A 63,763-nucleotide genomic window follows, 5' to 3' on the forward strand; every position below is an offset into this window, starting at 1 on the left:
GTGCGCGTGTGTGTGCATGTGTGTTTATGTGTTGTCCTTATCTTTGGATCATTGTTCTTTTGTTGCCTTGTCCTCGTCTATCAAGACAATAATCTGATTCTGTTGTTAGTTTGGTATGCATGTTGATGTATAGATTGGAGATAGGAAATTATGACAGATAGCTGACATAATTTGTTTAATTGGATTACCAAGAAAATCTGTTGAGAAAGATTGGTTAGATTCAAAAATTACAACTTTTTGAAGTACTAGTATAAAATAGTATTTTTAAAAATTTTTTGAGAAGTCCTCTTCTGAAGATCGTAAGAGCAGAAATCCTTCACTTTGATTTCCAATTAATTGAAGGGGCATATAATCCTTGAAATTCAGACACAATCTATGGATAGAAGAATGAGGAGAACCCTAATTTTAACCTAATTAAATTGTGTTTTTGTTTCACTCTTGCCACCTGCCTTAATGGGAAGGATGTCAAGATAAAGACAAAAGTTATGAAAAAATAAAGGCATATTTTCTACATCTGAATTTGTGATTGATTATATGATTTGTAGTCTAAGTTAATACATAAATAAAATTGAATTCCTTCTAAATGATATATGATCTTTCTGGATCAAGAGGCTGAGGTGAGTGGCTTTCTTTTGAAGAGTACATTTCAAGGTTTAGACTGAGAAAGGTATTCATGTTACACTACTCTGAGACATCGCTTTGTGGATCACAGATATCCCACTTCATTAAGGTAGAACAACAGAAAAAAATGTGACTAAACCAATATGATTCTGAGAAAACTCATGTCACTTCTTTCTTCTCTACTTTTGTTTTCTCTTTCTATGCCTTATATGCTTAAGACCTTTTTTTATATTTCCCCAAATAAACTTATATAATAATATATATCTGCTTTAACGTGTCTGGGATGATTCATATTAAGAAAAAAACAGAGATCTCAATGTATTAGAAATTTCTGTGAAATTCTTCTTTAGCTTGGACACATCACATTATGTCATAGAAACTTGAAAAGTCTATGAGCCATAATTTTAATGTCACAGCACAATTCTATAACTGGTAGTGCAATTTACGCAGAATCAGATTACATATGTACAGGGAGTTAATCTATTAAGGTTAAAACTAAAATCTATCTTTTAATAAAATAAATTACACATTTGTATTGCACAATGCACATTTACCTTAAGGTATTCGGAAAATAAAACAATAAAATCAATATAAATTATGTGAGAATTCAGTAGCAAAATACTCAGACCCCTTGTGGAATCATATTGCATCTATTAGTTTGAGCCAATAAAAAACACTGGTTTATAGTGTTCATAGTGCGTATATTCCTCCCACTATGGTTGCATTGTGCATGGGAGGCAGAGAAATATTCTTGAACGGCTAAGTAGCAGCTGTAGCTTTCTTCAAATTGGTTTCTGAAGATCCTTTTCTCTTTGAAGTTGTCTTTAGTAACAGTCCTGGCACTGTCAATGAGTCTGTCCAGCCCCAAGTGTCTATTCCTGTTTGTTCATGGGCGTGGGAGAGGTCTGAGTCACTGAAGGGTGTGTCCCCCACTTTCTTGTAGATACTTGAAAAGGAGCCATGCACACTGGTGCCCAGAGGCAAAGGCAGAACACCTGGAGGACTCACGTGGAACTTACGTAACCCACCCCCTCCAAAAAAAAAAAACGAAAAGTGCAAACCAGTTTATCTCAAAAGGAAATGTTTCTTGCCTCTCTTTCATTAATTTCCAGTTGTTTTTTTTGTTTGACTAGTGGCTAAGAATCTCAGTTCACTTCTCCTATGTTCCAGAAATTAACTTCTCTTATTTTTCTGTTGGTCAGTTTCTATTTAGAGTCCTAACTGAACCAAAGTAGTAGAGATAAATCTCAGTCTTTTGGGATTTTTTCACCCCAATGTTTCTGAGGCTGAGTGTAAATTTTGCCTACTCCTGTGGGGTAGTAAGAGTTCTGGGTATGACCATCTGGTGTTTGGTCATAAACTTGCACAGGTGGTCACTGAGGCAGCTCTTACTCCAGTCATGGTCACCTGGGAGTTTCAGACCAGGAGTTTCCATGTTAATTTTATGGTTTACTTACATAGTAGCTAAGAAGCACTGAGAGGCAAAGTTGCTTAAATGGGATGGGAGCTGGGCAATAAGAACAAATCAAACACCAGAAAAGAAAAAAAAGTGTTACAGAATGTTTGTGTGTATTACAATCTCATGCTTTTGGGGAGAAAAACTAATTTCTTCCCCATCTTCCCAGGTGCCCATACTAAATCCTGTGGTCTGTCTGTTCTCTGGAAGGTAAAATGTTGCGCAGCCAACAGACAGGGACAGAAGCTCCTGGGGAGGGTCTCTTGAAACTCAACAAAGCACAGTCTGGGAGAAAGAACATCTTATATAGAGGCAAATGTGATCATTTTTAAGTAGATTTGATGCTGCTACTTTTTTGGTGAATTTATTTTAGAGCAGAGGCTAGTATTTTAGTGCAAGCCACTCTCAATCATGAATATAAAAAGTCTAGGCAAGGACTCCCTAAAGATGTTCAGTGGTGTTACGCAGAACGTGTTCTGGCACAGGAATGTAGCATGTTATTTTCAGCAGACATTACCCTCCAGAATGGATTCTATTTTAGACAGCATGCTGACTAACGCATAGAGCAGTTTGACAGAAACATGGATCCATTTAGACAGTTCAGATCTGAACAACAACAGATTTTCAACTCGTTTCAAATTTTTAGAAGGTTTTACCCTTTTGAGTATAGTAGAATTATGCTTGGATTTATAAATTTTTATCCAGAAGGTATTTTCCAGCTTAAATAAAATTAAACAATTTTAATTTTTCCAAAGCAAAGTTAAACTAATTTTTAAAATTATTTCATTAAAATTATTTTAATAGGAATTACTTTCTGCTTATATTTTACAATAAAAATTGAATCATTTGATTAATTGGCCCCTTATATAAAATTAAACCATTTATAGTATTTGCATTGTCAGTTTTCTTTGTGACCATTTATGCTAGCCAATTTTTATAGCTGTAAATTTTTGCCAAGAAGATATGATGCTTCCACAGATAACAAGTATTTGTACATACTGTTATACTTATTATCAGATCTATTTTTGCTTTATCTCATTTGATGTTCCTTTTAAAAATACTCATTTTGAATTTGATAGAAGACTGATAATCATATTTGTTTCTGAGTAAAGCCTGAACAAGTCCTTTCAGATATTCTAGGATTTCATTCCCAAGTAAAGGGATGCATGAAAAGTCCTCATTTCAGTGAAAGAAGCCAGACACACAAGGCCACATATGTACGATTTCATTTATATGAATGTCCAGAGTAGGCAAATCCATAGAGACAGAAAAGATATCAGTGGTTGCCAGGGGATAATGCAGGGAGGGGAAGAGGAGAATGACTGCTTAAAAGGTTTCCTCTTGGGGTGATGAAAATGTTCCAGAACTAGATAGTGGTAACAGTTTCACAACATTTTAAATGTACTAAAGTCACTGAATTATACACTTTAAAATGGTGAAAATGATGAATTTTAACCATTCATAGCCATGTTTTATGAATTTTACCATTTTTTAAGTAAAGGGAAAAGAAGGTTCTGAGATTCAAACCTTTGCAATCAAAATAAACTGTCGAATACAGAAGCCCGTAAACATGTTCTGAATACTATTTAATTTTTCTGCCCATGAAACCAAGCCTAATTCTAAATAATATAAGAGCCAAAATAAACTGTCTAAGCTGGTATTAACCTTTTTCTTAAATTAAAAATGTTATCAGGTTGATAGGTGCAGCAAACCACCATGGGACACGTTTACCTATGTAACAAACCTGCACATCCTGCACGTGTATCCTGGAACTTAAAATAAAATAAGTGTTATCAATGTTCATTGTGAAAAAATCAACACAGAAAGAATAAATTATCAATTCCATTGTCTGGAAATCATGTTTCGGGATTATATATATGCACAAACTTTATTTCCCTAAAAAGAGATGAGATATTGTTCGGTAGTATATCCAACTACATAATTTTACCAACTACCTCACACTTATAATTCTTTTACTATGTGCAGGCAGTGTTCTATGTACTTTAGGTATAGTAACTCATTTAATCATTCAACAACCCCATGAGGCTGGCATTGTTCATTGATTTTAATGAGAAAGCTAAGAGAGGAAATAAGTAGCCTTTCAAAGGTCACACAGAAGTAAGTGACAGATCCAGGATTCATATCCAAGCATTCTGGCTCTAGTGTCCATGCTTCTCAACCATTATGACCCAATATTCAACCAAATCAATACTGAAGGACACGTGAAATGTATCCGGTATTTTACTATTACAAACAAAAATCCAATGAACATTCTTGAAGACATACACAAAAATAATGGTTACAATAGAAGTTACTGGAATTGAAATTTTGGTTCAACCTATATTAAAATGTAAGGCTTTTGATATAGCTAATAGATTTTTGAAATGATCAGTCTTAACGTTTGTAGGGGAGCACACTCCTGCATGGGGAAAAGATTCACTGTGAAGCACAGAGCACCTTTATGGTTGGATCATCTTGTCATTAAAGTTCAGGCGTTATCTATCCTGTAAGTGGCAGAATCAAGACTGCAATATCGCCTGCTTTTCTTTTTAACTCATGTTTTCCCTTGACTACACTGGTCCTCAAAGTAAAACCCCTGTGTCAGTGTACTATTCATGGAATACTCTGCAATTATAACCACCTTCTAATACTTTTAATACCCAATCAAAATTTATTATACATATGTATCATAGATACTCATCTGTAAAGCTGTGCTTCAAAATAGTGATCTCTTCCCAACATTACAATATATATTAATGATGTCGACAATTTGATAATGAAACATTGTCCAAAATATTCCCCATTAATACAACAAAGACATAATTATTTCTATTTCCATGCCAGCCATAAGCATAATTTTGCAAAGTGATCATCTTAGAATTATTTAATCTCTAAATACAGCAAAAACAAGAAACCAAGTTAATATTGTTTTATTACATCTCCCCACATCTGTAAATATTACTTTACGCATCCAATTTTTGCTTATTTTAAGCAGCCAAGTTTCTTTAAAAGCAAAGTAACTTCTTTTAATAGCAATACTAAAACTCTGTTTAAAACATTGCAAAACAAACCCCACTGCATTTTAGACAGCTGCTTCCTTATAAAAGTAAGAAAAAACATTCTGTATATTTACATAAAAAATTCTAAATCATTCACTGGGGGAAAAATGAAAGCTTTAAAAATATATTTTCTTGCACACTCAAATACCATAAATTTCACCTTACACATATAAGGAAATAATAATACTACATATGTGAAAATATAGAAATGAATCCCTAAAATTAAATTTTCATTTGAGAGAAAAGAATTACAAATTCGGGCATACATGCAGACCAGGTGGTTTTCAGCATGTTCAAAGAACAAAGAGATGGTTAGAGGTTTTATAAACAGGGAAGTGATACTGGTTGCTCTTTGAGAAAGTTTATCGGCACTAGTAAAGTCTTGGGGAGGTAGCAGGTTTTGATCGGTGAGTGAGGGAGTGAGCAAAACACAGTGGGTGTTTCAGTAGCCGTTAGATAAAACTGGCTTCTGGATACAGCAGGAAATTTCAGCAACTAGGCTTACAGAGAATTCCATTCTCAGACCAATATTTTGTGCCCTGAGTTCTTTCTCCCCCTGGCTTCTCGACTGTCTTTTGGTTGAGTATTTCAAGATTGATCCAATTCGTATGATCAACTTTCACACATGTTCAAAATGATTACATTAAAAGAAGACGACTTTAAACGGAAAACAAGGCCGGGAGCGGTGGGTCATGCCTGTAATCCCAGCACTTTGGGAGGCCGAGGCAGGCGGATCACGAGGTCAGGAGATCGAGACCATCCTGGCTAACACAGTGAAACCCCGTCTCTATTAAAAATACAAAAAATTAGCCGGGCGTGGTGGTGGGCGCCTGTAGTCCCAGCTACTCAGGAGGCTGAGGCAGGAGAATGGCGTGAACCCGGGAGGCGGAGCTTTCAGTGAGCAGAGATCGGAGCCACTGCACTCCAGCCTGTGCGTCAGAGCGAGACTCCGTCTCAAAAAAAAAAGGGGGGGGGGGGGGCAATAAAAAGTCTAAGTCTAAAACACATAGATTTTAGGGTCAAATTAGAAAACAGAAAATGTAGGAATAAATCAGAATTTTAGATAGGCATTTAATTCATAGACCTTCTTAGTGCCCAGAAGGAGGGCTGCAGAAGGAATACAACAATTCCCATGAATGCCTTGTTTGTTCTGCACAACCAGTTCAGGCTCATCCTGCAAATGCCTTCAGACTCATCATGCAGTCAGCTCTGTCTCCTTGATTTCTCACTCCAAATAAGGTGAGCCATAGAGAAGAGGTTGGCTGATCCCTCACCGGACTCAAATGGCAGTTGCCATTGGCCTGAGAAAGGAAAAGGCAGTGCCAAGCCTAGGAAAAAGTATGAAGCAGACGATGTTGCTTTTACTCCCACCCATATTCCTTGTGGCCTCTCCTTGCCCTTGAAGGCCTGCATCTTCCTGTTGCCCTCTGACTGTACAAATAACCTACTTGGGCTGCTTTCTCCCAAAGTTCCCTCTGTTCTAAAATGACAACTTGATCTTTTTCTTTTATACATTCAAAATTTCTATTTCTTCTATTATTTTAAAATTTCTCTGGAGAAAGCAAACTGATTAAAAATTAATTCACGCTGAAGGATGGTGGAAAACCTGGAGTCACTTAAGGGAATCTCTGCTGGAGGTGTTGCTTTAGCAGAAAGCCGAAAGAAGGGGGCCCACAAGGCCTGGCTTTCCTTGATTCAGGCCAATGCCACTCAGAAGAAGGGCAGTGAGGAGAAAAATGAAATTTTGTAGCTCCCAGACCTGATCAGGTGTCAAGTTTGTGGGGCTTAGGTTTAAGGACAATCAATCTCCCCAGGGTGCTTTCAGTAAGATCCTCCCCTCAGCTCCCTCTAGCCTCTAAACTCTAGGAGGACATGGTTATTTGGATCTAAATTAAAAAGATGTTGGTCACTATAAGAGAGAATAGAAACAGCAATAGAGGATTTAACTTCAGTAAAGGTAAGTTTTAAAATGTTTTTGTTATTAGCTCCCCGAAAAAAACACCTCATCTCTGGACCCTTGCTACCAAAAAGCAGGGAACCCCAGCTGCAGCGAGTATTCCCCAGTTTGCTACTAACTTGTGGATGCAGAAATCTTGAAACAGACTGCAAAGCAAAGCTACTGTTCCATTGGATTCCCTATTTCCTTCCCACAGAAACCAGAAAAGTTTAATTTATTTACAATTTTAAACAAATTACACAAATTGGACAGGAACTATTTCCTCATAGACTCAGTTATAATGCAGCATTTAAGAGCCCAGGCCTAGGAAGCTCTCTCTTTTTTCTATTGTAGGACAAACTATACCCCAGCCTCATTTCAAGTTTTTACCATTTTCCTCTTTGTTCTCATTTCATTTTAAATATTGCATTGATTAATAATAATATACACACACACATTTATTTCCAACTATATTCCTATAGAAAATTGCTACTTCATAGGGCACTTCAACACATTTTGCCTCCAAAGTCAAATGAATTTGGTAGTGCAGTAGGGGTGAGTCCCAATTCTTTATGAGCTGCAACATTTTTAATTTAATTCAGTCTTCATTGTTTCTTTTCCAAAACTTTCTTCACATAGTGATACTCAATATTTCTTGTTTATTTTTTAAACTATCACTTAAAGTGAATACATAATAATGTGATATTAGCATAACTTAGCTATTGTTGGACTAATATTTATCCAGCATATTTATTACTAAAATATCCGTAAAAAAAAAAAAGAGCAGATGCTTTAGAGACCTTAATTCCAGTGCTGGAGTTTGAGATTTACCAGTTGTCTGTTTTAACATTTTTCACTTTTTGGAAAAGATAAGCAACAACTTGCTTTAAAAATATAAATTGGTGAGTAGCATAATTCAAAATTGAGAAAAAAATCATCATATACATACATGTTGAAATTGAACTTTACAATATTATTTTTGGAAACCTCCAGAATGTCTGACAAAGACCTAATTGTAGCACTGTGACATTATCTCTTTGTGCATGCTTCTGCTAATGTAATAAATTTGGGTTCCAAATTATTTAAAAAGTCAAGGCCATCTTCTTCCTGCTTTTCACTGCAGCAGCCCACAGAACCAGCTGGAGATCCTCTTCCCTCATAGTTATAAGTGAGGACATAATCTTGGGATGGCATGCGGTCTTCATTCTGATTACATCGATGCAATTTCTGTAAAATTTTTTAAAAAATGAATTGCATTATAGTTTTAAACAACTTAAATATATGAACATAAAATTTATTTTTATTTACCTTTTATGTTTAATTTTTAACCAGTGTGTCCTCTAATGGATTCCTACACACAGAAAATGCAAATGATTGGTCTATATCACAACCATACCATAAAGTCAGTATAGTTTACATTTCTAGTGCTCCATATAAATAAAAAATTATGTATACAAGTTTTATATTTAAGTACATTCAAGTTGTCATTAAATGCTTATCCCTAAATTTTATACACAGAGGTCAGTCTAGTCTAAAAAATAGAGACAATAGTCATACTGGTTAGGAGTTTGAGATAGGATGTCAAACAGCCTTGGTTGTGAGTCAAAGCTCTGGCTTTACCAACTAGCTATATGACTTTGGGCAAGTGACCAAATATCCTTTAGTCTCAGTGACCACCTAACAAGATTATTTTAGAAATTAATGACAAAATAATGACGCATAATACACTTATTATGCCCAGCACATATTAAAGGTACAATACATGTTAACTTGAATCACTATTATATGCAGTTATAAACTAGGTAGGATTTACCACATTAACTTCAGAAGCAAGTTTCCAAGATACTCAAACATGGCAAAATATATACATGCATCGAAAAGTTCAATGAAATTAAAAAGAATGAACATGACCCATATTGCAAAAACTGGGCTTTTATAATGAAGACGCCATGCATTCAGCCACATCTACCCTCTCTGCCACTGGCCTGTCTGCCAACTCGTCAACTGCCATGTCTCCTCCCTTTCCTCACCTGTGTGCCCACTCCTTGCCTATGTGGAGTTCATTGGCATGGCTTACGTTCTTTCTTCATGACATTGTTAGCCTTACCTCCCATTACCTGGTGTGCAACTGAGGAACCCTCCTAAGACTATGTCTTAAGCTTCACTCCATCTCAACCTGATATTACATAAATACTGACTGTCTAGAAGTAGAAAAAGAATTAACACTTGAATTTGACCCTCCAAAATGCTATGGATACATAACCTACAGCCCTATACCAGAGTATCACCCATTTGCATTCCATTCAAGGATTAAAGGTCTACTGTTTGTCCTGCAATGGCACTGGTATCCTCTGATAAAAGAGGTAAAAATTTAGTCCAGAAGAGTGTCTAATCCAGTGGCTTTCTACCTAGCTGCACATTTGAATCATCTCGGAAATGTAAAACAAAAACAAAACAAACAAAAAACCCCAAATTCATTAAATTAGAATCTTTTAGAGTAGAACACAGCCATTAGTTATGTTTTAAAAGCTTCATAGAGGATTTTGCCAAGCCAAGTGGCTCATGCGTATAATCCCGGCACTTTGGGAGGCCAAGGTGGGTGGATCACTTGAGCCTGGGAATTGGAGACCAACCTGGGCAACATGGCAAAACACCTTCTCCACAAAAAATACAAAATTTATCCAGGTGTGGTGGTGTATACCTGTAGTCCAAGCTACTCAGGAGGCTGACATAGAAGGATCACCTGAGCCCAGGAGGTCAAGGCTGCAGTGAGTGGAGATTGCACCACTGAACTCCAGCCTCAGCGACAGAGCAAGACCCTGCCTTAAAAAAAAAAAAAAAAAAAAAAAAAAAAGAAAAGAAAGAAAAAAGCTTCTGCTTCATAGGTGATTTTGGTATGAACAGAGAATTCCTTATTTTAATTCCTTCTTTCTTTCATATTCTTGCTTTCCTTAAAATAAAAGCACTTTACATTCGCATGGTGCTTTGTATATTTAAAATATGTCCTGCAATGGTGACTATAGTTAATAATAGTATATGTTATATTTCAAAATTGCAAAGAAAGTACATTTCAAATGTTCTCACCACAAAAAATAAGTATTTGAGGTGATGCATATGTTAAGTGTGATTTAATCATTCTACATTGCAGACATAAATCATAATATCACTTTGTGCCCCATAAACATATACAATTAAATTTTGTCAATTTGCAATAAGATAAAAATATATATAAATCATGCTATTTAATCTTTATCCTAAAACTGCATACAAATGTTGGTGTTTTCACAGAGAAATACAGATTTCATTTGAAAAGTTTGTAATTGTGAGGAACTAGAATTACTTTCACGATCTTCTATATCAAAAGGGTTCATGAGGTAAATACACAACTAAAAATGAGACGTTAGTGAAGAATATTAAAAACATCCTATATTTATGGGATTTTATAAATTAAATGAAATATGAAAAATGAAATAAAATCTCTTTTAAATTAAATAATGTAACAAAATCAAAGAGCACGGGAAAATGAACAGAGCAAGCAAGAGAGAGCCCACAGAAAAATACAGAAAATATATGTTAATTTGAATTGTCTATTTTTCTCCATTCGGAGGTTTAAATTTTAGACTCAAAACACCTAAGGAAACTCACTTCACCGAGACGGGGTTGAGTAAAACTGTGCCACTCCGAGTAAGTGTATCTGCAGTTGTCCACCTCCGTGTGTCCTCCCCTGCAGGAGTCCAGGGTATGATGATGCCCAGCCCCCCGGCAGGATTCCAAGGTCTGGTTTCCTCCTTTCATCATTTCAATGGTTTCCTGCCCTCCATTTTTCATTCCTGATCCCATAGTACCACAAAAACCTTGGCTAGAGTTGTTGGTAGTTTGGGTCATAAATCCATTGGCAGAGCACTGAAATAATAAAATGAAATAATTCATGTTGAGAGGAAATGGATTCTAAGTTGTCATGAGAAGGCAAAGGAGAGAGAATATTTGTTCAACCTTTTATTCATTCATTCATTCATTCATTCAACAGACATTTATCAGTTTCTAATTATGTGCCCAGATACTGTCTTCATTCATTTTGTGCTGCTATAACAGAATACCTGAGACTGGTTAATTTTTAAAGAACAGAGATTTATTTCTTACAGTTATGAAGTCTGGGAAGTCCAAGATCAAGGAGTTCACATTTGGCGAGGGCCCATCCCATGGCAGAAGGTGGAAGGGCAAAAGAGCACGAGTGAGAGGGAGAGGGAGAGAGGGAGAGAGGAGCAACAGGGGGCTGAACTTGCTTTTACAATAAGCTTTCATGATAATAAACCCATTCTCATGATAAGGACAGTAATCCATTCATGAGAGCAGAGCCCTCATGACCTAATCACCTACTAAAGGTCTCACCTCTCAACACTGTTGCATTGGGGATTAAGTTTCCAACATATCAGCTTTTAGGGACAAATTTCACCATAGCAAATGCAAAAGCCTAGGGATATAAAGATAGACATAGTCTCTCGATGGCTCCAAGAAGATCTTATTCCAGGGAGAGAGAAAAACAAATACTTTGAGAATGTGATTACTCTACTATGTGGGTGAGCACAAAATGTTACAAGAGCACAGAAGTAGAGCATTAAAATTCAAATCCAAACAGGGTAGGTGGAATAGAACAGGTAACTGGAAAAACTCTGAGCTAAGAGACTAGGGACTAGTAGGAGTGGGACAAACAAGGCAACCACTGTAGAAGGGTCTGGAGGCAAAAGGCAAACAATGTCCTTCAGGGGTCCCCAACTTCAATCAGTTGAGAACAGCTACCACATAAGATTAGGGTTGGGGGGAGTTAGAAAGGTTATAAAAGGCCATAAGATATAAAGATCTATATGCTATGCTAAAAAAATAGACTTTATTATGAAGATCACAGGGACTGTGAAGAATTTTAACTCATTACAGAGAGAAACACATTTCAAAAATATCATTCTAGGCAATAATGTGGAAGACAAATAAGAAGACAAATTTAAGTTCATGGAGATCAGATGGGGGTCACTGCATCTGATCTGATCTGATATTCCAGGTAAAAATGATAAGGACCTAAGCCAAGGAGGAAGCAGTGATGACTGAAAGAAGTAGATGGACTCCACAGAGAGCCTACAAGTATCTAGATGGATGAGGCAATCAAGGACAGAGTTAGAAATTATTCTTTTGTGTTCCATGAAGGCAAACAGGTAGATGGTACAACTCACTGAAACAGGGAGGAAAGATGTGCTTATGGGCAAGAGGAGAGTGAGCAACTAAAGTTTGAACATGGTAAACATTAGAAACATGTGGGATGTCCAAGATGAATATATGAATATGCGGATTTGGAACTCAGATGAGAGATTTGAGCTGGAGATATAATTCTGGGAGACACTCCCAAATAGGTGATAGTTGAGGCCATGGGAATAGAGGACCTATCCAGAGAAAATTGTCAACCAAAATAAAAAAGGGCTAAGGATAGAACCACAAGAAAAATCACATTTTAAGGGGAGGGTAAGAGAAACACAGCTGTGACAGGCCAGATCTGAATAGCCACTGAGATAACAGAGAAAACCAAAGTGGCAGGACCCTGAAGCCATGAAGAGAGAATATGGTAAGGAGTGGGAGCAGCCAATGATGTTAACAACAACAACAGAAAAATCACAGCAAGGTAAGAATGGGTTCAATTAAAGTATAAGCGCCCATTGGATTTAAGTGAAAGAATAGCCATTGATGAGCTTTGCCAAAAGAATTTCCAGGGAGTGCTGGGTAAGCAGGAAGGAGTATTATAGAGAAATCAAATATAATTTTTTCTTTCCTAAAGTTCAGTTTGAAAGAAAAAGAGAGATGTGGAGGGAACTAGAGGATGACAAAGAGTCAAGGAAATGCTTTAAAATGAAAAAGTCTTCATTAAACATTAACTTAATACTGGAACTTCACTCCGACCCTCTGAGCCATAGGACAGAAGTTTAGTTACAGTGGTAACCTCGACATGTCAGTTTTCATTACAAACAGTTACATTACTTTCAGGACAAGAACCTCCATTACATTCAGGTTCCTTTGTGCCACCTTCCTATCAATTTAAATTTTTTTCTACTTAAAATGCAGTCTTTAACTAAATTGAAAGATTTTTCAAATACAGATGATTTATTGAACCTGAAATATATCTACAAAAGTCATACTTACTGTCGCATTGCCTTAGAAAAAAATACCAGAAAAAAAGAATTGAAAAGTAGCCATTTGGTGGCAGTGCTACCCTACATTTTTTTATTTAAGTTGCCATTACAATAAAATTCAATTACAAAAAAGGAAAAAAAAAAACCCTCCTAATTATTAAATCTTCTTGATGGTATAATTTCGTTGTAATAAACACAAGTTCAAAGATCATATTTCTAAGTGAATAAAAGAGGAATTTAAAATAAACTAAAAGCAATGCTGAGCCTACAGGGCTAGCTTTCATACTTTTATTCTCTGCTCCTTTCTGTCCTCCTCCATCCACATTTCCCAAAGTTCCTTCTCACAGGGTATCAACAACTCTTTATCCATGTCAATAATTTCTAGGTTTACTTTTCCAGTCCTGATTATTCACCCAACTCCTAATCCCATGTGCATGCCTTCAAGTGAAATTCAGATCCAAAGCTAAAATGATCACTTTTACTCATTGTATTAAAGCAAGTTTATAGATTCAAGATGAAATTTTATGTTTTTGTATAAATTAATAATTCCAAGCCCCTTTTAGAAGTGTTCCTAACACAGAACAGGTACATATTGTGAAATGGCCACTCAATATCATCAGCTCTAGCATTAAATGGCAAAGAACAGATATTAAGTAAAAGTCATCCATGCCGGTCTTAAAAATAAAATAAGAACTTACTATGAGTCAAGGACTGTCAAGGGATTAAACCTGCTTTCTCGCTGGAGAGATCATCACAGGTTTCTACATGTAGGCACGTCAAGCATAGATGGGCTATGATTTTGCATGGTGGTGTGGAGGAGTTGAAGAGAGAAATAGTGAATAAGAAAGGCATCTTCACCCCGAGACATAGAAAAGGCTGGATATGTAGTCGTTGTCCCTGGCTATAGCCTCTGCCACTTTGACTCTGCTTTTTACTTTGTTCCTTAAGTTCAGTCAGTCAACAAGCTTATCCTTTATACCTTTGAAATATTTCTTATTCATCCCTATCTTAATATAACAATTACCATCATCCTGGTAGAATTAACTCATGCTTAAACTAAGCTTTCATCTTCCCCAACCCTGATGTCTTCCTATTCTCACTGATCCCCCTACTGACTCAGCTTCACGCTGCTTGATTATACCTCTCTCCTGTAGAAAAGCCTTGGCTGGCTCTCCTTTACCATGAGAATAAATCCGAAATCCTTAGTGCAGCATTTAGAAGTCCTATCTCCCACTTGTTTCTTAATATTCTCTTCTCTAACACCGAACTTGTTTCAAGCCTCTTTTCCAACACATGATTTCTTCTATTCTAAATCAATTTATTTATTATTTGCTAAATAGCCCCTAAACTTTATCATCTCCTGTCTTGTAGGCTATGCTGTTTTCCTCTTCTTTAGCTATTCTCACCGTCTCTTCACTTTCAAACCCTTCTTATTCTTTAAGTTACCAAGTAAGCTGTACCTCTTGTCACCAGCCTTTCTGGTTGATCCAAACTACATGAGTACATTTAGGTATCATAGGTGTTTTTGAACTCTGACAGTGCTTTATCATATTGGTTTATTGTCATGTTCCTATTTTGCTTTTCCATAAAGTAGGATCTATTTCTCATAAATAAGTTGGCATCTTTTTGAGGTAAGAACATGCCTTGTAAGTACTTTTGTGTATATATATATATTTTGTGTACATATATATATACTTTGTGTGTATATATATATACTTTGTGTATATGTGTGTGTATATATATACTTTGTGTTTATATATACTTTGTGTGTGTGTATATATATATATATATATATATACTTTACACAAAACAAGAAGCATAAAAGCACCTCAGAAGTCCTAAGAAATATATAAGGAAAGAGAGTGGCAGTAATCTTCCAAACCCCTCTCCCTTTCTTTTAGATATATCTCATTGATATTTTCCTAGCTATCTTGAGAACTTTTAGCAAGCTTTTTTCCCCATTATAAATGGTCAACAAGTTACATAAACAAATTATATCTGGAAATATACATTGTAGAGTGCAGGCAAAAAAAACTATTGTTATAATAAATACTCAACATCAAAGAACAAGTTTAAACTATGACACTAGAGTGGAAAAAAGATAACTAAAATAATACATCTGGATTAAGAAGTTTAATAAATTACCACTATATAAACATATGAATATTGACAGACAATATCTATGCCTATGAAATCTGATTCAATTAAAAATATAAATTAACTCCTAAATTTTGAAATGAGTTTATGAGGATGAATTAAATTATCGGAGATACAAATACATATTTATTTAAAAATTACTTACCACTCTATCGTCTCCAGGTGCTTCTGTGTTTGATATAATTAAGTTTTGCTGTGCTAAATCTTCAGGAAAACGTTTCCCTTTAGTTGCACCAAAAACTCCACATACTAAAGTTAGCAATACAGCTGAATTTAAAAATAAAAATAAAATAACTTACTTTAGCATACATAGAATAAAATAATCATCATTTATTTCTTACGACCTAAGGATCAAAGTGGAAAATAAATCCACTAAGCATGGTTTCCCATGAATTATCTTGGCTGTTCTAAGTTAACATGTCACCAGATAGCTTAGGTTTTAGAATCAGAAGCAATCATCTGTATTTTTTCATTATATCTCACTAATTGAATTCTGCCCATCAAAATAAAGTACTTAGAATTATGAGTTAAGCAGTACATAAAGAAAAAAAATCACTGACATTTAAGACAAAGACTTTGAAAAAATTTACTGATTCCCCTAAAAATAATTTTCCTACATGAAATGTAAAAAAAGAATTGTGTACATAAAAACATGAGAAAAACAGACTGCTTTCCTAGAAAAGATTTATCTTTATTGAAACTACTTTGTATCTTGCCTATTAAGAATTCTTATTCTAAATCATAATTGTGGGAGATTGAAAATACATGATAATTAAACTAAGAAGAACAACAACAATTCTTCCAGTCTAAAAGACCCTATAGTGCATTGGCAAAATCCCCAAACCCAGAGCACTACATATTTTTGTATGGCCTATGAGCTAAGACTTTGTATTTTAAAATGGTTGAAAAAATTCAGAAGAATAAGAGTTTATAATGTGAAAATTACAGCCGGGTGCAGTGGCTCACGCCTGTAATCCCAGCACTTTGGGAGGCTGAGGCGGGTGGATCACCTGAGATCAGGAGTTCGAGACAAGACTGACCAACATGGAGAAACCCCGTCTCTACTAAAAATACAAAATTAGCCGGGCACAGTGGCACATGCCTGTAATCCCAGCTACTCAGGAGGCTGAGGCAGGAGAATCACTTGAATCTGGGAGGCAGAGGTTGCAGTGAGCCAAGATCTTGCCATTGCCCTCCAGCCTGGGCAACAAGAGCAAAACTCTGCCTCAAAAAAAAAAAAAAAGAAAGAAAGAAAAAAAAAAGAAAATTACATGAAATTCAAATTTTACAGTCCATATATAATGTTCTATTGGAACACAGTAAAGCCCATAATTCACATATTTTTATAGCAGTGTTACTGTTTGAAGGACAGATTTGATTGGATACAATGGAAAACACATGGCCTGCAAAGCTTGACATATATACTATCTAATCCTTTACAGAAAAAGTGTGCCAACTCTTGCCTACCCTACATGGCCCCACACTACCTTTCTGGCTCCATTTCCTAATCCTCTTCCCCTTGTCCACTCTCACCACACTGGTTTCCCTGCCACTCCTTGGTTTCTCCAGACATAATCACAAATTAGGGCCATTCCATTGACTTCCCTCTCTGACTGAAAGTTCTTCCCCCAGGCGTTCCGCCTGGCTCTTTCACCTCTTCCAAAAATCATTAAAAATAATCTTCTCAGACCTAACTCTCTATTGAAAATTGCAATCACTGGCACCAATACCCTCCTCACCAACACACTCCACAGCACTACAGATCCTAATTATTTGCCTCTCTTTTTTTTCCTCCATAGCATTTAATTTATTCATTAACTGTCACAAGGCAGAATGATTGTTTTTGCTTGTTTGTTTGTTTGTCTTTCCCTATTTTTCCTAAGCACCTAGAACAGTTTCCTGCCTACAGTAGGTGTTTGATATATGTTTATTTTTTGACTTGATGAAAAATAATGAACACATTAGAAATTTACTACGTACTGTTCTAAGCACTTCACATGCATTACCTCATTTAATCCTCAGTGCTACACCATATGGTAGGCTACTACAGTTATTCCTTTTACAGTGAGGAAATGAAGCACAGTTAAGTAATTTGCCCCAGGTCACATGGCTTACAAGCAATGAAGTTGGGGTACAAACCCAGGCAGTCTGATTCCTGAGTTCTTTGCTCTTAACTTCTACTCTTATCACAAAACAAAGCTAATCTAGGCTGGAGGAGGTTAACAGAATTTAAAATTGGCAAGATATACCCAAGAAGAGACATTGCTGAGAACAGAACATCTCCCGTAACTCTGTGGCTGGACGGTAAGAAGATATGGAATGAAAGTGGCTTTTGGTGGAGTTTCCTAAGGCAGAAATTTTAGATTGTTCTATTTAGCCCTAAAAGGAATAGCACTGGAACCAAGAAATAAAGACTATTTGTTTGTCAGATTCTGTGAAATCTAAGGAATTTTCAACAATTCTGTCTAAGCATAAAGTCTTTTATCTCAAGAAGGATCATGTTCCCGTCACAGAAAATATTCAAACACAACTCAGGTAATAATACAAAAGGAACTTGGAAAGAGACTCACATCTGATGGATGCTTGGACGAGATTATTTTTTAAACATCTTTTCCCACACCTAGATTTTTTATTATATATTTTAACTTCAAGAAAGTGAAAATACTTACAAAAGAGCAGTGCTATACCCAGTAATATTGCAAGGATTGCCCATTTTCCAAGTATTACTCCTGTACTCCTTGAAGTCGCACGACACTGAGTTGGATGAGTACATTCACACAGATTAACTCTCAATAATTTTGTTGCAGCTTGGCCGGCCCTGTCTTTTACAGTAATAGGAATGGTATATTCTTGAAATCCAGCATTTTTCTGATATGAAAGACGGGCAGCTGTATCTGAAAGAAAATAAAAGAAGTTTATTTTTTAATGATCATTTATTCTTCCCTTAGCATTTGTTTCATCACGCTTGTTTTTGAAGGCGTCATTCTCAAGGAACTGCCTGCCAGATGAAAATAAATAAAAATGGAGGACTGTCTTCAACCCTTTCAAACTCTACTGTTATCTTATATGTGTTGTCCCTTGTAATTCCTTAGAAGGGAGCCCTAAAGAAATAATTTGGCATTGGAGTAGCCCAGTAGTATTCCAGTAATGTTTATCTATACAAACTAATACTGTTAGGTTGGCTGTTAACATACACTTCAAGCATTTTTCTTTAGTACCAATGTATCTACAGGTACACACAAATAGTTTCTGAAGTTTACGTTTCTTATCCATTGACCTTCTAGTATTTGCGCACTATTCATATGGATAAGGTAATTTTTCAAAGCACAATAGATTGTTTACGATTAACACCTTTGCATCTGGAAGTAATCTTAGTACCAGAAGCTAATTAATGTCACTCAGGCTACTTATAAGGCTTACACAAAACAGAAATATCTATATAACAATTCACTTTTATCAACTCTGATAGTCAATTTTCCCCAATAGTCTTGATCTATTATTTTAATGACCATATTGTCAACTAACCAAAAGCTCCACAGAATTTCAATGGCAGTTACAGCCTCCCTGAGCTTTTATAATAGACTAAGTAAAATGAAAAAGTAGCATAATACACACCCTGGAAGTCATCTGGAATTCCTAAGCCTTGATTAAATGCTCTGCTGTAGCTGTAAGAATTTCAAAGATTTTGGCTGCACCTCATACCTGAAGGCTCCCTAGAGGAATATGAATTACCACTTGGGTTTACTTAGGACCCTTCAAGACCACACTGTGTCTAAGGTAAGATCCTTGAAATCTCTCCGCTCCCTCAAGACAACAAGTGGAGCCATTGTCATGTCTCAGTTATTCACAGTAGTGCATTGGCCTCTGATTTTTCTTCACTCAACTCTGCCCCCTTCATATTGTCCTCCTGTCAACAGTGTCACCTTTAAAAGATGTAAATCTGGGAATGGCATTGCCTTATTTGCACATTCCCAATGCATAATTGCTGTTGCCTACTGTACCAAGGTTAGTCCCCTCAGCCTGGCACACAAGGCCCTTCACCACCAGATGCTACCCTTCCTTCCACCCAACCTCTTGGCATTCTTACTAAAACCTTCTAAACTCTAATGACATGGATATACTTATTCTCCTGGTATGTTTCTTCTTTTATGCACATTATTAATCAATTATTGAACAAGCAAACATTTATGAAGCAGTTAGTATCTACTAAGCATTAGGCTAGGTGCTGGAAGTACAAAGATGAATTGCAAACATTCTAGGAAACTCATGTATTGGAAGGGAGAAGTAATCAGATGTTAATACAACAGGAAAGGCACTGCAATGCAGGTAGCGAAGGGTCATGGTGCCACTCCTTCCAATTCAAGACAAACTTCAGAGGTGGAGCATCTCAGCTGGGATTGTGTCTGTCTTGTTCATCTCTATATAAATCCTCAGGATCTGGACGAGTGCTTAATAGATAGTAGATGTTCATAAATATCATGAAAAAAATATCATGCTCATAAATATCAAGCTAAGAAATGGAAAAGGAGGTATTCTATGTAGATATGGCTATATACACAAAAGCCCAGTTGCATGAAAGAACATGGCAGTAACAACAGAATGAAGTATGGATGAAGTACAGAACATGACAGCCCCCAGAAACTGCTACAATAGGCAGCAGCCCCTCAATACTCCTTCCCATATCCCTTGCTATATCCCGCCAGGTTCACTTCCAGGATACCCTAGAGTGCTTGGTCTATACACCTGAGTTCCTCACTTCCAGAGTCAGCTTACAATACAATTTAAACTACACATCTTCTGCTCTCTCCTCACCTCGCTGGTATTATTATTATTATTATTATTTTGAGACGGAGTCTCCCTCTGTCCCCCAGGCTGGAGTGCAGTGGCACCATCTCTCAGCTCACTGCAACTTCCACCTACTGGTTTAAGTGATTCTGCTGCCTCAGCCTCCCCAGTAGCTTGGATTACAGGTGCCTGCCACCACGCCCAGCTAATTTATGTATTTTTAACAGAGATGGGGTTTCACCATGTTGGCCAGGCTGGTCTTGAACTCCTGACCTCAAGTGATCCACCCACCTAGGCCTCCCAAAGTGCTGGGATTACAGGCATGAGTCACCATGCCCAGCCATTGGCATTATTTTTAAAAACATGCACACACACACACAAAGTTTGTCTTAATGATAAGCTGCCCAACATTTTAACAAAGCTTTCCTTTGTTGTAAATGTAAATGTTGCCTTCATAAAAATTACATCTTCCTTCATTTTATATATAACAGAGCCCCCATATAATATTTGTAAAAGGTTAGTTTATCCTTCTAAAATATATTAATGAGACTCAGTTTTACTTCATGCTTTGTGTAAGTAAGCAAGTCAATCTATCCTCCAGTTATTCTGTTATTTCAGAGTTTATAAATCATTATTTTTTATTAAATACCATTAACTTTGGTGAGGCTCCACAGTCTACTGATTTCTGGAGAAGTATTGGGCAAACTGAAATAAAATGGAGCTCCATGGACAGGTTCATCAGGATCAACAGCTAAAATGTCGGTATACCCCATTTTTGGTTTGCAAATGACTACATATTCTTGAAGTATTTCTGGTGGATTATCATTTACATCTTCAATGTTCACAGCAAGTGTTCCAGTACATGATCTATCATCTAAGGAGACAGGAATAAGGTTTAGTGTTATTTTAAAATTCTTTCATAGTTTCTTAAAGAATAAAAAGTCAATTATATTCTATACATGATCTGTTTTTAAATAAACTGATTATTAAAGGAAATGATAAATAAATAAGAACATAGACAGATAAATAGAATCTGCAGCTAATTTGAAATGACTATTGCTACTGATAATATCAGATACAACTGTCAATAAATCTTTTACCAGAATTACTACCAAATAAAAATAAATGTCTGAATTTCAATCTCTATTTTTGGGGGTTCCAGGTGCCACATGTTAGTAAGCAGTAAAGTGGTTACAGATAAGATTTCTAATCCCAGTATATATTCAAACCACTAGGAAGATTTTTTTAAAATATAAGATTCCTAGGCTCCACAACCGGATATTCTGATTCAGTTAGTCTAACAAAGTATCTACAGATTAATATTTTTATTTTAATGTGAAGACAAGGTTGAAAAACTCTAGGTTACTTTAAGGAACAGAATTCAAGAAAAGGATCATTTTGACCTAATATGCAGCTGAACTATATAAAAGCTCAATTTAAAGTGACACAAACGGATGTGGAAGAGTCTGATGAGACCATTTTATCTAGTTTTAGATTTCAGTTTTATTTTTGTCCTCTAGCATAGAAATACATAAGAATTTAAGGTCCTGCCCTATTGGGGATATAAAGATAAATAAAACACGGCTTCTTGTCACCAAACAGTTTCACCTTGTTAGATAATTAAGAGAGACAGAAAGAGTCTTTAAAGTAATTTCAAAGAATTCCATACACTTACCACCAAAATAAATCTGCATAAGAATAATTACATTTTATTCTCTAATTCCTTTATAGAATACCAGATTAAAACTTTTTTTTTACCTTTGTCTATTGCCAGGACTGTAATATTATACAACTCATTTTTGGGAGTTTCAACCTCCCTATCCAGGATTTTGGAAGTTATGATTGACCCTGAAATTTCATCAATGGTGATCCAACCTTTAGGATCATGCAATTTTTTGTACCTGTTAATAAAAAAAAAATAGTCTTTAGCATCAGAAAATGTTTTCAAATAAGTTACTATCTCAATGATTACAAATACATTATTAGTATGTGGTTATAGATTTATTTTTACCTTAAACCATTGCCATTTCTATTTTCGGGGTCATATGCCTTATAGCCGTTGATCTTTGACCCCACTGCTAAGTTTTCTTTAATCCGCACATATTGGGCTGCAGGAGTGCATTCAGGCCCCTCATCCAGATCCCTCACATGAACTGTAACCAAGGCTCTGTTCAAGGCTGTCACTCTGGGAATATCTCTAGCAAATGGCGCTTCATTGTTTACTCCAATTTCCAGGTTCACTTGACGGTTTTCTTCATAATTCAGTGGCTTTAAAATAAAGTCCATGTATATCAGTGTCAGTGTAAAATACATCTGGCATTTCAAATGGCAAGTGAACATTTGTCATCCTGACCAGTGCTGCATAAATTCTATGTTCACATGTTGTTAATACTGACTTTTATCCCTTGCTAAACAGAGAGTGGATCCCGTGCTAAGCCTCTACCAAGAATGGTCCAACAACTTCTGCAGGTAGTTTCATAGAGTTGGACAAACGAAATTCCGGAAATATTTTCATATTTCACTCTTACTAAGGAAAATTACTCTGATTCAAAAAGTAATGCAAACAGATGACAGTATTCTTATGGTCCTGCTTGGAGCACTGTCTAACAGGCTGGGCTAACGGTCATCTGAGTATGGGAAGTTGCCTTTATTTGGCTTATCAGTTACTACTGACTATGGCCCAGGCATTTTATAACTCTTGTAAAGTTTGATGTTGACTTTCACAAAACCAAAAGGTGCAATGATTTCATTTTCTGTCTCATAGAAAAGATATCTCCAGTATTTTATTTTCTTTTATTTTATTTTTGAGACAGAGTCTTGCCTCATTCTGTCACCCAGGCTGGAGAGCAGTGGCGCAATCTTGGCTTACTGCAACCTCTGCCTCTTTGGTTCAAGCGATTCTCCTGCCTCAGCCTCCCATGTAGCTGGGACTACAGGCACGTGCCACCATAATCAGCTAATTTTTGTATTTTTTTCTTTAGTAAAGATGGGGTTCTGCCATCTTAGGCTGGTCTCGAACTCCTGAACTCAGGTGATCCACCTCCCTTGGCATCCCTAAATGCTGGGATTACAGGCGTGAACCACCATGCCCGGCCCCAAATGTGTGTTTTAATTGCCCTCTAAGGCATCTAACTGAGCCATCTAATTGCTGCTTTTCTTTTATCAAAATCCATCCAGAGTCTCATTTCTTCTTAGGAATCAACTTGTCTTTTTGCTGGTTCCTTCATGAATGAGTTAAAACCTTTATCCATCCATGCCCACTACCTGTTTTTATGAAAATTACATTTTTGAAAACTTGAGAATTATACTTTGGCATTGTCTATAATTTATCCAATGAAACATTCACAGTGGATACACAGAGGAGTAAGGGAAATACTATGTGATTGATTTTAATTATCATTGAATCTAAGGCACTACTCTAACAGTGAAAATAAACTCACTAAATCCTCATGACATTATGAAGTAAGTATTATTGACCTCATCCTCATTTTACAGAGCAGAAAACGGGAAAAGGAGATAAACTGATTTTTTTTTAAGACCAAAAGATAATCATTTGAGCTTGAATTTGAAGCCAGGTAGTCTGACCTGAGTCCATTTCCTTAGCCTACGCTATAATCCCTCTGCTATCGTGTGCTGCTTAATTGGCTCACTGATCTCTAAAAAATTTCCAAATCAATCTTTGACTAAAATTCAGTTTTAGATAACAAATCAAGTAAAACCCATAAAACATTATGTTACACTGTACTATAAAGTTGAAGCACTTTTTCTTCAATTTCTCTTTCTGCTTATCAAAACAATCACTGGCTAAACATTGAACAAAATCAAAACTGGTGAATAAAATTATTTTAAATCTTTCTCCACACCTAGGTATTAACAGAGTAAGACATTAGTATCACGAGTCCACTAAAAAGTCAAGAAAGTTTCTGAATCTTAGAATCTACAAAACATATGTAAAACCTTTTTTTATTTTGTATGTATATCCCACAAACTGGAGAGTCAAGGAAAAAAATATTAATATCTGTTCGTTTGATGCTGATGAATACTGTTTCACACATTTCATGTGCTGGTGTGATCACACAGAGAGTAAGAGCAACTGCTGGCAATGAGAAATGGATGGAAATTTAGAGAACAGCTGCTGCACTGGAGGAGGTGCAACTATTCAATCCAGAAACACTCGCTGAAGCCTTGGAGTTTCTTTGTCCCATTTTTCGAGGCTTAAGATGGATATTGTTTTAGTAGCTTAAAACTCTCCAAAATTAAAAATCTGGTGAGATGAAATCCTAAAGATTAATGGGATTAGTTAATCTCATTAATTAATAGGAAAGCCTGTAAATTCTCTTCCACCTCAGGGTACGTTTTTGTTTCGCCACTTAAAAAAAGTGCTTAAAAATATCCCACATCTGCACTGAGATGTTAACAACTCCCTAGAAAATGTATAGTTGTGGAAATGGAGCTGAGGACTCTCCATGTTGAGAAGGACCAAGAATAATACTATCCTCACTCAAGCCCATATGCGTCACTGCTGCTGCTCCAATGGACAGAAGCCACTGAGGTGGAATGAGTTTACCCAGAACACAGCAAAAGCCTGTATCACTCATGCTTTGTGGTTACAGAAAAGTTATCTATTTTGGAACATTATAACACTAGTCTCAAGGACATAGCATAACTTTTTAAAATAAAATAATAATATCCCACAGTTTACCAAGTGCTGTTACGTTCAATATTATATTTGAAGAGCTATTAGGGAGGCAGAAAGAAGTATTGTTCCCATTTTACAGATAACACAGAGGCCAACTTTCCAAGATCACACAGCTGTGGAAAACAATTTAACATAGTGCTTGACAGCGTATAGTTAGAGTCAAAGAGCTAGGTTCAAATTCTGTCTACACTACATCCTAGCTGTGTGGCATTGGGAAAGTTATTTAGTCTCTTTAACTCTTCTCTTCTGTGAAATTGTTGTAAGAATGACATTTAACACTACAGCATAAAATAAGGCTTTACACTAAATTCTGAGTAATCTCTCAAGCTGTCACAGAGGCGAATGAAGGGAATAAATGCTGTATGTTTTTGTTAACAGCCAATATATTGCAATAAAAGGAGACGCTAACTAGTAAGACAATGTTTGCAAGCTTTATTCAGCTAAAAGTATACCAGAGCAATTCTTGGTTTGGCCTACTGATTACTTAACTCTTTGAGGTATAAAGGAATGAATAACATGCACTCTTTCCCTGGATATAATTCTGACTAGCAAGGAAGAACCAGGGCATTGGAAGAGGAGGATTCCTTTAGAGTTAACAACATAGTGATGTCATTCTTTAATCAGTACTCAAAAGGTTAGTCATCATTAGGTACATAGCCTACATGACAGAAACATGGATTTTGAACACCATGATTATACAGTGTTTGATTTTCAAATAAAAGATGACTCACTGAGATTAAAAAGTACTTAAAGATGCCAGGCACGGTGGCTCACGTCTGTAATCCTAGCACTTTGGGAGGCCAAGGCGGGCGGATTGCCTGAGCTCAGGAGTTCGAGACCAGCCTGGGCAACACGGTGAAACCCCATCTCTACTAAAATACAAAAAATTAGCCGGGCATGGAGGCATGCGCCTGTAGTCCCAGCTGCTTGGGAGGCTGAGGCAGGAGAATTGCGACAGCAAATTCCAAAAAAAAGAAAAAAAAAAAAAAAGTACTTAAAAGTACTCCATCTCCAAAAAAAAAAAAAAAAAAAGTACTTAAAGACATGATTTAACCACACAATCACAACTCTTTCCCAAGGAAAAGAATAAGATACTTTCAAAGACTAGCATGGCTATCAAAGGAGCCCTGTGATAATAATTCAGCTTTTCTAAGGGTTTGGATAAAATATGAAAAGGATAACACAACATGGCAAAAGCAAATTTTATTAATCAAAATGTTAGCAGACTATGAATGACTCAAAGGAAAAGAGGAGGTACGATTAGCAAAGGAGCTAGTAATGTCAGAAGAAAAATATAATTTAAAAAGTAAACTCCCAAAAGTAGAAATGAATTAAGGTTGCAAGAAGAGAAGATCCTCTTGTGCAAATGAAGTAATGGCTTTATCAAGCTAAGTAACTCAAGTATGGAAAAGAGGCGACATAAGAGAAGCAAGGATACCAAGCCAGAAGGAGAACAGCTCAGGGATTATGAATAAGAGCTCCCCACCAGAGAGATCTGGGTTTGTATCTTGGCTGTATGAACAGAGTTATCTCTCCTAGATAGTCTGGACATTCAACACCTGACTGTGGGGTACAAATCACCTATCCTAGCTGTATGGACTGCAGCATGTTATTTCTCTTTGATTCAGTCTACTCATCTGGAAATGAGAAGAATTAGAATAACAACCACATGGGCTTGTTTTGGAAAGATAAATAAATCTTTTAATTCAATGTTTTTTGGGAAGTTTTGTGGGACACTGTTTCAGAGATGGAAAAAAAGAAGGAAATAAATTAGTTTTATGAAGCAAGCATAAAATTGATAGTAAAAACTTAATAGCAATTATAGAAAAGGAAAAACTATGGTAAATCCTTTTTGTGGATATGGATGTAAATCCTAGACAGAAATTAGACAAAACAGCTGAAAAAAATGAAATTACAATCTTGGCTATGACTTAGGAGAAAAATGCTAATTCTCTCCTACTCTTTCTATGAAATTAATATAATTGTAAAAACATCAAAAGAGATATTTTTAAACTTAGGAGCTGATTTGAAAGTTCACATGGAAGAACAAACAAGGAAGATATTCATAAGAAAAAAATCCACAAAGGAAGATCACTAGGTAAGAGTGGCATGGAACACTGCAAATACTAAAATGCATATTATACATTTGATATTCTTAAATAGCTAGCAATAATACAGCAGCATATAGATGCTAATTAATAAACAATAAATTAACGGTACAAAAGAGAATGTCAATAACAAACTCAAATATACATGTATCTTATTTTATGACAAAGAAAATATGTCAAAACATGAATTGGAACAGATACAAAAACTAAAATTTGATTCATATCACAATTGTTCTAGGATAAATTTCATACAGATCAAAAATTTAACTGGATAGATAATTAAACAATAATAATGTAGAAGAATTTCAGATAAAATGCTTTCATAATGTCAATACCATGATAATGACACAAATCTCACAACCACAGAAGCCTCTGATAAATTGTGACCAAGCAAGCCCTGCCAACAAAACAAATCCTGGAGGTCAAAAACCAACACAAGCAAACTTATAAAACAATAAAAATTGGTAAAAATATTTGCAAAAATATTTCCTTCCGTAAAACTCTTATAAATAAATAGTTAATAGATAAGAAGAGCAAAACATAGAAAGCTGGCTAAAAGACAGGACTAGTGAGCTTGAAGATATAAAATATATTCAATGGCGTCTTCATATAAAAGGAATGCTCAGCTACACTGAAACACCATTTTTTTGCTATTCAACCGATAAATATCAAAACTTGATAATATAGTTGGCAATTATTTTACAACAGGCATGTGTGTACATTTCTGATGAGCATGTCAACATGCACAACCTTTCTGGAGGACAATCAGGCAATAAAGCAACCACAGAAAAAAATAGCCATGTCCTTGACTAAGCAATTCCATTTCTAGAAATTTATCCTACATTTACATTGTAGTATATTCATTGTAGTATATTTTGAAATAATAAAAAAATTAGAATTTCCATTGATATGGCCTAAATTTCCATTTATAATGAACTAGTTAAATAATAATTTACATTCATATGATGGATATTTTACTGTAATGTCTAAAATAGATAGCTGTAAAAAATGGCAAAACTGTTTACATACTAATATGTAATGACTTCAGGGAAAAGTTGTTGAATGAAGAAAAGCACAGAATAAGGAATACAGAATATCCATAGGTGTGGTCTAAACTTCCATAGATATGGAACTGGTTAAAAAAATATGGTATGTCCATACCATACCATGAAATATTTCCAATGTATATATAATGAACTCAAGAGATATGTTAATTGAAGTAAAATGTATTTGTTTTTAAAAAAGAAACATGATAAGATTACTTAAACATGTTTGTGTATATATAAAATACCTTTTGAATAATACACAGGAAACAGGTGGCATGTATTAATTCTTCCAAGCAGAGCTGAGTGGCTGACAGACCAAGTAAAAGTGAGACGTTTTACACCATGTTTTTTGTTTCTTTTGAACTTTGAATTTTTGTTTCTTTTGAACTTTGAACTAATGGACTGCTTACTGAAAATTTGAAAATTACTGGCCTTATTAATAAATAAATGTAATAAAGAATCTATTGACATTTAAAACAATTAAATGAGATACTATAGGTTAAGCACTTGGCAAAGTGTCTGGCATTTAGTAAATAATAAATGTTAGCCATTATTGTTAATTTGTGTTTAACATGAAGTATGAATTTGAGAATATAATTAGATTTCATGACAAGGGGCTGCAGATGTAATATATTCTGTGACATATTGAATACAAACTGCCTTGTGGGCTTAATGAGGTATGGCATGCAGTAATGGAAAGATAATTAATTTGGGAACAAAATAGACCAGGTTTGTGTTCCGGGGTGGATCGCTAATATATGCTTGACTTTGAGGAAGTTATTTACCTTCATCAGCCTTAGGTGGTTGTTGTGTTTTTGGGGTTTGCCTTTTTAAAAAAATCAATGTAAAATAGGGATAATAACACCTTGTCATATAGGGGATATGAAAACTATGTACAACTTATGTAAAGTGCCTAGCATTTTCTGTGACATAAAAGGAACTTGATTCATGGTAGCTACTTTTAAAATTCTAAAAATATTAAAAGTATTTCCTTCATGTAGAAACTAGGATGTAATATCAAATATAAGGGTAACTATCTTATGTTTTAAAATAATGGAAATAAATGTATATAAATGTATTGGGGAAATTTTTGATACACTCCAGATGTGAAATTAAGTTAATCTGAACCAAAAACAAAGCAGTAAAGTATTATTATCTAACTGCTGCCCATTCTGGAGAATCCTGGAGTGCTACTCAGAAATGAAACAAATGCATGTCAGTCACATGGAATGAGAAATATTCTATGATATAGGTTATAACTTCCAATCACCTTTGGAAATGTTTTTCTTAATACCTCTATGGTCAGAACTCCTTGGACAAAAAAACATACAAAAGAACATTGAGTACATATACTCATTGATTAGGCCTTTTTAAAAATTAGAGTATATTCTTTAGAAAAAGTTTGCTAGAGATCATTTTGTATTGGTCAAAAAAACTTAGAAATGTAATTCCTAGTGGTATTTAAATTTTATATCCTCTAAGCAAGACAAAACCTCTGATATTAAATAATAACAATAATGATAGAGTTTCTCCACATGGATCTTGAATAACGGCCTTGAGAGAGACTGGAGAAGCTGCCTTCTGACCAAGGAGCAGATAGACAGCACACCAAAAGGTCTGAGCTTGGGTCTCTGACAGAAGCTACTGTAGTTATATTGTCTGCCCTTCCCAAATCTTAAACTATTCCTTTGACTCATTTGCAGGAGAAACCAAGGCTTGGTGGGGGTGAGGTAGGAGATCAGCAGGACTTGTTTTCTGAGCATCAGTCATGACCCTGCTGATTAAAACAGAATCTCATCGAAACAGTATGCAGTCAAGAAACCAGCCACAATCAGTTAAACCAAGAAGATGAGGACAGAGACCTCTAGTTGACCTCAATGCTCATTATATGCTAATTATAATGCATTAGCATGCTAAAAGACATTCCCACCAGCGCCATGATGGTTTACAAATGCCACGGTAATGCCCAGAAGTTACCTGATATGATCTAAAAGGGGAGAAACCCTCAGTTCCAGGAACTCCTGCCAGTTTTCCAGAAAATGCATGAATAACCCACCCCTTATTTAGCATATAATTAAGGAGTAGTTATAAATACAGCTAGCCAGCAATCCACAATTGCTACTCTGCCTAGTGAGCAGCCCTGCTCTGTCTGTGAAGCCACCATTTTCCTTTGTCTGTTGCTCTAATAAGCTTGCTTTGCTTTCACTTTACTCTACTGTCTTGCTCTTGAATTCTTTTCCAGGTGAAGCCAGGAACCCTCTGGGCTGAGCCCCAATTTTGGGATTTGCCTGCATCAGGAGGAAGAGGGGAGAAGGGTGTCCAGGAGAACATTTAACAGAACATCTGTTGCAATCACATCAATTCGAAACATATGCCTGTACTACCTAAGTGTTCAGCCTTGGAAACTGTATGAGATATACGGTAGCCCTTTTCAGAACAATTATACACCACAGCCCCTCAGCCAGTTCCCATGTGTGCTGTAGATTCACATCTCAAGACTCAAAGATTTGGCTCTTCAGATTCAGGGTTCCCTCTAAAACCAGAGGGCTCCCTCAGCAGACAGCAGGCACAGCCCAATCCAGAAGTGTGGTGAATTTAAGGATCCCTGGGTGAAACCTTCAACCAGTGGGGCCTGGGTACTGAGAAGGGATGTGAGGGGTAAATACCCCAAGTATCCATTTTTGAGGGGATAATTATGAGGCAAGTTCTACATGGTTTCTTGTATGGATGAACACCAAAGATGACTAGCTCAATAATGCAGACTAGATTGGCTTTTCCTCCTTCCCTATCTTATTTTCCCATTTTAACATTGGCTTCCTGGGACCCACTTCCTAAATACATTCCCATGTTCAGGTCTTTGTCTTGCATTCTACTTTCTGGAGAGTCCAAATAAAGACTAGATTGATTTGGACTAATAAAAAACAAAAGCAGTCAGTGGTATTTTCTTATTTCCTTTCCTATTACTCTCAACTATAAAGCATAATGGGTTTTTTTAAGTACTTGGTTTTAGTATTCAATTTGAGCAGATCATATTATAGAAAAATAAAATAGGGAGGCTTGATGTCAAGAGTCTATATTTGACTCTTCACATCTGGACAGAACTTGCCAAGTCTTAGTATAGGAGCCTTGGAAATTTTTACAGAGGAAATAATTGCAAATAGAGGTGTTTGTGTACCAAAGATGCCACTTTACTGTTTTTGGCAGATAAGCCTCTTTCAATCAATGAATGACCTCTATTCTTGTCCACAGGACAATATTAATTTTTGTTTTGTTCTGGGCTAGAAGTATAAAACCAATGATCCTTTTCAAACAGATCCCTTCCTACCCTCATAACCTGGATCCTAGAATGTACCAGCACCACCAAATATACAACATACTGAACAAAAAATAAGTTCATTCATTGCTGTTTGAGATAATACTAAATTTCATTGTGAATATCACCTTTAAAAGGATCAGATACAACCAGGCATATATTATAGAGAAAATGAGAAGAATATGGGTTTGTATGTCACATCATGTAAGAATTAAGAAATTGAGAATATTTATCTTACAGAAAGTAAGTCTCAAATGAACATAGCAGCCTTTTCAAAAGAATTATAGCTGTTCTGAATAGCATTAGAGGAAGAATCAGAACCAAACATATGAGTTATAGAAAAAATAACCTGGACACAGTAGAAGTAAGAACTTCTGAGAACCAAAGCATTTCAAATGTGGGATAAGTGGCCAATGGAGCTATGGAGATCCTTATAAATGAGAATGTTCAAGCAGAAGCTAGGTGACTAGCAATCAGCAATAAAATTACAGAAGACACACAGGCATGAGATTGGAATAGTGGTTTAAATAGATTTTAAATTTTCTTCCAACTTGTAGAGTCTATGGTCTGAAACTATTTAGTTGATTAAATTATTAGGTAACTAAAACCTGTTAATTTGCTAAGTTGTCAATTATACATTACTGTACCTTTACAACAGAAAGAACACCTTCATTAGTTTCTTTGTCTGTGCTGATTTTGAAATGTCCATTTTCATTTCCCTTTAAAATGGTAAAATTGACTCTCCAATTGGCAGTGTTAATTAAATCCTTATCTTCTATAGGTATTCGTAAGATTTCCACATTGAATGCATTTTCCTCTACAAATGCTTCATACTGAAACAGAAAGAAGTCATTGAAAATTGAAATTTTATTTTATAGACAACTTTAAAAAAAAGTTTCTTCCATTCCAAAAATACTTACCATTATAATTTTATATAGATTATTTTAAAACTATGAATCGTAAACACTATTGTTTCATTAAGGGTTATCTTTTAAATAAAAGAAAAGTTTCATTACAAATGAAGACTCATGGTACTGGCCTTTGACAGAAGGGAGATAATAGAAACACTAATATGAATAAATAAAATAAATTTACATATCACTTGTTTAAACTTTAATTTTATTCATAAAATACGTATACGTCAAAGTATGATACTTCATGAAGTATTAATTTTATTAATTCAGTTTAAATAAAAAATGATAGCAGATAAGACAGAGGCAGATTTTGATATTATATACTTACAGCATTTTGTCTGAAAGTGGGTGCATTATCATTTGAATCTGTTACTGTTATGATACAAGTTGATGTGCCTATCAATCCAAAAAACTGGCCATCCATGTCTTGTACTTTCATTATCAATGAGTACTTGTCTACAACCTGGAAACAAAGCAAATATTTAACTAGTCTTGAAAAATTTTTGGTAGATTTATAAATGAAACCTCAATTGCACACTCACTCACTCACATACACACACATCTGTGTGTTTCCGTGCTTTTACCTGATTTCCATATTTGCACAGACTCTAGGAATTTGGTAGACAAGGATAAAGCTGAAGAGGCAGGCAGAGATTAAATTACAAAGACCCGTACTCAGAAATTATGCTTTAAGTAACAGGTAATAGCGAAAAGGTTTTTGGAAGTCATAGGGGCAGCACAAAATAAGAATATTTGAGTTTTGTTTTGTTTTGTCTTGAGACGGAGTCTCATACCGTCACCCAGGCTGGTGTGCAGTGGCACGATCTTGGCTCACTGCAACCTCCGCCTCCTGAGTTCAAATGATTCTCTTGCCTCAGCCTCCCTAGTAGCTGGGATTACAGGTGCCCATGCCCAGCTAATTTTTTGTATTTTTGTAGAGACGGGGTTTCACCATGTTGGCCAGGCTGGTCTCAAACTCCCGATCTCGTGATTCACCCGCCTCGGGCTCCCAAAGTGCTAGGATTACAGGCATAAGGCAGCACACCCAGCCAGAACATTTGAGTTTTAAAAAAATATATCCTTAAGGAAGTTTTGGCATAATTTGGAGAAAGCCAAAAAATCAAAGCAGTTAGTTGAAACTCCCCTGCAGCAATCATCTAAAACAGGTGGCTTAGGCCAGCGCAGTGGCTCACGCCTGTAATCCCAGCACTTTGGGAGGCCAACATAGAAGGATCGCTCAAGGCCAGGAGTTTGAGACAGACATGGGCAATATAGCAAGACCTCATCTCTACAAAAAAATAAAAATTTAGCTGGGCATGGTGGTATGTGTCCGTACTCCCAAGCTACTTGAGGTGCTGAGGCGGATGGACCCTTGAGTGGGAGTTTGAGGTAACAGTGAGTTATGATCATGCCACAGCATGCAGCCTGAGCGACAGAGCTAGATCTCTTCTCTAAACAACAAACAAATAAATAAATAGGGCAAGTGTCCCAAATCTGAGGCAGTAGCAATGAGGACAAAGAGAAAGGATGGCAGGAAATTTACTTGGGAGTTAGAATGGAGTAGGACTTAACAGTAAATTCTATATACAAGTTAAGAGAGAATGATTTTCAGGTGTCCCACTTGGAGAGATAGGAAGACAGGTGCATCATCAAACAATACAAGAAATGCAGGAGAACGATTCTCGGAGGAAGTAAACACTATTGAGGTTGGCAAAGGGGTAGAAATACTGAGTTTTGCTTTGCATATGTTGAATCTTATGTGCCTGAAGGAAATCTAAGGAGTAAAGTCCAAAAGGCACCTGGATATATGGCCTCATATGTACAGAAGAGATCATGACTAGAAATGTCTACCCAGAAATCATCAGTATCTAGATGGTGGTTGAAATTATGGCAGGAATCAGATTATTCAATTCAGGAGAGGCTGCAGGATGAGAAGAGCCTCGGATGTAAGGACCTACAGTATTTGTAGCATGGAGGGAATAAGAAGACCATACAAAGGACACTAAAAAGGAAAGATCAGAGAAGCAGGAGGAAGACCAGAAGTCTAAGGGAAGAGAGAGTTTTAACAAGTGCCAGCAATAGACAAGGACTTAAGGTTGCTGTTAGATTTGCAAAAAATGAAATTTTGCAGATGGTGTGGTGATGGTGAATTGAAGTCATTAATTTGTGGTACAATCATCTTTGTGGCCTTCCTCTTTTATTTTACTGTTCGTTAGTCACGCTTTCATTCTTTTATTTTTCTTCATTTTTTTTGTTTCCCTCTATCTCTTCCCTCAGTCTTTATTTTACTTGATCTCCCTTCCATACTGAAAGTCAATATTCTAGTCAGGTGCCATGGCTCATGCCTGTAAATTCCAACACTTTGGGAGGCTGAGGCAGGCTTATTGCTTGAGTGCAGGAGTCGAGACCAGCCTAGGCAGCATGGCAAAATCCTGTCTCCACAAACAATAAAAAAATCAGCCAAGCATGGTGGTGTGTCCTGTAATCCCAGCTACACAGGAGGCGGAGGTGGGAGGATTGTTTGAGCCCAGGAGGTACAGGTTGCAGTGCACCATGTCTGTGCCATTGCACTTCAGCCTGGGCAAGAGAGCGAGACCCTCTCTCAAAAAAAGAAAAAAATACAAACAGAGAAAGTAAACCAATATTCCCACCTTAAAATGCTCTTCCCGTATGCTTTAAGAATCCCTGATATTCTTTTTATCTTCCTCTAAATTCACTGTTTTTTTTTTTTATCTCCCATCATTTTTACTTCTCATGTTGTTCCCCTCAACGCTCCATGGTTGTTGCCCACAAAATCTGGTAGATTTTTTTCTTCATCAGGAAAGTAGCAGACCTGGGTTTGATCCTAAAACTGTATCTTACAAGTTGTGGACCCCTAAATTTAATTTTTCTAAACCTCATTTTAAAAAATTTGATGACTAAAACCTGTTAACTTGCAAAGTTTCAATTACTCACTTGATTACTACATCATCCCTACAAACTCCACAGATACAAAAGCACATTCAGACTTTCCCCTTAAAACTTTCCCACTTACTATTATCCTTATGTATTTTATCTATAACATAAAATGCTCCGGCCCCATAAAAAATAAAAATAACGACAATTAAAACGTTTGTACTACTTCTCAGTACTTTTTATAGATTCCCACCATCTCTCCCTGTTTCTTTGGCATCAAATCCCATTGATTTCTTCCTTATAATATATTTTCTAGTCATATTGACTCTTCTATATAAGGTATTCTAGTTGTAGTGGGAAACATTGAACTATTCCAATAAAGCTATTTTGTCCATATAAAATTGATTCATCTGCCTTAGTCAATAATGCATGATTGCTGACAAAATAGAACAATAAAAACTAAAGATAAGATTCAGTGCAGTAATTTGACCTGAGCAAGTCAATCAATGTTTCTGTCACATTTCTCATTTATAGATAGGATATAACACGTGTCTAGTCAAACAAAAATATTCTAAAGGGCAAATAAAATTATGCATTAAGAAGTTCAATATAAAGCACTAGATACATGACAATATGCTATTACTATCATCCAAAAAAGTGTTTCATATTTTTAATAATCCATCAATTTTATTTCAACTAATCCTTTCCTCACTAAAAGTATATATATCTATAATAATTAAAGTAGAAATCAGGGCATGATCCACACTCATAGAACAAGCAAAATTAATTGTCCTACATGAAAATTGAAACCTTTGCTGAACTGGAACCAACTAGCCACACATAAGAAAAAAAAATTTATAATGAAATTTTTTCTTTTCTCATCCCTTCTAAATGCCAATTGATCTGCGTTTCTAGTCCTTATGGCTACTCTAACATAAGGAAATAGAAATAATATAAAAAACAGAAAAAATTGTTAGGAATTCTTATTGTCTTATGCCTAAAATAAAATTAAACTATTAATCCACAGGATAGCAAGTTATAATAAATGGGGGAGGGAAGCTTAATCCTCAGCGAAATGAAATTCTATGGAGTGTGTGAGCTACCTCTCTGTCCAAATAATGAGAGACTGTGGTGATTACGCCTGTGCTGGGATGCACAGAAAAGAGCCCAGGTGACCTTGGTGTCTGCTGCAAAATGCTGTATTTCAGGCGCGTATGCATTGTGTCCGGTTCATCTCTGTCTGTGGCACAAACCACCCCCACTGTAGTACCTACACATTAAAAAATAAAACAGCCTTTAATTTACAGAATTGTTAAATATACTTTCAAAAGTATCTACAATCTTAAAATGTTAACAGTGATGATAGAAACCTAATCTAAAATGTATTTATTACCAGAGTATTATTTCATCTTTAGATAGGACTGAAGAGGATAACTTCAAATTTATCACACATAACACTTTGATGCTGAAAATTAAGGTATACTTTTGCTCACAGTTTAACACATTTGATCATAAATCACTAAATAAATTAGTTAAATGGCAATCAAAATTAATTGGAATACATATGTGCACATATTTCAATAACAAACCTAGATGGAGGAATAAACCATGTCTCCTTAATAATCAGATTTTTTAAAAATTGGACTTTTGATTAATAGCTAAATCAAGACTGATTAGGGGTATGCAGTAATAATATAGATGATCAAGTTGACCTTTAGTAGTCCAGCCTCTCCTTTCTATAATCTTTTTGCTACTTCCTGATTTGATTTGTTTTAATAAACCGGTTTAGTATCACAGCCTTAACTGGTCTGAACCTACTGATAAAATGTGCTTAAAGTACCTTGGGTTAAGCTGGGCATCGAAGTGTTTGTCCTTTTTTTTTCTCTGTTACTGTAAAAGAGAACAGACTCCTCAAGAAAGCCTGAAACTAATTACCCCTTTTTGAAAAAGGGAAAGCATACCCCATTGCTAATTAATTAAAGGCAATATAATGTCAATGTAATGTCATAGAATTGTGAGGCTAAAAACATTGTAGGTCATGTAATGTAATGAACTCCTTTTACAAGTAAGAAAACTCAGAGGGACTTCCATGAGTTTCCACAGTGAGTTAGTAACACACCCTACATCAAAAACGATGTTTTCTATGCTTTAGTGGCCATTTTATTATCTGTGTGTATTCCATAACATCATGTTGTAAACCTTCACTACACACAATAAAATTTATTTAAAAAGAAACAAAACTAGGTTTCCTAAACTCCAAACCAATAATTTTTTTAAATTTTTAAAATTGTACCACGTGAGTAATAAAGAGGTTAACATCTATGACATCAGATTAACAAAGGAAAACATAAAGGGAAAAAGCAGATATAATATTGCAGTGAAGATCTAAGCAACTACTGGAAACTTTAAAAAGCAAATTAGGAAAGTCATCCTTTATGACTGAATCCTCCTTCTTTTAACTTTATTGTGAGGGGTTATTCTCCATATTACAAGTCTCAGAAGCCATCGTAAGTGCCACATTTTAAGGGCCAGGTAAACTAAAATACTTCAGTTTTCCACATGTAAGAGCAAGTGTTTAGAATAGAGAACATTTGATGTAAGTTTCTCTGAAGTTATTCCGGTATTCATTCTAAATTGGAAGTAGTGAGGTAGTAGTTTTAAAAGAAGATAATATAAATAGGAGCATAAAAAAAACTGTACCCTTAGTGGATGTCATTTAACACCTTCCTAAATAAAAGCTCAAAGAAAAAAACTATACCGATTTTAGTTTTATTGTTCATTCCACCCTGCATGTCCTCTCTTGGAGTTGAGAATAATGAAAAACCCACGAGGAAATGAAATAAAATATATAAACTGAATATTACACAAAGCTTGAATAACTGTTAGCTCCCTTTACAGTTAATTAGTATCATATTGACAATGACAGAAACTTCTGTACTATCTGGGCAAGGCACATGTTGATTGAAAGTGATGGGATTAAGTGTTTTCTGGTAAGTAGATTCTAGTTCAGCGTTATCTCAGGCTGATCTGGCCTTGAGTATAAAAAGCTCTATGTCTTTTAAAATGTACACAGACATATTTAAAATGATTCTTTTTATTCTTAAAAGCAGACTTACCAGGTCTACTACTTTCCAAAACTTCAAAATTATAAATTGCTTCTGTGAAAACAGGGTGGTTGTCATTTTCATCCTCTACCCTGATGGGTAGTGGGAGGGGCAGATCTGCTGAATATCCATCTGCAGTTGACGCATAAGCAATCAACTGCAAAATAGCAAAAAGAAAGTTCCATTAATATCAGATCCCGGCAAGACAGAATAAGATGCTTTATCTACTACCTGCCTTGCAAATCTTTTCAATAATAAACTACTTTGAAGTTTTTTTATCCACTGTGTTTTTAATTATCAAAGCACCAAATGGAGAAACACTTTACTGCAAAGAGCATCCAGTATGTGATGGAAATGGCTATCGCAAATAAAACCTAGGTCAGAGTACAGTGAAGTCGGGGCTGACTCTGTCCACTAGACTGAGGAATTAAATGTGAATATAAATTCTCTCTATAATCAGAAAATTATGCTGGAGAGAACAATTAAACTCACTGCAATAGGAAAAATTCCTACTACATTATCTAAATAAAGCAGCAATTCCCAATTTGTCACTATCAAACCCTGTTATTATTTTACCTAATAGACCACATATTTGTAAGAATTTTTCTGACAAAATACATGTACTAGTTTCCCCATTGCTGAGTAAAGGCAATGTAATGTCAAATAGAATATATTTTACTGAACATGTGATTACAACACTGAACTGAAAATTTTCTAAGCAAATGCAAAGCATGTCACATGGGGTACATCAGTTATGTTTGTTTACACAGCATCTCTTCCTTCTTTTTTGTAGGAACAGAATCTCTCTTTCCGAAAATCATTCCATCAGAATCATGGGAATGACACATGACCTCACAGCATTTACCATATTACACTGAAAATTATCTGAGTTATTTGCTATTGACTATAAGCTCATCTATATCAGAATACTGGCTTATTAGCCCTTATTTGAGTTTGGTCTCCCACTTTCACTTTCTTATGTAGTTCTCAGATGTGATCAAATAATCATCTGTGTGGAAGGAAGACAAAAATGGAAGTAAGAACAGTATAGATACAGGATTCTTCCAATCAACTGTAGACATGTCTTGAAATGAGGAAAAGGTGCCAGCAACCAGTAAGAAAGAGAGAGAGATTATCTCATAAGCAAAACCAACTTTTTGGAAATTTACTGACATTTACATCGAAATACTTTGAAATTTATGTTCAAATATTGAACCTCTTTGCTTCATTTCAGGCTTACCTAACAGCAGTTGAGACAAAGAGCTGACCAAGTATTCCAAAATGTTGCACATTCTATTTCCCATTGACTCTAAGATACCCTCTAAGAAGAGAATGCAAGGAGAGAGGAAAGAGTAGCTGGAGTAAGCATCAGAAGAAACATAGTTTAATAATTTAAAGTCAGGCATATCAATAAAAGTCCTACATCAAAAACATCATATTCTTCACGATCCACAGGCCGAGTGCAAAATAGATTTCCAGTGTCTCTTTCTATATAAAACAAATTTAAAGGTTCTTTATCAACTCCACGTCCACTTATTGAGTAGAAGACAGTATAGTTCTGTGCTGCATCAGATTCAACCTAAAAGTAGAAAAAAAATATGCAAAAAAATTAAAACTAAATTCAGTTACAATATTTTTTAAATGCAGCTGATGTATCTTTTTATTTTAAAGAGATAATTTCAAAAGAAAAGGTAGAAAAGAACAATAATAACCATTGTTGGCAAGAGTAAGGCAAACAGGGATTCTCACAGGAAGAAGGGAATCCCAATTGGAATGTACCCTAGGAAGAAAACTGACAAAAATTAAATGAATAAGCTATGAGGATAAACAGGGAAGGATCTTTCTGGCAGAGAAAATAGGAAGTGCAAGGGAACAGGCTGGTGTTTTACCTAGCATGTTCAAGGAGTAGCAAGAAAGCCACTGTGATTGGAGTAGAAAAAGCATGGAAAAAAGAAGTAGGAGATGAAGAGGTAATGAGGTAATAGGGGCCACATTGGAGAATTCGAGGATGCTGGCTTTTCCTTGGAGTCTAATGGAAAACCACTGGAGAATTTAGACAAGGGTAACATCATCTGATTTATATCCTTAAAGGTAATACTTGCTGTTTTGTCAAGCATGACTAGAGGTGGTTGGATGGGTAAGGAAAAAAGCAGGTAGACCACTGAGGAAGTCACTGCAAAAACCCAGAGAAGAGACTGTAGTTAGTTAGGCTAACATGATAGCCATAGGGGTGGTGAGAAGTGGTTAGATTCTGGATATAATTTAAAGGTACAGCCATCAGAATTTGCTGATGAGTTGGATGTGTGGTATAAAGATGGAAGTCAAGGACACTATGTCAGAGGGTGCTAGTATCTCTTAATATCTATTCTGCCCATCTTCCTTAGTATTAGAATTTGTAGTGATCACAAGGTTGTCCAGAAGAAAGGATTTCTCAGTCACCCTTGCAATTAGTTAGAGCCACATGCTAAGGTCAGGACAAGGGAATGTGAACAAAAATGATATGTGCAAAATCCAGTTGTGCTCTAGAAGGTGAGAGAGTGTCTTCTCCCTGTTGGACACAGAGGTGAGCCATCTGGAACCTGCAGAGACAGCCATGCTAAAAAATAAAGAAACCTGGGTCCTTGGTGTTTTTTCAGATTAGAACCTTTTTACCAGATCACACTTTTACAAGAAAGGAATAAACCTCTGTCTTGTTTAAGCCACTAGTAATTGGGATCTCAATAAAATGCACCTATTCCAATAATGTATAATAATACAGAAATCAAAAGTTTAACTATGAGAAGAATAGACATATAGGCTAAATTGAAGCTCAATATCTGTTTCATTTTCCTTCTACAGTGTCCTCTCATAATGTAGATGATAGAAATATTCAAACGAAAATAAACCAAAACCTCCAAATTTTGCAGAATCTCTTGAAACCAGAGTTCTGGATTTAAACATGGACGGTCAGACGTGCTTGAACAAGATTGGAATGCCAAAAGTGAGGTAGGCAGGTGTCTCATTTTTGCTGCTTCTGTTATTTTTGCTGGCATCACAGTTTATGTTTCTTTCTTTCTTTGAGGTAGGCAGGTGTCTCATTTTTGCTACTTCTGCTATTTTTTCTGACAGCTCAGTTCAGATGCATTGGTTTCCTTCCTTCCTTCCTTCCTTCCTTCCTTCCTTCTTTCCTTCCTTTTCTGCAATAGCATATGTACTACTAGATATTCGCCAACTTTGTGTTACAAAATAAGATACAGATCAATCTTTTCTCTGATGCTGGTTGGTGCAGTTCAGAGACTGTTCTGAAGTTTCATGAGGAGGAACATGGCTATGGTGTTTTCCTGACTGTGCCAGTGGCACTTTGGTTCTCAGAATAATGTCTTCTCTATTATGGAGAAAGCAATATGTCCCTTGGTTGTAGATACTGTGGTATAGCTAGCTTGAGGATTTGTTTCTGAAAGTTCAACCTAAAATTTGTTTCTTCAGCCCTACGGACAATTCTGAAAACTCTTTAATAAATGGTAATAAATCCTTATCTGTTAAGAACTTAGAGAGAACTATGTTTTCTGCAGCTTAAACCTTATGAAACACACTCCAATGCCCAGAGAGTCAGAATGATTGAACTCTAATCCCTGCTAATTGAGATGGGAGGCTGTTTTTAAGAGAAATAACAAGCATTTTATTTCCATAAGTTTAGTTTGAAACCCTATTAAACTTCCAAGTGTTAATATCAATTAGATAGTTTGGGCTGGAAATACAAAGTTTTAAGTATTCATGAAAAAAATAGTATTTAGAGTTATGAGATCTGATGAGATCACTGAGAGAGTAAATATCAAGAAACAAGAGGTAAGATTCATTGACTGAGCCCTGGAGCTCTCCGAAGTTTAGAGACTGGGACAGGAGGCTAGGGGGATGGATGAGGAAGATCCAGCCAAACATACGAAGGAGTGATCAATGAAGTAAGTGGAAAACTAGACGAATGGTGTCCTAGGAGCCAAATGAACAAATACTTCAAAAAGGAGGGAAAGGTGAGCTATGTCAAATGTAAATATGTCAAGGAAATGAGGACTAAGATGGTGACTGGTTTTGCAAAGCAAAGGCTAAAACTAGCTATGATTGGTACAGCTTTGGCAATTAGAAATCATTTCTTAATATGCTTCATCAGTGTTCAAGTTATAATATTCATGGAGAATAAACAAATAAAGTTATAATATTCATGGAGAATAAACAAATGTCTAGCACTAGGGTAGAATAAAAAATAAATGTGAATGACTGTGGAAGGATAGTTAAAAACTGAAACAATTAGTACACAGGTTACACCATTAGTATTAAATATCAAGCACACTATTAGAAATTTAAGGGGAAAAAGGCAAGCAAAAGGCCATAGCCCTACTTCAGTAATGGTTTCAATTGTGCATGTTCTATTACCTTAATGAGAAAACTAAACCTGATCATGTCAGTAATCTGCTTAAGAATTTCTCCTTATTATTAAGATAAAGTTAAACTTACTAGTAGAATGCACATAGTCCATAGTGGTTTGACCCCTACCTCCCTCTTCAGCCTCATCTCCCTGCTCCATTCCATCAAACCTTGGAAGACTAAGCCACCCAGAGCTCCTCTAAGGAGCTCTCACTTCTGTACTTTCCTCTTCTTCTGCAATTATTTACCTGCAGAAAAATTTTCCATTCTTCAGGACTCTACTCAGATGTCTCCTTCTCTAAGCCTTCTCTTGCTTTTTACCACCTTACCTCAGGGTTTAATGTTCATCTCATTTGTTACCAAATCACCCAACATCTCTATACTAGAATCATAGCACTCATCACTGAAAATTGTAATTATTATCCTACTTCTGTCTCCTTCACGAGGCCAATAACCCACATGAGAGCAAGGGCCATGACTAAATTTACTTATATCTTTAGTACTTAGAGCAGTACCTCCCGCAGGATATAGTTAAGTGCTCAGTAACTCCCTGCTAAATAAATGAATAAACAAATAAAGATCATTCAATGGCTTTAGGGCCTTTCTCATATTATTAGGTTTTTAGTAATTTTCTTTCTCATTTTACTTTTGTTACACCTCATGAACATCTTTAATCAGATCTGTTTATTTTTATATGTTTAAAGAGGTATTAAATCTCAATGAAACAGACTCTTAGAATTAAAGCAACCCTGACCAGAAAAGGTGTAAACCTACTTGTTGAAGAAACAATGGGAAAGGGCCCAAGGAATTCTCTTGCATAGAGCAAGGAATAGGTGCCCATCTCCTCTTGGCACGCCTGAGAACAGTTTCTCTAGTGTGTCTTGTCTTCGATACCTGAATTTAGAGAAAAACAAATACATGAATAAACAAAAGCATCACAGTCTACTTTGTGTAAAATAGTGGACAGCTCATAAACCTAATCCTTCTTTGGAGTTTCAGTGTCAGGCATTTCCATGCTGGAGCTAAACCAGTTAATAAAGTCTTTCTGCATTAGAAGGGTAAGAAAGAACATATCCAGATTTTAAAGGTTTCAAGAAACAGAGAATTTCTTTTTGTATACCATTCTAACACTGACTATACTTTCATGTTAGGAAAATCACCACTATATTCTTAGTTCTTCTTGCTTTGTCCCAAATGGAGACATAGAACATATTCTGTCTACAACAATCTCCAGATAGCACTTACTTGTTCTTTTAGTTAAAAGCTCATGCCCTTAGGTCAGAGAAAGAAAATGTATGTCCTTCACTGCCATAGTGCTCTATTTACACAGTCTGATATGGTAGCCCTTGGCCACCATAAGTCATGTGATTATTTAAATTTAAATTAACTGACACTAAATAACATAAGAAGCTCTATCCTTTGGTTGCACTAGCCACATGCCAAGTGCAGAGTAGCCATTAATATTGAGCTGTCATATCAAACAGTGCAGATAGTGCCATCTCTATCATGGGAAAAAGTTCTATTAGACTTTTTAGTGATGTCCATCTCATTTCATGATGCAGCAAGGGAGACATTTTATTTCATAAGAATTAATTAATAATTGCATTAAACATTTAGCAAAGTGCTAAGCTGTAACTTAAATTAGCTTTATTATTGATACAGTTAACACAGATTAGATGTAATCCAGTCTAAACCTTTCATCATTTTGTGACTACTTTCATAATGGCATTCCTCACTGTAAAGGTTTTGCAGTAAAAAAATTCTGAGTTCTATAATAGAGGGATAACCAAACTGACACCAGTGCACAAAAGACAATAGTTAGAATGTAGAGGTGGAAGAAGCCCTCACAGAGGAGAAATAATTCAGATTTAATAAAGTAAAACCAAAACCAGAGTTCAACAAGTGTTAAGAAAGAGAGAGAGGGAGAGACAAAAATAGAGTGAGAGGTAGAGAGAAGGATAGAAAAAGGGAGAGAGGGAAGGTGACAGGGAGGGAAGAAAAGGAAGGGGAAAAGGAAGGGGAAGGAAAGGAGAAGGAAAAGGGAAGGAATGAAAAGGACAGGGTAAGAAAATGGAGGGGAAGGAAAAGGGTAAGAAAATGGAAACGAAGTGAAAGGAAAGGAAACAAAATGAAAACAAAAGGGGAAAATACCCTATTTATCCTTGTTTCTCTTTGCAATTTTTAATAAGAGTATTTTAATGAAAAAATGACTGAAAATATTTAATGTACTTTAAATACCTTCTTCTGATGTTCTAGCAGCACAGTAACCTCTTTCTGTGTCTGTTTCCTTTTGTCAGAAAGCCATATGGTAAATGATCTTTTCTTATCAGACAGCGCAACAGCCCTGGCTGTGTACACTGACCCATCATTTAGAACTCTGAAATCAGGATCACTTGACCGGATGAGGTCTGCAGACCTGAAGCACTCTTCCAAATTAACTGCAAGTAAAAATTTCCAAGTTGTAAGGTAAAAACACATGAGAAAAAAAAACGTGTTAAAATAATTTATATAATATTCTTAAAAACCATGAAGTGGGATGAAATAAGCCAATCACTTTGCATTTACCAGATATCTTAACCTGTTTTTTACATTACTTAAAAAATGATCATTTTCTTTCAGTTAACAAATAATTATTGAGTGTATATTTCTATTAAATAAGGTGTTTTAAACCTTTATATGCTTCTAATAGACTTATGAAAATGACCTTCCAATTAAAGATGTGGGCATGTTATAATCATGACAAAACTGAGCAACATGCCCCCAACACACCTGAATAAACATATAGAAGAGTTTCCCTAACAATACAATCTGAGTGTTTAAGATACACCTATATTCAGTGAGAAGCCATGAGCCAAAGAGCAATGGAGTGTATGAGTTTGGTAAAGAGTCATGTTAGAAAAATCCAATCTCCGAAATTTTCTTCCCACTGGCACTTTTCTGTACACAATTTTCCCTGGAGGCCCAAAATACTCTGTGTGTTCCAAGCTTTCCAAGGCCGCACACTGAAACTCTACATGGAGTCTTTCTTCCCTGGGATTTCTGGCCTCTAGTAACAGGTAATAAAATGCATATAAATATCAAAATGTACCTGTCATCCATGCCATTCTTCAACTATTTGTCTTAACATAAGGCAAATGGATAAATTACTACTCAGTTAAGAAAAGACCTCTCAAAGGGTTCATTTGCTGTCCATGAGTCGTGTTTTCACTTTAATTCAAATCTGTCCCAGGTGGAAATATTTAGCAAAAATAAATAAATAAATAAACATCTTCAGGGCTGATGACATATTTCTCTCTTCACATTTTTAACAGAATGATAACTTCTGGTTTACTCCCTGGAGGAACATCCCTTTTTAGTAGATTCAGGCTAACTCCAAAAGGCAAAGGTATTATATCATGCTCTTTCCAGCCTATGTAAACTAAATTTCTGCTTTAAAAAGACTTTTAAAATTTCTCACCTCTGCCAATTATTTTGTCTGCCTCTAGTTTAGAAGGTACATTAAGTATCACCTTTTTGCAGGCTTCACCAGCACGACTGAAGATCTAGAATTTAAAAGGTCACATTAATACAGTAGAAAATAAAGATTAAAAAAAACATAATCATATCAATAGATGTAAAACAAGCAACTGACAAAGTCCAACACCCATTTACAATAAACCCCAGCAAACTAGGAATAGAAAGGAATTTGCTCAATATGGTAAAGTTCATTTATGAAAAACAACAACTAACTTCATATTTAAAGGAGAAAAACAGAATCATTTCTTCTAACATCAGGAACAAGACAATGATGTCTGCTCTGCTCTAACTGCTTCTGTGTGTATGTGTGTGTGTGTGTGTGTGTGTGTGTGTGTGTGTGCGTGTGCGTGTGCGTGTGCGTGTGTGACTGAGTCTCACTCTATGGCCCAGGCTGGAGTGCAATGGCGTGATCTTGGCTCACTGCACCCTCCACCTCCCAGCTTCAAGCAATTCTCCTGCCTCAGCCTCCCAAGTAGCTGGGATTACAGGCGCCCGCCACCATGATCAGCTAATTTTTATATTTTTAGTAGGGATGGGGTTTCACCATGCTTCTATTTAACATTATACTGGAGCTTCTAGCCAGGAAAATTACACAAGAAAATAAAATCAAAGGCATCCAAATTGGAAAGGAAAAGGTAAAATTGTTTCTATACACAGATGACATAAATTTGTAGACAGAAAATCCTAGGAATCCACTAAAAAACTGTCTAAATAAATGAGTTCAGTAAGGCTACAGGATACAAGATGAACATGTGACTGCATTTCTGTACACTAGCATTGAAAAATTTGAAAACTAAGCAAAAAAATTGATTTGTAGCATATAAAGAAGAATAAAATACTTAGGAATAAATGTAATCAAATAAGTATAATATTATACACTGAAAACCATAAAACATTGCTGAAGGAAATTTTTAAAGACCTAGATAAATAGAGAGATAGCCCATCTTCATGGCTATTCCCCAAATTAATTTACAGATTCAATACAATCTGTATAAAAATCCCAGATAACTTTTTTTGAAGAAATTGAAAATTAATCTTTCTAGAAATACAAGTTACCCAAATAAAATTGAAAATGAAAAAAAACTGAAAGACCTATTTACCAATTTCAAAACTTACTACAAAGCTACAATAATCAAAACAGAGTGGTGCTGGCAATAGAATAAATATATAGATGAATGGAGTAGAACTTAAATCCCAGAAATAAGGCCTTACATTTATGATTAGCTTCCAGACATTTCAAGAGAAATAAATAGTCTTTTCAACAAATGGTGTTGGGATAATTTGATATCTTCCTGAAAAAAAAGTGAATTTGAACGCCTACCTCAAACCATACACAAAAATTAACTCAAAATGAACCACAGACATAAATGTAAGAAATAAATTATTTAGAGGTAAACTTGAGAGCAAATCTTTATGATGTTGGGTTAGGAAATGATTTATTATGTACAACACCAAAAATACAGTGATAAAGAAAAGTTCTTAAATAATGCTTATTCAAAGTAAAAACTTCTGCTCTCCACAAAAATGCCACTTTCTTTACAAAAGTGAAAAATACAACAACTCATAGAATAGTTTTGTTTTGTTTTGTTTTGAGACAGAGTCTCGCTCTGTCGCCCAGTCTGGAGTGCAGTGGCACGATCTAGGCTCCCTGCAAGCTCCGCCTCCCAGGTTCACGCCATTCTCCTGCCTCAGCCTCCGGAGTAGCTGGGACTACAGGTGCCCGCTACCACGATCGGCTAATTTTTTTGTATTTTGTAGTGGAGACGAGGTTTCACCGTGTTCGCCAGGATTGTCTCGATCTCCTGACCTCGTGATCCGCCCGCCTCGGCCTCCCAAAGTGCTGGGATTACAGGCGTGAGCCACCGCGCCCGGCCTGAAGAAAATTCAAACGAATAAAGGACTTGTATCGAAAATATTTAAAGAATTCCTGCAACTCAATAATAAAAAGATAAATAACACAGAAAAACGGGCAGAGGATCAGAATAGGTATTATCCCAAAAAAAGATATTAAAATGGCCAAAAAGTAGATGAAAAGATGCCCAACATCATTAGGTTTTAGGGAAATGGTAATCTAAACCACAATGCAATACCTATTTGCTAGGATAACTAAAATAAATAAGACAGAAAATAACAAGTATTGGTGAGGATGTCGAGAAACTGAAACCCCTACACTTTGCTGGAGGAAATGTAAAGTGGTGCAGATACTTTGGAAAACAGTTTTGCAGTTTCTCAAAAAGTTAAACGTAAACCTATATGATCCAGCAAGTCCACTCTTCCTAAAAGACATAAAAACCTAAGTCCACACAAAAACTTGTCATGAATATTCACAGTACATACCATTATTCACAATAGGCAAAAAGTGAAAACAATCCATACAACGAAATGTTATTCAGCTCTAAAAAGTACTTTATTAAGTTCTATGCATGCTACAACAAGGATAAACCTATAAAACATACTCGGTGAAAGAAACTAGATACAAAACAACACATACTGTACGATTTCGTTTACATAAAATGTCCACAATAGGTAAATATACAGGAACAAAGTAAATTTCCATGGGAAGTGGTTGTAAATGGGTATGAGGCTTATTTTTAAGGTGATGAAAAACTTCTAAAATTAGATTATTGCACATTCTTCAAATTTACTACAATTCACTGAATTGTGCACTTAACAAAGGTGAATTTTATGGAATGTAAATTATATCTCAATAATGCAGTTTAAAACAAAAAAGGACACTGTCATTGATCAAAAAAATGACTTTCCACAATCACTTCTAGAAATTGGCAGTGAAAGGCCTTGTCAAATTTATAAATTCACAGAAGTAATTTCAGCACAATAAAGTGGCATAATAACCACAAAGAAGTATTTTATTTCTGATATAATCAAATATGAAACAGATTTCTGCACAAAATTAAAATACTTTAACTCACGGTAACATAACTGTAAATATATGTATATACAAATATATACATTATCACAATTATTCTAATATGTGATCTAAAATTATCGTACTTCTCAAAGATCCACCTTACCCTCACTTAAATTAGTCAGAATAAACAAAAATATCACAAAAATATGGACAAATAGGGCCAACATGTAACAATGCTGTTTAATTTAGATATAATAAGCCAAGAAATCATTTTCAGAAAATAATAACCAGATTGCAAACTGGGACAATGAAGTAATAAGTCATTTGCCCTTTAAAAAAAACATATCATACATATGCTTAATTTAATATTTTCCTTAAGTATATAGTTGTCACCTTGGGATGAAAAATGGTTTCCTTCAACAAACCACCCATTGGTTGAAATATATCATAACTCTGTAGTTGTTATTTTTGAATCCCCAAAAAAAAGCTATGCCCAATATATATTTACTCACATCTCTTTTCAAAATATCTCAGTTAACTGTGAAATATTTAAATCAATTAAATCATAAATGCTCAGTGCCCATCTAGATCTTTAAAAAAAATGAACATTTTGCAATTTTTGTTCTATTTTTTAATTAAAATTTACACACGTAGCTAAAGTCTTATGCTCTATTATATTTCCAACTCTTCTCCAGGGAATAGAGTTTTCAGAAGTTAGAATTTATACTTCCTCAGTAGGATTTTATACTTTCATTATATAGTATATGCTTGTGCCCATAAAATATAAGCTGGTTTTGGGTAGTATCTGTTTATATGCATCCTTTTGCAGTTTGCTTTTTTCATCCAACAGTATGTTTGAGATTTTTCCATAAATGTACCACAGTTTATTTTTAGTCATTCTCCTATTGATGGTTATTTAGATTGCTTTTCATTTCTTCTATTACAAATGACACTATATGAACAGCTGTGCCTAAAGCGGAAATTACTGTGCCATACATGAACAACTTCAATTTTATTAGCTATTGCCAAGTTGCTCTACAAAGTACTAATATCAATTTCTATTAATGCCCCTAGCATATTAAATCTCTCTATTTCCCATATCCTCCCTTACAAATAATTTTATGACTTTTTCCATGTTGCCAACCTAATGGCTGTTTTAATTTGCATTTTATTTATTTGTTGTGAGATTGACTGTATTTTCTTGTGTTTATTTGCCATTTATCTTCTGTAAATCATCTATTCTTCCTCCTTTAATCACTTATCTATTGTTTGTGCTTGTTAAATTTTTTTCTTGTAGGTTTACTTAGTTTGCTTTTTAACTTTTATTATGAAATCTTCTGATAAACAGAGTGCTTCAATTTTGTTTTTTTCATTTGACACATCTTTATTAAAATTTTCTGTATACCAGATACTCAAAAACCTCAAAGTTCCCCATTGCTCAATCTTTTTTTTTAAAGTAGTATTTTTGCTCTTTTTAGACTTTGACTCTCAAAACAATTTTATGATCAGTTCCCCAAGTTCTGTAAAAATTTATTTTAGGATGTTGATGAAATTCCATTTCCTTTAAATATTAATTTAAAGAGGATTTGACATTTAGGGCTCTTGAGACTTTCCATCCATGAACATGATTCATTCTCACTTACTTATGAATTATATTTCCTTTTTGCTTTCTTTCTTCCTTTTTTTTTTTTGAGATGGAATCTTGCTCTGTGGCCCAGGCTGGAGTGCAGTGGTGCGATCTCAGCTCACTGAAACATCTGCCTCCTAGGTTCAAGCAATTCTCCTGCCTCAGCCTCCTGAGTAGCTGGGATTACAGGCGCCTGCCACCACCCCCAGCTAATTTTTGTATTTTTAGTAGAGATGGGGTTTCACCATGTTGGACAGGCTGGTCTTGAACTCCTGACCTCGTGATCTGTCTGCCTCAGCCTCCCAAAGTGCTGGGATTACAGGCGTGAGCCACCGCACTCGGCCGAATTATGTTTGTTTTTCAATAAAGCTTTGCAATTTTTGCTAAAAAGGTCTTTCACATTTTTTGTTACATTTATCTTAGATACATTGATTTGTTGCTGTAATGAATGGGATTCTTCTTAACATATTTTTGAGTTGTCCCTTGATAATATATAGAAATCATTTAAAAATATTAAGCTTATATCCATGAAACTTGCTTACTTTTATTAGTTCTAGTATCTGTTAATAGATAGTGTTGGATTTTCTATGTAGTTAATCCTGTCGCTGGCAAAATGACAACTAGGTTTCTTTTCTTTTAATCCTACAAGTCTTTCATTATTGCTAATTTTTATCTGATATGCTTGTTAGGACCTCTTCTGGAATGCTGAACAGAAACACCTGTACTGACCATTATGGATTTGTTTCTAACTTAAAGAGAATATTTTTACAGTTTTGCCATTAATTATGAGTCTTTTTCTTTTTTCCTTGTAACATTCATTCATTCATTCATTTTTGTTAGATATGTTTCATTACATTAAGAAAGTTCATTCTTGGCCAGGCGCAGTGGCTCATGCCTGTAATCCCAGCACTCTGGGAGGCCGAGGCAGGCGGATCATGAGGTCAGGAGTTCGAGACATGCCGGACCAACATGGTGAAACCTCGTCTCTACTAAAAATACAAAAATTAGCCGGCTGTGGTGGCACAAGCCTGTAATCCCAGCTACTCAGGAAGCTGAGGCAGGAGAATCACTTGAATCTGGGAGGCGGAGGTTGCAGTGAGCCAACCTCCAGCCTGCACTCCAGCCTGGGGAACAGAGCAAAACTCCATCTCAAAAAAAAAAAAAGTTCATTCTCTACATTCTTAGTGTGCTATGAATTCTATGAATTCTTTTGAAATGAAATGTTTCCACTTTCTTGAAATAATCAGTTTTTCTCTGTTGATACATTTTCTCTGTTGATACTATGTTAAAATACAATAATAGATGTTCTTATGTGAACCCATGTTTCCTTTCCTGATAAGCCTTACAAGAACATAAAATATTTATATCTTACAAATATATTGGTTTGTTTTCAATTTATCTCATTTCACATATTTGTCTGTAAGTGAGATCAGGCTACTATTTTTCAACTTCATACGATCCTCATAAAATGAGTTAAGAAGAGTTCTGTATTTTTTTGTTCTTTGAAACAATTTACATAAAGTACATTGTTCCATATAATTCTGAAAGAAATAACTTATCACAAACCTGGGCCTGGTGGATCTAAAGAAGTGTGTGTGGAGCTCTCTAACTTCTAATTCAATTTATTTAATGGTTACAGGTCTATTTAGATTTTGTATACCTCCTCAAGTCAATGTTGGTTATGTGTATTTTGTAAGAAGTTGTCTGTTTTGTCTGTATTTTCAAGTTAATTGGAATTATCTATTCATGTTATTTTACTTTTTAACATCTGTTCTCTCCAAAACTATACTTCCTTTTCATTCCTAATATTGTTTTATGTATGCCTTTTCTATTTTTGACTTGCTCAGAGTAGGGTTTGTCTATACTCAAGAGGTTTAGTTTAGTTGATACCCTCTATTGCTCATTTCTTTCCTTTTTAAAAAATGTTCTTCATAAAATATATTATAAATACCAAAGATTACATATAGCATGTGTGTGTTTTAATAAATAATAAAATGAACATTAGGGTATTCACGTTCAAGGTTAAGAAATGGAACATTACTAATATTTTCAAAGTTCCTAACTATATAGCAGTAGCTCATTCATTTTCTTTGCTGCATAGGATATTATTAGAAAGAATGTACAGTTAATTCATTAATACAACTTTTGAAAGGGATAATATTCAATAGACTTCAGTTATAGTATGTTTCTTGAAACTATGAAGTCATTTGATATTATGTTTTTGTGAGGTTTGGATGCCTTATTGAAAACAAAATAAAGTAAAAAATGTAAAGACACTAGTATATTAATGATGAACTAATGACCTTTAAAGATATTTTATAATAAAAATAACTTCTGTATACAAGAATGCCCATATTTTAAATTAAAATATAACAAACTTTAAAGATGATAATATAAAGTATTACCTACTGCAGCCTAAGCAAAATAGTTTTGTTGCATTTTATAGTACTAAGCAAATTGTATTAATTGCATGATAGAAACCTTATCAGACGAATCATTAAATCCTGATGGAAAAATTTAATGCCAAAGAGAGAACGAAAATTAAAGGTGTTATCTGCAGTTGTTTCACTTTCATGCTGTTGTTTAATTTTATAGTAAATACACAAAGTAGGCTTTCTAAAATGACACCCTACTTCAGTAGAGAAGAAAAAGAATGGAAATTTATGGAATGTCTTAAATGTGAAGAGGATCTTCTGGATTAAACACAATAATTACAGAATTTTAAACTCTTCATTTCTCCTGTGGCCATAAGTCTTCTGCAGAATGGAAATATTACCTTTCAAATTCTTACCACTTCAAAGGTAAATTGCAAGATTTACTGCTCTACATTCTCAGTACTTAAATGAGTCTAATAAATTTGTTTCCACCCAAACTCATTGTAAGATGGGAATTCCAGCTATCATACTTTCAGCGGAAAGTATGATTAACTACAGGTCACCACAGATACCATATATGGTACAGGACTGCCATGGGAATTACAACAGGATCCAAAAATGTGCATGAGCTTACATTTATTTATTCAGAACGTGCTTCCGTATCTAGCTGTATCTCAACAGGAACATCAACAATCTCCTTTTAATAAGGTAGCTGATAATGCATCAATCTAAATATACGTATACTATAATTTTGACTTTTTTAAGCTTGCAGTTTTAAAACTAGTTTTCATCTACTTCCTTTATTTGCCTTAATCTTCTTGTCACAAATGTAAAAGCCTTTAGAAATTACTATACTCCCTTTTAATTTAAAATGATGAATATATCAAATATTACCAAGAGCAAAAACATCACAAGTTTTTCTGGTAAGGACTCACATTATTCACATTAACCCTAACAAATATAAAAATTTGGATGCCTATTTATCAACATAGGTTGCAGGCAGAGTTCATATACTCCAAAGAGGAAAAGTACAGATTTGAGGGGAGTTATTGCAAACGTTTCAACTATTTTAGTTCCTTTAGAAGAGGAGCCCTTTTAACAAAATGATGGATTAGCCGTGTCCAAGTATGTGCCATTTATAATGTATACTAGATAACATAATCTTAAAGTGGATTTGATAACAGTATTAACACATATTTTTAAAAGAATCTTATTATTTGTAACAGGCAGAAGACAACTGATCTCATGTAAATTAGTTTCCACCATCCCTAACAATTCTGGTTACATTAAGAGGAAAAAACACTTTCTGAGGCAATCAAAAACTTACAATAGTGAGTGAGATGCTCTGATATACTTCTTTTTTTAGTATCTCCCTGTCATTTTTTTCTTTGTGCGTGTGATTATTAGAAACTGTATTTACACTTCAGAGTGTGGTGGGGCACACGGTGGGAAGGAGATACAGGAAAAATGCAGAATGGGAAAATTCCCTCAACCTGTTGGGCTGCTTACTGGGAAGACTAAAATTTAACAAGTCTCAGATTCTTGTTAAAGACTTGCTTTGAAAAGCTGTCTCCTTAGAACAAACAATGTTTTAAAGATAAGTAATGGTTTAAAGATATCCATTAAAGTCTCTATAAAATGAAAAATGTTTCTAAAATGCCGTGTCATTAATATTATATTGAAAAGTTGAGAGTCGTATGAGTCAAAAGGAAGGAAATACATACATGAGATGGTCAAGAGAAGTGTTAATTTACCCATCCGGTCCGAAATTGCAAGTGTTTGTAAACTGACAATTGCAGATGAAATAGTCATTTTCTGTGCACTTTCCGGTATTTAAGTCTCCAGATACAGCATTTAACCTAAACTCAACGGAATTATTTTAAAAAAAAAAAATCTTAAACGAGTATGTGCTAGATCAAAGCTGAAGCTTCCTCCGTTTAGATTTACGCGCACCTTCTTCCTTGCCACAGCTCGACACCCCCACCCATGCCTTGCCGGGAAAGCTCCTGGTCTTCCATGGCCTCTGGGAGCCTCGAGCGAATGCGAGAAATTCTGAGAGCAGCACCCGTAGTTTCGTTCCCCATCCTCAATCCCTTCGCAAAGGAAACACAAAACCCCAAATGCATGCTTGTAAACTGAAAAGCTGAAAATGCTTTTAAATATATTACAAAAGAACACATTCTCTAAGCCGTTTCCATTTGTAGTCACTTCATAAGCTCAGATACTTTGTTGGAACAGTTCCCGGGCAAATGGATGCGCTTATTTGTCCAATTCCTTCTCCATAAACATATCGTAGATCATAACTACCAATCCCATATTCATACCTCGCTGACCTTAAGGGAGGACAACCCTTGGACCCACTCCCACTTGCCAGGGTGGAGGGCCAGGAAGCAGTAAGAATCCGCGAGACCAGACTCGGCTCACTGCCGACGCGGGTATAGACCTCGCTCCCATCGGACCCCATGCGCATCCATGGATGCGGGTAAGTCGCGGGTCCGCGGCTCCTTTCTGGGCGTGCGGAATGAAACTCTGTTGAAGCCTGAAGCTTCGCGTGTAACCGCGCCGCCAGAGTTCCGAACACTTCAAGTCTCCCGTGTTCTCAGAGCATCGTCTCTAACTTCCTCTCCTAGAGGATTTCGTCCTGGGCGGCAGGTTTCCGTAGACTCGAAACCCCAGGCTGTGCTCCGGCCGCGCAGTCCTCCCCGGAGCCGGAGTAAGTACGACGCAACCCCACCGCATCCATCATCCCCCACCACTGTCACCCTCTACCCGCCTCCACACCTCGGCAGCATCCCCAAAACACAACACGACCCCAACCCCCATTCTGGCCCGGTCTTCCCACACTTTCGCGCCCCCGGCACATCCCGCCCCCAGCTGGGTGGCTGGCGGGGGTGGACCGCTTGGGTGAGCTTCTGAATACCCTTTAGGGGAGATACCGAGAAACCCACTTCTCAGGGGCAGCCCCACCAAGGGACCCAGGGACACAGCCCCGGCTCCACTCACTAACGAACCAATCCGGGTCAACTGCGACCCAGAGCTGGGGAGGGGGCAGCCCCTAAATCCCTTTTCAAGTCTGTGCTTTGAGCTCTCAGGGATCCTCTCCACCCAAAGGCGCCCTCCAACCACCATCACCACCAGCTCCACCACCTGGGGAGAAGCGTGAATCCCAACCCCCTGCCCAACCCGCGACGGCGCCCGCCAGAGCGCAGCGAAGCCTGAGCGCGACTCAGAATTCCAACAATCGAACACCTTGTCTCAAAACAAAAAGCTCAGTCCAGAGTCGACCCGCAAACACACGTTTTCTCTCCTCACTCCTGCAGGCCCGAACTTGGGGCTGCTACCAGACCCGCAGCATTGATCTGAGCCGCGGTTGTCACGTTTCGGCCCGCTTTGTCCCCAGCTCCGTGCAGCGTCCAGGGCGGATCCACCCCCGTCCCCACCCCAGCCCTATCCGGCGAGATCTGGCTTACCACGAGGGTCAGCAGCAGATGCAGGCAGACGGCTCCGCGCACGGAGCGCCGGGGCCCAGCGGCGGCCATCGGGATGCCGGGCAGGGCCAGGAGAACGCGGGCGCCGGGAGGGTGCCGAGAGCGAGACCTGCCGAGGTGCAGGGCGCGGGAGGTGCTTTTCTCGCCGCTGCTTGTTTTTAAGTGTATTTGGCCTCTCTCAGGCTTGCCTGCCCGGGAGCAACTTCACTTCTGAAACCGGATTGGACCCAGAGGACGCGGAGAGGCCACTCCTTGTTATTTCTCAAGTTTTATCATCGCCGGCGCGGCTGAGGAGCTGCCCGAGCCTGCCCCTCTGCTCCCCAGCAGCCACCCGGGCGTTCGCGCTCGGGAAAGCGGTCTCTGGCGCACCCTCTGCCAGTTCTCCCACGCCCCTCGGCTGCCCCGCGGCGCTGCCGCCCCGCCCGGCCCGCAGAGAGGCCCTGGCAGCCCAGATCGTCCCAGGGCGGCCCCATCGCCGGCGCTGCGCGGTGCATCTCAATGCAGAACCCCAATCCGCCCGCAGGGATCCCTGCCTCGACACGGGCTCTGCTGGATGCCAGGAACACCCTTGTCATTGGATCAGCGGATCTCCCCTTCGACGTCTGAACAAATTCTGCCAATGTTTTCAGATTAAAGCAAAATACATGTACTGTATTCTCTCCGGATTTGACTAACATGACAAAATACACGACAGAAGGAATTTATCCCAGATGGCATGATAAACAGTTTTTGGCATGTCAGAAATTAAAACCAAATTTAAGAAATTCTAATCTAACCATTTTTACGCACCCAAAATATGAGTGATTACACTCAGCGCTCTATTAACTGTCAGTTTGGGGGACTCATATGAACCTTCTAAAAACGACTTTGTTCTTAGATGTGAATTATTGGTTTACTACTTACTGGTACCAAAATGAAATTTTTCAGGTGGTCAAAGGAATATCTACCACACAAAACCTTCTAAAACGAGGCTTACAGATTCTACATCATGCAACGACTATTTATCAGGGCCCGAAGTCGGCCAAGCTTTGTGTGAGGGCATGGAAGAAAGGAAATGCAGAAAATCTAGTTCCTGTCGGAAATAATTCAAAGTCAGAAAGGGACGAAAGACAATCATTCCTAGCCCAGTAGGCTACACTTTTTAATAGAGATGTCGTTTGTAACACCAGGGGGACATCCTCTTATTTCTCCCTAAACTGAATTTTAAGTTCCCCGAGTTCCCATCTACTGGATTCAGGAGGAAATCCCTCTCAGACATGAGATGCTACTCCTCGAAGTCCATTCAAAAGTTGCAAGGTCGGGAATTTCAGACAGCCAATTAATCATGAAAGGGTGTTATGACCTTCATTCATCTCACTCTGGCTCAAGTCTAATAGACTCCTCGTCGTCTAAGCCATGTATTCCCTGAAGTCTGGGGCTTCCCTGAAACTCATGAGGCTCAGCTTTAAGGGCTCAGACACTCTAAGTTGAGCTTCCCAGTGTGAATCTCCCAGGCACCCGTCAGTGGAGGTCTCTGTATGTAAGAGCTCTTCCAGTCTCAGAGAAAGTTCTCCAAACTTCTCTCCACTCCAGGGTTTTCACCTCCCATCCTCCACGTGCCTCCAGCATGACCTCAGAGAAAGCTTCTCAAAGTCACTTCCAGCCCCCCAGCCCTCAGAAACTCAAGTAGAATGGTTTTCTTGAACTTAGATGAGTAAAGGAGATGGCTAGCACCAATCTCCCTCCCTCACCACTTTGAATTCACTGTTAGAGTGAAGGGTTGAGGTGTTAAGGCATTTTAGAGGAGAGGATCTAACTTAGCTGAAGAAAGCTTTGAAGAAGCAAAATGTTGCGATAAGCCCAGCAAAGAAAAGGGAAAGGGTAGGAGAATGCTTCAAGATAACACAACATCAACAGGACATGAGAAGCTCTGGAGAGCCTTGTGAGAGTGCCCCAGGGTAAGAAAGCAGAAAGGGGTTGGTTCAGAATGGTTACATGCAATGGCTGGGAATTCGGTTAGAAAGATGGTTCATGACAAACCATGCTGAGGAATTTAATTTCATCCTGACAGAAATGGAGAACCATCCATTCAATGTGTGAAAAGGGTTAGTAACTACTGTTACAAAATTGTCACTTTTGGTGAGTTTGCACATATGAACCCATTTGTGCTGTAATATGGCTTTCTTTAATACCTAGGGAATGAAAGACTTTGAAGTGTTTGTCTTTATTCTAACTATTCTTAGTTTTTCTATGATTTCAACTCTATCTTCAGATTTATGAGAGTCTGGCCTGGTTAGGACTGTCCTTTGAAAGACTAAAACTCTAAAATTGCTATCCCCTGATTATTTTGACTGTGCTGTGTAATAGAGGATATTTATTGTTAAGCCTACTGACTAATATGACAATTGCTGTGAGCTTCCATTTTTAGCTTCCGCAAAATAAAAGTTGTAGGAATCTGCTTTAGAAAAACTCGAAGAAAACATATTATGGATATTTTTAACTTGTATTGCAAAATTCTAGGTGCAATACGAACATTAATAACTGAATGTAGTATTAGTAATGATTTTGGAATTTCCTGTTTGTCCACCATGAGTATATTAATCTAAGTCCTAATAAAAAGCAATGCATTTTTATCATATAAAGAAGAATCTTTACAACATAAATATGACTTGAGGATAAATTAAATTGCTTATATTTTTTGCTTATATTTTCCCATATAAATTATGATTTAAAATAGTTTGTTGATTTTTTTTCAAATATGAGCTTCAGTTTAGATATAGTTAGAACTGGATGCTTTCTATTATAAAATTAATTTTAAATCATCATGAGGTATCATAAAGCATAAAGAGTTTTCTGAACTGTCTTTATCTTAATACCCTATCCCTCAAACTGCAAAGTCAGTTGGAAGTCACTGCTAAAAGGATAATGAGCCAAAATGGGAAAATAATTTATTATTTTCCCTTGTTATGTTCTTAGTTTGAAGGGTAAGAGCAGCAATAACAAAGGATCAAAAATGGGAATTGACTTTAGACTAAAGAACAAAACTTCAGAAATTCAGGTGAATTGCAACATTTTCAGCAGAAAGCAAACAAGATAATGAAGAAGAGTACTCTTACTCTGGACCTATGAGAAATCTCTGACTACGGAAGAGCTAACTAGTCTTAGGAGGTGGGACCTGACCTCTGGCCCACGAGCCAGGCTGCCTTGCACAACTCAGCACCAACAGGTGCTAGTCTAACACACCTACTCATCTCAGTGGCTTACCTGGACGGTGACATGGCAACTGTAGGTTTCCTCAAACACTCCTACGAAATACCGCCAGGACAACTGTACAATGTTTGAGACAAACTTACGAGAAAGAGCAGAGGAATTTATGAAAAAAAAAGCTTGAATTAAAAACAAGTAAAAGATTTGTTTACACCTGTGGCACAAAAATGAGTTCCGCCATGGGACATGAACTCAGAAGCATGTTTGGAATATTATTTAGGATAAATAGCCGCAGTGTGACTAGAGGTTCTGCAGATTTCCCAGAGCACTATTGAGAACAGCCACCACATTTTGGTCATTTCAAAAGACTGCTGGGGCCTTGAGGATAACAGAAGGTTTAAGTCAAAAGTCAATTATAAATATCGCATTGCTGCCCACTACCAGAGCCGTCCCAGAATCCCTATGTGCCTCCTTCTCACCTATTTACCCATGGCAAGCACCTAATTAGCACTTGGTGCTAATTTCAATCCAATGAGAATGCTACTCCACACAGCAATGAGGACCTCAACTCTAGATCCAAATGACCCTTGGCCTCCAAGGACATTTCCCCTTCCCCCTGTTCTGCTGTGGGTCTCCTCACGTCCTCACTTCTCATCCTAGGATTCATATCTCCCCAGAATGACTGACAGTAGGACTATCCCTTCCTCTCAGGAGAAAGCTCACGCCCATCCACAGAAATGTGACCTTTCACTATAACCTTGGCAACAATCATTCAAAAGTCGGACATTTGTACATTTCTCAAATTCAGCATTATCCAGTCTAAGTAACACTATTACAATAGTTTAATCCAAATAGGGTGTGCCAAGCTCAGAAAAGTTCCCTTCCAGTATCTCCTTGTTAATTAATGAGTCAAGATCTCTTACAATGGGGTTACTCTTCCTCCACTAAAATCTTCAGACTCCTTTACAAATATCCTCTTCTTCAACCAGTCCTTTTAAGGAGGGAGGAGCAATCTTCCAGTAACTTCCCACTGGCTGGAAGGAATGGTAATTTCCACACAAAAGACAAAACCCTATTGTGTGAGTGATAACTTCTTATAGCAACTAAACTAAAGCCATGTAACAAAGCCCTGATACAGGGTGAACTTTTTGTCCACCTCATCTCAGAATCATCACATAATTCTTCACTTTGATTTCCTCTAGTGTGAAAAATCTCTTTCCACTGGATGAGACTACAGTTTCTCCTGTATGTTCACATGTCTCCAGGAACTCACTCTATGCATCTGTCTGTTCAAAAGGCATTGCTCAAGAGTGAAGGTTACAGGTGTGAATGGGCTGACTGCCAGACCTCATGTGTCATTGATCCCAGAGTCATTCCCTGATACATTGCCCCATCAGTCTTCTTTTTACTCAGAAGTTCAGGATGACCATTCCTTAACATCAGCCTGGAGAAGTGGTGTATCCCCCAGCTTAGATGCCTATTAACTAGCTCTGGAGCAGAGAGGCAGCTTTTGCCACCAGCTCCCCATAGGCTAGCAAATTGTTTAACTCAACAGTCATTTATTATTTTATTTGTTCATAATTACATATTAATTAATGCTATTTACCTCAAGATTTGTTCATCTTGATTTGTCTTTTCTTTTCAGCCTGCCCAGTTTCCCAAGCCTTTTGTCTCTAGATGAGGGGTAGCTTTCTACTAATTAGCTATTTAGTGTTCATTGAGTAGGCGCAATCCCACAACAATAACCAGTTCTTTTCTTGCATTGCTTTCAAGGCTCATATCTGCATCTGTCTTTCAAATGTTATAAGCTACACCCCTCCCTAACTGATAAGCACTAGTCTTGACTTACACACATCTATGACGGGTTATACCAGATCTCTGTTTCTCTAAACAACTCTAATACAGAGGTCTTGCCTGAACATTTAAAAACTGAGTAGCTAGTAATAATCCTAGCAGGTGTGTACGCATGTATCAAAAAGGTTGTTTTGTTCCCCCTCCTAGTAAGATTGCAGCGTTCTTGACAAGTTCAATAAAATTGGTTATTTCTCCCTGTTTCCAAGTTCTGTTTAGACAATGGCCAAGGAAAGCCACGAACTTACTATAATCCTTCACTTTTCAAATGAGACTCTCTGACAAAAATTGTCCTGCTGTGTCCCTGAAGTAATAATATTTTTTTAAGTTTCAGAATACATATATTGGAGAAAAGACATCTGCCAGAAGAACTGCTTTATTTCCTGCTCAAGACAATATTAAGTAGTGATCAGATTATTATCTGGGCCCTCTAATAATGAATTATGTGCTAAATTGCTGCACTGTCCCAAAGATCTAAGAAGAAATTAGAGACCTTGACCTGTCCCCCACTCCTCATATCCTAGGATGGGTGGAAAAAAAAGAAGTTGCAAACAGACAAGCACCATGAATATGATCATGACATCTTTTCCCTGTTATGATGAACTGCCTTTCTGTGATAGTCCCAAGATAATTGACATCAATTTTGGCCAGTCTTAACGTCTCCTTTCTCACTTGCTACACTGAGAGTTGGGCTTTTACTCTTCAGAGAGATTGGAAAGTGATTAGCACACACATGTTCTTAAGACATAAGATAAAGAATATCTTATTTTCTACCACATTCTTTATTACAACATATAAATTATTCTTACAATAAGGTGGTCTGAGCCTTGCTCTGCCAGGCTTTCCCAGTGGCAGTTTTCCAAACTCATCAATTCATAGAATTAAGTACTGTATTACGGCCATTGGCCAGAAGTAGGCCAGATGTTTTTTTTCTCCCAAGATTCTCTAAGGGCCTCTATCCTATTCCTCCCTTGGACTCTTTGTTTAAATTTTGAACAAATGAGGGAAATGATCTTTAATTCACAATAAATATTTGTATTGAGCTATTATCAAGGCAAAAAAAATGAAATTATTTCAGCAGCAACATAATACTATAAAAATGGCAAGATTTGTTCCAAGAATCACAAGGTTCCAAGGCGGCTCAACCTAGGGACTCTAACCCCTTCTGCTTAGAGACTAACTGAAGTTTTGAATTATTTGTCGACTTGTTTGATGTAGTTGCCTTGGGATAGGTCCATGTGTTTTTCAAATCTCTGGCCTCTTAATCTTGTAAAACTGGATAATTTTGAAAAGTATTTTTCCTTTTCCATTTGATCCAATTATTGTGATCCATACACCTATTCCCAGCCAGTTGGCCAAAGAATAATATTCCTGACCTTTCTTTCTTTAGTAATAATTTATATATAGTAAAATTCATAGGCCATAAATGTACAGTTCAATGAGTTTTGACAAACATATATGCCTATGTTACCATCATTCAGGTTAAAATATTTCCTTCACCCCAGTTCATACTCATCCCTACCCTGGGGCAACCAGTGTTCTGCTTTCCGTCACAAAAGAATAGTTTTGACTTCTCTAGAATTTCACATAAATGGAATCACACGTTGCATTAGTTATCTATTGCTGACTCAGTTTTTATCTACTAGACATCACTTGTGCATTACTCCAAAATTTAGTGGCTTAGAAGAGGGACTTATCTCACAGTTTCTGTGGAATCCAGGCATGGCTTAGCAAACCATATCTGGCTCAAAGGCTATCATACAGGCTGCAATCAAGATGGTTAGCTGGGGCTGCACTCATCTCAAGGCTGGATGAGGGAGGATCTGTTTCTAAGCTCACTCATGTAGCAGTTGGCAGACGTCCAGTTCTTGATGATTGTTGACCAGAGACATCAGTTGCTTGTCACAAGGGCCTCTCTAGGGGATCAAACAACACGGGTACCTGGCTTCCCTCAAAACATACGAGAAAAATAGAGTTCCAAAAATGGAAGTCACAGTCTTTTTTAACTCAGTATCAGAAGTGACACCCTTTCACCTCTGCTGAATTCTACTGGTAGAAGTAAATCACCAGGAACAGTCCACAGTTAAGGAAAGAGTATTACACAGGGAAGTGACATCCAGGAGGCAGAGATCATTGGACACCATCTTCAAGGCTGAATGCCACGTGGTATCAATGCTTTTGTGTCTGGTT

The 63,763-nt window shown here is 36.6% G+C and overlaps 1 protein-coding gene and 1 long non-coding RNA gene across 3 annotated transcripts, besides 1 other annotated feature; one reads left to right on the forward strand and one right to left on the reverse strand.

Annotated features, from left to right (window-relative positions):
- On the reverse strand, window positions 3,292–56,669 carry DSC3 (desmocollin 3). 2 transcript variants are annotated; one of them, NM_024423.4, is made up of 17 exons: window positions 56,519–56,669; window positions 46,119–46,203; window positions 44,900–45,099; window positions 43,436–43,555; window positions 39,687–39,842; window positions 38,276–38,420; window positions 36,263–36,429; window positions 32,593–32,727; window positions 31,998–32,183; window positions 22,196–22,452; window positions 21,943–22,085; window positions 20,834–21,058; window positions 18,069–18,293; window positions 15,545–15,666; window positions 10,718–10,975; window positions 8,381–8,423; window positions 3,292–8,299 (listed from the first exon to the last, which is right to left on the reverse strand). In NM_024423.4, the coding sequence occupies exons 1-16, from the start codon at window positions 56,585–56,587 to the stop codon at window positions 8,397–8,399; spliced, it is 2,520 nt and encodes an 839-aa protein (NP_077741.2). In that variant the 5' UTR covers window positions 56,588–56,669; the 3' UTR covers window positions 3,292–8,299; window positions 8,381–8,396. The 2 variants fall into 2 exon arrangements, with proteins under 2 accessions (NP_077741.2, NP_001932.2); NM_001941.5 differs by lacking the exon at window positions 8,381–8,423.
- Window positions 11,113–11,687: an enhancer, noted in NCBI's record as "OCT4-NANOG hESC enhancer chr18:28577152-28577726 (GRCh37/hg19 assembly coordinates)". NCBI's record gives its function as "activates a minimal SCP1, AML or CMV promoter by ChIP-STARR-seq in naive H9 embryonic stem cells {active_cell/tissue: H9 hESC(naive)}" and the evidence as "EXISTENCE:reporter gene assay evidence [ECO:0000049][PMID:30033119]".
- On the forward strand, window positions 55,460–59,153 carry LOC124904345 (uncharacterized). Its single transcript, XR_007066445.1, has 2 exons — window positions 55,460–55,761; window positions 56,369–59,153. It is a non-coding gene; the product is annotated as an uncharacterized LOC124904345 (long non-coding RNA).

Source organism: Homo sapiens, chromosome 18, assembly GCF_000001405.40.
Source record: "Homo sapiens chromosome 18, GRCh38.p14 Primary Assembly".
Lineage (NCBI taxonomy): Eukaryota > Metazoa > Chordata > Mammalia > Primates > Hominidae > Homo > Homo sapiens.

Coding starts and splice junctions, on each gene's coding strand:
- DSC3 (NM_001941.5), bottom strand. CDS start 56,587: ATGGCCGCCGCTGGGCCCCGGCGCTCCGTGCGCGGAGCCGTCTGCCTG. Junction 21,059..21,942: donor AGTCCTGGCAATAGACAAAG/GTAAAAAAAAAG, acceptor CTGTCTCCTTAG/ATGATAGATCATGTACTGGA. Junction 8,300..10,717: donor CTCAACCCCGTCTCGGTGAA/GTGAGTTTCCTT, acceptor AAAATTTTACAG/AAATTGCATCGATGTAATCA.